At 44.3% G+C, this 67,427-nt stretch overlaps 1 protein-coding gene across 4 annotated transcripts; it reads left to right on the forward strand.

Annotated features, from left to right (window-relative positions):
* Positions 1-21,647: 21,647 nt before the first annotated feature.
* LOC138788392 (ribonuclease P protein subunit p29-like) lies at positions 21,648-59,244 on the forward strand. Of its 4 annotated transcripts, none has more exons than XM_069966213.1 (7): positions 21,648-21,763; positions 27,318-27,370; positions 27,547-27,767; positions 27,855-27,932; positions 28,226-28,287; positions 35,259-35,360; positions 38,830-39,827. In XM_069966213.1, exons 1-7 carry the CDS (start codon positions 21,670-21,672, stop codon positions 38,964-38,966), a joined length of 747 nt encoding a protein of 248 aa, XP_069822314.1. In that variant the 5' UTR covers positions 21,648-21,669; the 3' UTR covers positions 38,967-39,827. The 4 variants fall into 4 exon arrangements, with proteins under 4 accessions (XP_069822314.1, XP_069822310.1, XP_069822311.1 ...); XM_069966209.1 differs by lacking the exon at positions 38,830-39,827 and adding an exon at positions 57,543-59,244 and having other exon boundaries at positions 21,680-21,763; XM_069966210.1 differs by lacking the exons at positions 21,648-21,763; positions 38,830-39,827 and adding exons at positions 22,074-22,087; positions 57,543-59,244.
* Positions 59,245-67,427: the final 8,183 nt, after the last annotated feature.

A 67,427-nucleotide genomic window follows, 5' to 3' on the forward strand; every position in this document is an offset into this window, starting at 1 on the left:
TTATCCAGCGCTACAAAAACATGGCCACTTACCCCCTACTGTTGTCTCCAGTTTGGGTGGGGTTTTGAAACTCAGTTCCATTGAAGTAAATGGAGCTTAATTACAAACCGCACCTGAACTGGAGACAACAGTAGGGGGAAAAGTAGCCATGTTTTTGTAGCGCTGGATAACCCCTTTAATGTACAACGTCTGTCTATAAAGCTATTAGATCTCCACATAGTATGAGTCATGGTACAAGGAAAACCTAGATGAGTTCTGGTAATATGGTACTATAATGTGCAACATTTGTGAAATCTAAATCTGGGAATTGCAGATATTAGGAATTAACAATTAACTCACAGCTTCTAATGCAAAGACTGGCAAAGACTGACAACCACTGGCATCTTCTAATATCTGACTTGGGGATTGACAACTCACAAATCTAATGCCTCACTCCGAGATTGACAATCACTGACAATGTCTAACATTACCATAGAGACTGACAACCTATAACATGCATTTTAGAGATGGAAAACCATCGACAACTTGTAAAGATTCCTTTTTTTTTACAGAAAGGTCTTATTTGCTTTTCTCTCTCTTTCTCTGATTTGCCTGCTATCTTTAAGCCAAAATCTAATCCTCTCCTCCCCAGTCTCCTGGGTTAATCTTCACACAATTGAAATAAAATGCCTTAAAAACATTTGACCTCTTCCTGCCGTCCACAAATTAGGTTTTCCTTGCAATGCTTTCATATGGCGGCTGTGATAGATGATGTATCTTCTTAATTGTTCTCCGAAACCCAAAGATAACAAAATTAATTCACTAGTGATTCAGTCACTACATTATTTCCGGCAAAATGCAAAAATATTACACATTTATCATACTTATTGTCCTGTGTCATTTGCTTTCATCCTTTAATGAAATTCCGAGCAGGTTAACGCAATGATCTCCCCACTATCTGAACTAGAACAGTTCTACTTAATTGTTGAACTTTGTTGTTACATAGACAGTAGTAAGACTTTTTTTTTTCTTCTCCTTTTTTTTAAAGGGACAATGAACCTAAAAATGAATATGAGTATGAAATAGTGAAAAGTGACAGTGAATAGTGATAGTATATATAAAAGCAAGACATGTTGTAATCCTCAGAACAAACAGTCCCAAATTACCCACAGGTCGGTTTCACTATTTTTTTTCCTTTCCCTCTCTTAAGAGAACCCTAAGGACATGAATGCTAACATATCGTCCATGAAACAAGTGTAAATGTTTTGGTTGTCACTTTTTCCGATCTCCAGTTCTCATCTCATTTATGGCAGCCTCTGGAATAAATCATAAATCCTCTATACATAGAATCACATTCCCGATCTGCAACACTGCTGAGCTATTTTTTTTTGCTGCTGAAGGTTTAATAGAAGATTTATTGCTAAAACAGAAGGAAAACATAAATGACGTCACCTGTCACAGTGTGTGCACCTATCCTTTAGAGAATATTTAAAGGGACACTGTCAGGTTTCATGCTGCAGGAACCACAGGCAGTATGAGACCTTATCACAACAATCTGTGATTCGCTGTGAACAGCTGTGGCATTTTATTGACCTGGAACAGGGTTGCAAATCTTCAGGCAGTCTACCAGCGCTGATTGACAGATCTCTCCTTTTATGCACATAGAGGTAGATCGGTCAATCTGAGCTCATGGATCATCCCCCGACTTAAAGCGAATTTTTGCCCACAATCTGACCCCCCAAACTGCTTGTACCTTTGGATAGCTGCTTTTAATCCAAGATCTGTCTTGGTGTCCGTTCGGCAGGTAATACAGTTATTGTCCTAAAAAGCTACTTTTAAACCTGCAGTCCTGTGTCAAATTGGTGTAGCCTAGAGTGTGTGTGCCCTAGGATTGCAACACCCCTCCATCCCTCCTACCCACCCTCCTCATCCTTAGGAATGCCCCTGGGCAGGATTTTCCCTATTCATCACCTGTCTAAACACTGCACAGGTGTGATCCAGCACATGTGCAGTGTTCACACAGGTGATGAACAGAAGAAATTATTCTAGGGGCCTCCCTAATGATAAGGAGGGCAGGGAGGAAAGACGGAGGAATGTCGCAATCCTAAGGCACGGGTACTCTAGGCCACGCCAATTTGATACAGGGCTGCAAGTTTAAAAGTTGTTTTTAGGACAATAACTGAATCACCTGCTAAATGGACCCCAGGGCAGATCTTCGATTAAAAGCAGCTATCTGACGGTACAAGCGGTTTGGGTCGATTGTGGGTACAGAGTCGCTTTAAGACACAAACCAGTTCTCGTTTTAAAAAATCATTATAATGATCTAATTGAGTGATTATCTGTCCGTGTAATAACACCCGATCATCAAACGACCAACGAAAAAAAATTGTTCATTTTTGTCTTTCAACATGTTGAAAAATTATCTTTGGTAGTTTGCTGATCATTTGCATATCTGTTTGTGTAAGAAGTCATTCGCCGATAAAACATGTTGTGTAGGTCGTCCCAAGGAACGATTAGCAACCATATAACAACGTAAAAATGATCATTCATAACAGTAATCGGTGAATGTAATAACCTAAGAATCGTTTTCTACAAAACCGCTAGTTTTCGCTAACGATCGATTGCTCTCTTTAAATGATAATCACTAGGTGTAATAGGGCCTTTAGCTATCCTTTTCAGGCCAATTTTAGAACTATGATTTCTCTGAAATGGGCTGTGAATAGGAAGCTTTTCCGTGTCTCTTGCTACGTGTGGTTTGTGCAGCATGAAACTAGTGACAGGTTCCCTTTAATAGGCAACAGCTTCAGCACTTATCGTCATTCATCAATATATTAGGATGGTAGAAGGACCTAGGTCTAAATAACTGCTTCTTCTATCTTTAGGATAGGACATCGATATTAGATAAGCAGCAGTCTGACTCTCATCTCCTCTGCTGATCAGCTGTATGCAGAGCTCAGCAGCCTCCTATCTGTTCACATCTGCTCATACTAACAAATGCCATGCAGTACTTATGCTCACATGCCCATTGTAGGTGTTTTTTGTGATAGTCGGTGCTGTTGCTACTAAATGTACAGAGTGATGCATAGTAATTAATGTAGAGGTCACATCATCCACAAAGTGCTGCAATTAATTGATGGGGCCACAAGAGTTGGACCCCATTGATCTAAAGGAAATCTATGCTTGAAACTAGTGAACATCACTGGTATCCTGCAACAGTGTTATATGGCAGTCTTAAAATAAAGCCTCAGTTCACATATAAGAGGAGCCTGGATTCTTTTTCTTGCTTAGGCAGTGATGACCACACTCTGTGCATCCTGGATGACTATGGGGTAAGCTGGTTTGGATCTTTTCTCCTAATTATTTAATATGTCTAATATTAATGGCCTATTCTAAGTCTAATAATTCCATTAAAAGAAATGTCTCTCTAAATGCAATTAGCCACTAGGTGGCACTCTTCCAAAAAGATTTATGAGCTGTATATGGCTTTCCATGGCCAAGCCGATAACATGGCAGCTCTTACACATAAAAATAATATGAAATCCGATTGTCATCATGATGTTATAAATGTAACACACTCATTTTTGCAGGACAAGATCTGCAGATATTTCCCTTGAGATTACATCAGGCAACAACTCTGCAGAAATAAAATATAAATTGGATTGTAAAATATCTTTGCTTTGTCAAAGTAACTATCGACATAGTGACAGAAAGCATGGGATAAATTGATGTTCTGGACCAATGGAGCCCAGACAAGTCCAAGGCAAGAAAGGTGATTCAAACGATAAATGACACTTTATAAGAGCCCGTGCCCAATCTGAAATATCTGCCCCAAGGGGGGGGGGGGCTCTGCATAGCAGAATCTCATAATTCCTGTCAGGACAGGAGAGGCAGGGACAAGACACGACAGTGAGCCCTGATACTGCACCCACCAACTGTCCGTACCTACTTGCCTCAAACGGCCCTAGGCGGCCGTGGACTACCACAAAGACGTTTCCTGTACTAGATACGTGCACACAGAACAAGATAGGCAAAACAAACGCAATAACGGATAGTCAAACAAGCAAGGTCCGAACCAAACTGGCAGCGCAGCACAAAATCAGGTAACAATCGGATAGTCAAAGGTCAGTTAACAGAGTCGAGCAAGCAGAGGGATTATGTACGGGGATCGCAGAAGTAGACAGGGGGAAGCTGGGATCAGGGTATGAACCGAAATAGCCAGCGCTGGGACTCTGCCTCAGCTTTGTTTTATGCTGAACAAGAGCCTGGTCTGGATGCCCATTGGAACGGCGCTCTGATCTTCCAGGTACAGACAGGCAGAGAAACCCGTCAATCACAGAAACAACACATGTGTAAAATCAAGTCCAGAACCTGTTCAGCTCAACTTCTGCATTGTCGGAAGCTGAGAAGCAATCGGATGTGGCACACAAAAGCAAACACCAGGCCCAGTTCACACCAGGCTACTGCACATTCCTAACAATTCCATCCTTCTTTAACCTCTTAAGGACATAGGACGTACCGGTACGTCCTATGTCCTCATTAGCACTTCAAAGCGGGGCCGCGCGGCGGCCCCGCTTTGAAGTGCCGCGATCCCGGGTGCCGCGTGTAGCCCGGGACCGCCGCTATTAGCGGGCACGGTCCGATCGCCGTGCCCGCTAATTAGCTAATCGGAGGCAGCTGTCAAAGTTGACAGCTGCCTCCGATTACCGGAGGCAACGTTTCCCTGGTGTCTAGTGGGGGAGATCGCTCCTCCGGGACCTTGTCCCGGAGGAGCGATCTCCGTTACTGATGCCGGCCGGGGACGCGTCCAAGATGGCGCCGTCCTCGGCTCGGCACTCGTTTGTTTCCGGCTGCAGCAGCCGAAAGCAAACGAGTGCCGATCTCATGGATCTCTGCAGCATATCTATGCTGCAGAGATCTCTATGAGAGATCAAAGTGTATATACTAGAAGTCCCCTAGGGGGGCTTCTAGTATATGTGTAAAAAAAAAAAAAAACGTGTTGTTAATAGTAAAAATCCCCCTCCCCTAATAAAAGTCTGAATCACCCCCCTTTCCCCAGGTTTTAAATAAAAGTAAACAAATAAATAAATAAACATGTTTGGTATCGCCGCGTGCGTAATCGCCCGAACTATTAATTAATCACATTCCTGATCTCGTACGGTAAACGGCGCCAGCGCAAAAAAATCCCAAAGTGCAAAATTGCGCATTTTTGGTCGCATCAAATCCAGAAAAAATGTAATAAAAAGCGATCAAAAAGTCGTATATGCGCAATCAAGGTACCGATAGAAAGATCACATCATGGCGCAAAAAATGACACCTCGCACAGCCCCATAGACCAAAGGATAAAAGCGCTATAAGCCTGGGAATGGAGCGATTTTAAGGAATGTATATTGGTTAACAACGGTTTGAATTTTTTACAGGCCATCAGATACAATATAAGTTATACATGTTACATATCGTTTTAATCGTAACGACTTGAGGAACATGCATAACAAGTCAGTTTTACCCCAGGGCGAATGGCGTAAAAACACATTTCCCCCAAATAAAAGAAATGCGTTTTTTTTTTCAATTTCACCACACTTTGAATTTTTTTCTGGTTTCGCAGTGTACTTTATGCAAAAATTCAGCCTGTAATTGCAAAGTACAATTAGTGACGCAAGAAATAAGGGGTCATGTGGGTTTCTAGGTGGAAAAATGCAAGTGCTATGACCTTTTAAACACAAGGAGGAAAAACCGAAAACGTAAAAACGAAAATGGGCCATGTCCTTAAAGGGTTAATTTATATTAAAAAAAAAAAAAAAGCTTAAGTTGGTTAAACAATGAATCAGAAGAATTAAACTATATTTAAAGGAAGACTCCATCTAAAGTCAGTCATCACTATACTAACGTATACTGGCCCAATTGGTAATAGGATGAGAGATATGCTTAAGATAGGCTGCGTGGAAATGCTGGTAGTTGTAGTTTTACAATAACTTATTGCAGGTCACTGTTATAAAGCATTCATCAGGCAAGTAAGAAAGCAGAGAGTTTTGTGTGCGACTTGTGGGCTCTCCATTTGATGTGAACTAACTACCTAGTATGGAATTAAAGAAAGTGACATGACCTCAGCCATCTAAATAAGTGCAGACAACCTTACACGTCGTGACCCAAGAAATGTGTCATCTGCGTCCGAGCTTTTATCAAATAAAGTGCTTTATTTTTGACAAATGTGTAACTACCACATTAGGAGGTCAGGAAAATGTCTAACATGATTCACATAAAGAACGCCACACGGATTAAAGCAGTCCTGTCATTCCCATACATACTGTAGCTGTATTACTGCAAGGTCACTAATAGGCAGCTTGTCATTTCTGATGTGGAACTACAAGTGACAACATTCCACTCTCAAAAGTGCTCAATTTATCTTAATGTCTAGATATTCATAGGATAAGAGGGTGGGGTGGTTTTGCATGGGTGCTTATACTTGCCAGGTAACAGCATTTTACTAATAACACTGTACTGATTTGTTACTGATATAAAAGACAACCCTTAATGCACTCACATTGCTCCTAAAGGCAGTAAATCTCCACAGACTGTGGCTTATAGGTCCACAGTGTTTGGGTACTATTATACATGCCGATGAAGGCTCGATCAATATTGTAAATGTATACCGGGAGCATAGACAGGTAAAAAATTTACTGTTTGGGCAATTGTCAGTGATGTAGTCTGGGCCTAATGGTGCGTTTACACAGACAGATTTATCTGACAAATTTTTTAAACCAAAGCTAGGAAAGGATTTAAAAAGAGGAGAAATCTCAGTCTTTCCTTTATGACCTGTTCCCCGTTTAGTCTGTTCCTGGCTTTGGCTTCAAAGATCTGTCAGATAAATCTGTCTGTGTAAACGCACCATAAAGAAACGATCAGCCGTTGATTGTTTCATTGGCTGATCGTTGTCTCTATAAATCAGCCGATTATCGCTCCTTGTAATAGGGCCCTTACACTCCTGCTACTACTACTGTTGTGTACAGGTCAGTGGTCAGTGTTCGCAGTAGTTCCGGAAGCTCCCATAAAAGAAAGTACTGCAGGGCATTGGATTGTACAAGTGTATATAATAAAAGTGACTATAAATGGCAAGATAATTTTATTCCCTATTCTCATTTCCATCTCTGCAATCTATGAGGCGCTTTGGAATCTTTTACTTCTCACATCTAAACCAAAGAAAAGCACCCCATCTGCATTATCTGATGGGATATGAATGGACTGTGCATGCACGGGTCTTCAAGGGTTTGTTAGAAGAGCTTGCTAATGTAAAGCAGTGATTTAAAATGACTGTTGGACACAAGTACAAAAACGAGTAGATTAATAATCTGTCTCCTTGGCTTTAGGACAAAGCTATTTCCATCACACAGTGCATCTAATAGAATTCATATGACGTAATTTATTACATAGCACCAAAATCAACATGGTGTGATTATTATCCGGGTGTGAAAAAAATGTCCACCCACCTGCCCTGCACAATAGACAGGGGCGTAACTACCACTATAGCAGCCATAGCGGCTGCTATGGGGCCCGCCGCATCAGGGGGCCCCATGGCCTGCTCCTGCAATACACTGGGCCCCCTGAACCGTCATCATTTGCAGCACCGGGTGGCCCTGCTGGTCTCCTGGGTTTTGCAAATGTCCCTTTAACTGCAAGCACTCCTGACCAGAGCTAGCAGTTATGTAGTTATGACTTCACTTGACCGTTTAGTGGTCAGTCGGGGGGGGGGGGGGCAATCAAAAGTTTGCTATGGGGCCCAGCCATTTCTAGTTACGCCCCTGACAATGGAGGCTGAAACACAAGACCTATAGGGGTTGTATCATTCAGGAATCTACAAGAATTTTATAAAACTGTCCTGATTGAGAGATACAGACTTACCAATGCCCTATGTGCCTGATTTGTTTTGACAACCAGTTACCCTTGGTTACCACCCTCTAAGTTGGAACAGGCGTGCTTAGTTCAACTGCAATCTCCAGGAAGTACTGTCAGCTGGTCTTCACTTAGCCTGCAAGCAAGGGGGGTTGTGGGAAAGTGTGTGCACTATTGCATGGCAACAGTAAGGTCACAGTTCAGAGGGACAACCAGGGAGCAATTAAATCCATGGGGGAGAAAAACAGTGCAGGGATGTAAGTTACTGTCCTAAAAACTATTTATTTACATATATACACAGGCTCTGCATACAAGACAGGGGCTAGTGAGAAGGTAATACCCGGTGAAACGTGTCCTTGTCTTGTCTGCAGAGCTTGTGTATATATGTAAATAAATAGTTTGCATAAGAATTGGTGAGGGACGGGAATACTTCTTTTAAGTGATGCCTGTCTATCCATGAGCACCACGTGTTGCGGAAGTGCTGACTATCCTGTCTACACCACTGTACTAAAAACAGCAAAAGTTTTTCGCCCCTTTCCTGATTTCTTGATCTTTTGGATGTTTGTCACACTTGAGTGTTTTAGATCACCAAATGTACCCCTTGCCGACCTGCCGCTAAGGTAGTTGAGAGGGATGACGCACCGCGACCCCGCTCTGAACCGCCACGCTCCCGGCTGCAATCAGAAGCCGTGGGCAGTGCCTGCTAATAAAGACAAATGCCATGTAAAGCAATCACCTGGTGGTCGAGAGCTCTCTATATAATGTACTACTATATCTGTACAGTTCTGCTACACTGGTAGTTGATTGACTTGACCAGGAAGTGAAGAAAACTGTCCTCTGTGCGAGTCCACTTTGTCTCCTGCTCCCTCTGCTCTTCACCTTAGGCTATCCCAAAGTATTCATTTCATTTTTTAACCATGCTGGTGGACATGCTGGTGTGTTTTGGATGATTTTTCTGCTTCATAACCAAAGAGCACTTCAGCTTGAGGTCATGAACAGGAGGCCTGACTCCTCAGGATGTGTTGGTAGACAGCAGAATTCATGGGTCCATTTATCACAGCAAGTCTGCCAGGTCCAAAAGCAGCAAACAGCCCCAGAGCACCACTCTACCACCACGTTTTACTGTTAATATGATGTTCTTTTTTTGAAATTCTGTGTTGCCTCTAGGCCAGATGTAAAGGCACTTAAACCTTCCAAAAAGTGTAACTTTATTCTCTTCAGTGCACATAATATTCTCCCAAAAGTTCTGTGACCCTTTACATACTTTTTGCTCAGCAGTGGTTTACGCCTTGAAAATCTGCCATGAAGGCCATTTTTGTTCAGTCCCTTTCTTATGGTCCCATTAACCATAACTGAGACAAGTGAGGCCTGCAGTCTTTTGCATGTTGTGCAGTGTTTTGTGGCCTTAGTCATCGCTGCGCCCTTGGGGTAACTGTGGACAGCCGGACACTCCTGGAGAAGGTTCACCACCTTTGTCAAATAGGTTCTATTTAATGGGGTATTTTCATTTTTAAAAAATCATTATTCTGGTATTAAACTTTATTATTATTTATAGTGTGTGGCATTCTGGTGGTTAGAAAGCTCACTCACCCACATAAAGATGCAGAAAAGCCTTAGGATGGCTTTCACTCTATCTCGCTCCTTTCTTTGTACCCCATCCCATTCAAGACACAGATCATGTATCCTCTGTCTCTGCTGTAAACCCGGTTTTAATCCCTAACCCACGGACCACTCCAGAGGACTGATGTCAGTGGTGTTACCGCTGCTAACCAGGCCCACTGCAGAGATGGAGAGCTGACCCACATTTCTGGTGGTAGGGGGGAACAGAGGAAGGAGAACCTACTGCCTGTTTTAGTCATAAGAGCAGCCAGGGCCATCTTAACAGCATTATGGGCCCGCCCCCCCCCCCAACCGCCGCCATCAAATCCCCCACATCTTTGCATATAGTGCCCCCCATAGTAGCCAATCCCCCCATATAGTGCCCCCCATAATAGCCAATCCCCCTATATAGTGCCCCCCATAGTAGCCAGTGCTCCCTTAGTAGTCAGCCCCCCCCCATAGTAGCCAGTGCCCCCCCATAGTAGCCAGTGCCCCCATAGTAGCCAGTGCCCCCCATAGTAGCCAGTGCCCCCCATAGTAGCCAGTGCCCCCTTAGTAGTCAGTGCCCCCTTAGTAGTCAGGCCCCCCCATAGTAGCCAGTGCCACCCATAGTAGCCAGTGCCCCCATAGTAGTCAGTGCCCCCCATAGTAGTCAGTGCCCCCCAAAACAACAAACCAGGTACTCACCCGTCCGCCGGCCCCAGCAACTCCTCTCCCGTCCGTGCGCACTCCAGTCATCCTCCGGGCACAGGCAGCGGGGTACAGAGACACTGCCTGTGCCGGAAGTGTCCTGCAGCCTGTATCATGAATGATAGAGGCTGCACAACACTCCGGGACACAGGCAGCATCTCTGTACCCCGCTGCCTGTGCCCGAAGGATGACGGGAGTGACGCGCTGACGGGAGAGGAGCTGCTGGGGCCGGCGGACGGGTGAGTAACTGGACAGCCCGCCCAGCCCGCCCCTTCTATCGCTGCTTAGCTGAGCCGATCAGAAGATCAGGAAAGTGCTGCTCATTGCACTTTCCTGGGCTTCTGATCGGCTCAGCTGAAAAGCGATAGAAGGGGCGGGCTGGGCGGGCGGAGGGGGTCGCTCAGGGCCGCTCACTATGCATATGCATAGTGATCGGCAATAGAGGGGGCGGGCGGGACGACTTCCTTGCGGTGCTCAGCACTGCTTGGGAGCCGTATTCGCTTTATAGGACGCACTTAGTTTTATAAGTGCGCCTTATAAAGCGAAAAATACAGATATGTCACAAAGGGCAGGGGCCCCCTAGGATGCAAGGGCCCCCGGGCAGCCGCCTACCATGCCCAATGGGTAAGACGTCCCTGAGAGCAGCCCTTGTTTTAAAGGTATAAAATAATGTTATACTTACCTGTCTACACTCCCCGTTGTCCCCCTGCCTGTTCCCTGCTCACAGTAGCCGCCACTGATACTTCTGAACCTATCTCTGCAGTGACAGGCTGAGACAGTGATTTTTAAAGTGTCACTGTTCTTTTAACTTTAAGAATCGAAATCAGCAGGGCATGTGATATAAAGCATGTCTGCAATTTATATTTTTTTTAGTTAGCATGCTGTAAAATAAAGCTATACCTGTCTGAAATCCAGGTCCAGTCTCCGGAAGGCAGCTTTTTAGTCTTGCACTGGTTGAAAAAAGAGACTAAATACACTAAGTCTGGCCAGTCACGGTGTCACGGCTCAATGTGTCTGTCAATCAAATGACTGCCTTCCTTTGTGAGCGCTGAGATGACCTGGGAGACACAGCAATTCCTGAATTTAGTCTCTTGGAAAAGAAAAAAAATAAACACAGGAAGTTCCATGTTTCCCATGATAACTAAAAAAAAATGATGTAAATTGTAAACTTGCTTTATTTCACATCTACTGTTGATTAAGATTTTAGAAAGTTAGAACATCAGTGACACTTCAAAATAGTCCATAATTTACAGAAACTTCTACTGGAGGAATAGAGCGGGCCAGTGGGAGAAGTGTCTAAAGAGTTGCAGGGGAGCCTTGAGTAACAAGTGTCATAGTTATTGGCAGCACATCTGTCTAAAATTGTGCATTTAAAGGAGAAGTCCGGCAGATTAAAAAGTACTAACCCACCTCTCCCTGTGTCTGCGGTCAGTGGTGGAACCAGCCGCGGGACACCCAAAGGGCTCTGGGATCTCCGGAGCTGACACATCAAGATCTGGCTGATGAACTGGCTGATCAGTCAGTCAGTGAATGGGGCGGGATGCCACTCCGGTCACCGATTGGCTGAGCGGCCAGTGCATCAGGCACGTCATCACAACTCGGGGAAAATGCCTTCCGGTTGGGGTTCCTATAACCAGTCCCGCCGCTCACCACGGGTAGAGGTAAGTTAGTAATCCACCTGACTTCGCCTTTAATTGCCACACAATGTATCAATAGTTTATTCGGCCTGGACGAACGATTATTTGTTCATTGTTAAAGCATTGCAAGTAAACGTAGAGGCACTGCTAGCAAGTGTAAAGGCAGGTTTACCAGTGTGGAATAAATAAAATTTCCTGCAAATATAAAGTCCAAGCAGGCATGCAATAAAAAACAGGGCCTGAAGGATATGGATTAGTGTATAAAGTTACCTGAGTTCTTACTTTTGCCAAAGGTGACCTCTACTACAGTCCTTAGGCTCTGGAGTTTCCCAGTTTCACCGGACAGATATTCAGATAATGCCCACTGGCTTAGCAACACGGATTTTGGCTGGGTCTCCATTGACATGTGGAACACAGCCCATATCTGCTCAGTCCCATGGGTTCCAAACTAGAAGAAGAAAGGCCTCTTCCTACATCCATGTCAGTTTTTACTGTAAGGAAATCCCAATTAGGAGGCTTTAAGAAACTATCAGTATTTCCTAATTCAGTATTTACTCTCAGGGAACCACCAGGAGTGCTTTCAGGCTTTTCCGATCATGAAAAAAAAATATTGTAGCGTCCATAATTCCAGACACTCCCATAGACTATCGGGGCATCTGTGATGGACTAGGACAAGTTCTATAATTTCCTAGGAAACAGTTTAAGCTCTGCACTACTGTCATGACACAGCCATGTCAGTTCAGTAGCAAAGAGCCTTAGCTGTTACTGAGTTCACTGCATCATAATGAATTATGATGCAGAGAGTTTCGATAATCCAGTCTGTTGCATACAGGCTACCTACAGACCATATATATGGAACGTGAGAATGGAGCCTAACAAGGCTGAAGTGGTCTGCAAATAGGATATCAATGTGTGTAGCCAAGGTAATGAAAACATTAAGAAATGTATGAAGATCATGGGCGGTGATTAAGGGCATCATGAGGCACTCCTAGAAGAAAGCAACTAAAACGCCATCATTCCTAGTTAGATTGGAGGCCAAATGAATGATATACTAATCCACAGTGCTGGCAACTGAGAAAGAGATATTTCTCTGAAATGTAGTAAGAAAATAGACATTAAAAGGACCTCCATAAAGGCACTGCCCTTGCCTTCAATGAAACAATGAATGCCACATAAGAAAAGTTTGTGGGAAGTTTTAAAAATTATCTCAAAATGAAGAAATAAGAAGCTCCACATCATCTGTAGAAGCCCGTCCTGGCAGAAACTCTGACCATCAAGCAGCAAGTGTGTAGTAGTAAGAGGTGTGGGCTTGCAAAGTTCATGCAAATATGGGAGGTGGACAACATGTCAGTTCACTCAGGGCTGGGTGACAAGCAAGGGTCATGAGAGGTAGCAGACAGAAGGATAGTCTAATGGCAAAAGGACAAGCAACTTCACATAGGGCTGGGCAATTAATCACATTACTTTGATTAATTTGAAAAGCAACTAACATAATTTAAATTTTTGCCAAAATCGCTAATTCAATTTTGGCTTCGCCTGCTGAGAGTATAAAAAGCCTTTCTGTAGGCGCGCAGTCCAGTGTAGTTAGGGTGGAGGGGAGGGAAGACTAGATAATTACAAAGTTTCTTAAAATCGCCTGTACTATTGATTTCTAAAAAAATTTTTAACAACGGTGACACTTTAAGTATCCAGGTCCAAAACTGATGGATACCGACACCAGTACTGGAGTGGGGGAGAGCATGTTATGTCTTTCTTCCCCCCCCTAACCAGCAATCTGCCAAAAAAACACCCCAGCCCAGAGTTCTCTGTTATGGTAGCTTCACACGTACCGACTCGCAGCATTAATAATGCTGCGAGTCGGTTAGGTCCTGGCAGATCACTTTCACTACATACCCACAGCGGTCTGAACGACCGCTGCGTGTATGTAATTCTGCCGGCCGCTTAACCCCTTCAGCTGCCGCCCGGCTCCCGCTCCGCATACATTACCTGTCCTCGCTGCACGGGGTCCTGGCGTACTGCTCTCCCGCCCAGCCAATCAGTGGCTGCGGCAGGGCAACACACTGATTGGCAGGGTGGGAGAGCAGTACGCGCAGCGAGGACAGGTAATGTATGCGGAGTGGGAGCAGGGCGGCAGCTGAAAGGGTTAATCGGCCGGCAGAATTACATCGTTCAGACCGCTGCGTGTATGTAGTGAAAGTGATCTGCCAGGACCTAGCCGACTCTCAGCGTTATTAACGCTGCGAGTCGGTATGTGTGAAGCTACCCTTAACCCCTTAGTGACCGCCGATACGGCTTTTTACGGCGGTCACTAATGGTCCTTATTCTGCTGCCATCAGCTTTTTACGGCGATGGCAGAGAATAAGGCTGCGGGGGCCGGGACGGCCCCCCCCCATCCCCCCGGCTACCAGAGGTAGCTGAGGGGTTGGGGCAGTGTGTGGGGTCCGTCCCGCCCCCCCTTACCGACGATCGCCGCTATTAACGTTATAGCGGCGGCCGTCGGTAAAGGAGATTACAGGTGCTGCAGCCGCCTTTCATCTCCCCCCGCCGTGAATCTACGGCGCGGGGAGATGAAATAAATGTCCCCCAGACCTCAGATCAGCCCCCCCTAGTAGGGCGATCACTAACCCCCCTCCCCCGGCGGCCATCATTTCCAAGATGGCCGCCGCCATCGCTGTGAACCGACTAATGTCTGTTCACAGCGATGGAAAAGTTAAAATGAATGAAAGCCCCATGCTCTCCGCCACCGGAGGTAGCGGAGAGCATGGGGCAGTCATCGGGGACCCCCCTGTTGGGTCCCGGTACAAGCGATCAGCGGTATATACTATATACCGCTGATCACTTGTGCCATGTGCTCCAGGCACTTTTTATCCCGTCACCATGAATGAATGGTGACAGGGGATAAAAAGTGATGTCCCCCCACCCCCCAAGTCGCCCCCCACCCCCCTGTCACCCCCGTCCCCCAGTCACCCCCCCTTCCCCATATACTCACCGGATCCACGGAGCTCCTTCCTCCTCGACGTCCTGGCTGGTTATGAAGTGCGCATGCGCTTCACAACCAGCCAACTCTGAAAATTTAAAGTGACAGAGACCAATTTGGTCTCTGTCACTGAACTATGATTACTGAGATAGAAAATATCACAGTAATCATAGTAATACAGTGAAAATGAATATGTAAAGTACAAAAAGTGACAAACATACAAAAAAATAAAACACACACTTTTTATTATAGTAATAATTGCAGTTTACTCCCAAATTACCCCTAACCCCTCCCCAGATTACCCGTAACCACCGCACGTTGCCCGTAACCACCGCACGTTGCCCGTAACCACCGCACGTTGCCCGTAACCACCGCACGTTGCCCGTAACCACCACAAATTGCCAGTGACCCCCTCCCGATTGCCCGTAACCACCCCAAATTACATGTACCCACCCCAGATTACCTATAAGCACTTCAGTTTATCAGTAACAATCCCAGATTGTCTGTAACCCTTCCAGGTTGCACATAACCCCCCAGGTTCCCCGTAATCATGCCAGATTACATGTAACCCCCCCAGATTGCACGTAACCACCGCGCTTTGCCTCTGACCACGCCACAATGCCTCTGACCACGCCACGATGCCTCTGACCACCGCACGTCGCCTCTGACCACCGCACGTCGCCTCTGACCACCGCACGTCGCCTGACCACACCACGGCGCCTCTGACCACCCCAAATCTCATTTTTTTTATTTTATTTTAGTAACTGCGCTATTCTAATAACCATTACTAGCTGCGGTTTTGCTCCTGTAAATTGGCGCTCCTTCCCTTCTGAGCCCTGCTGTGTGCCCATACAGTGGTTTATGCCCACATATGGGGTACCGTTGTACTCAGGAGAACCTGCGTTACAGATTTTGGGGTACGTTTTCTCTCCTGTTCCTCGTCAAATTGAGAAATTTCAAACTAAACCAACATATTATTGGAAAAATTCGAGTTTTTCATTTTTACTGGCCAATTTTGAATACTTTCCTCAAATACCTGTGGGGTCAAAATGCTCACCACACCCCAAAATAAATTCTTTGAGGGGTGCACTTTCTAAAATGGGGTGACTTATTGGGAGATTTTACTCTGCAAACGCACCTGGCGCTCAGAAACTTCTTCAGAAAAATCTGCACTGAAAATGCTAATTGGCGCTCCTTCCCTTCTGAGCCCGGCTGTGTGCCCATGCAGTGGTTTATGCCCACATATGAGGTACCTTTTCACTTAGGAGAACCTGCGTTACAAATTTTGGGGTACTTTTTTCCTCTTGTTCCTCATAAAATTGAGAAATGTCAAACTAAAAGAACATAATATTGGAGTTTTTCATTTTTACTGTCTACTTTTGAATACTTTCCTCTAATACCTGTGGGGTCAAAATGGTCACCACACACCAAGATGAATTCTTTGAGGGGTGTACTTTCCAAAATGGGGTGACTTATGGGGGGTTTTCTCTCTGCTGACACTACAGGGGCACTGCAAACGCACCTGGCGCTCAGAAACTTCTTCAGCAAAATTTGCATTGGAAAAGCTAATTGGCGCTCCCTGCTGTGTGCCCATACAGTGGTTTACGCCCACATATGGGGTACCGTTGTACTCAAGAGAACCTGCATTACAAATTTTGGGGTGCTTTTTGTCTCATATTCCTTTTGAAAATGAGAAACTTTAATCTAAACGTATATATTATTGGAAAATTAAAATTTTCAATTTTTTTACTGCCTAATTGTGAATACTTTCCTCCAGCCCCTGTAGGGTTAAAATGCTCATTATACCCCATAGATTAATTCTTTAAGGTGTGTAGTTTCCAAAATAAGGTCACTTATGGGGGTTTTCAGGATACCAGACTTCTAAATCCATTTAAAAAAAGAACTGGTGCCTAAAAAAATCAGTTTCACGAAAATGTGATAATTTGCTGATAAATTTCTAAGCCCCATAACACCCTAAAAAGGTAAAATATGTTTACCAAATTATGCCAGAATAAAGAAGACATATTGGTAATGTGACTTAGTAACTAATTTATGTGCTACGACTTTCTTTTTTTAGAAGCAGAGAATTTCAAAGTTCATAAAATGCAAATTTTTAAAATTTTTCATGATATTTTGATGTTTTTCACAAAAAACACACAAAATAGTGACCAAATTTTGCCACTAACATAAAGTGCCATATGTCACGAAAAAACAATCTCAGAATCGCTAGCATACGTTAAAGCATCACTGAGCTATAAGAGCATAAAGTGAGACAGGTCAGATTTTGAAAAATTAGCCTGGTCATTAAGGCCCAAGCTAGCTGCAGCACAAAGGGGTTAAAGTGTCACTGTCGTTAAAATTTTTATTGCAGAATCAATAGTCCAGGCGATTTTAAAAAACTTTGTAATTGGGTTTATTAGCCGAAAAATAGATTTTTATCATGAAAAAGCAGTTTGAGGGTATAAACCCACACACCGTATACACAGCGTATTTACTGCTGCGATACGCAGCGAATACGCAGCAAAAACGCAACAAATACGCAACAAAAACGCAGCAGATTAGATCTAAATAACTGAACTCAGCATTAAATCTTCACCATCAAACTGCTGCGTATTTGTTGCGTATTTGCTGCGTATACGGTGTGTGGGTTTGTACCCTGAAGCTCTCCCCCCTGTCTTTATGGTTTTCCTATGGAGAGAGAAAGTAAAGGCAGCAAAACAGGACATCAAAGAGTTAATTTACATTCACATGGCAGGCTCTCTCTTCTGACAGGCACCATGGAGCTATCTGACCACTAATTAGGGCTCTGAATAGCTCCCCCACTGAGCAATCCTTTGTTCTTGGCTCTCAGCTGCCCCTAATCTCCCTTCTTTCCCCTCCCCCCTCCCCTCTTCATAGACCAGAAAGGATCCGACTGATGAAAGAGATGAAAAAACAGTCCAGATTTCCTGATTCTGAGGAGTGGACAGCAGAAAGGAGAGGAGGGTGGCACCTGGGAAAAGGCTTTTTACATGCAGATAGTGGCAGATTTAGCTAATAAACCCAATTACAAAGTTTCTTAAAATCGCCTGGACTATTGATTTCTGCAAAAAAAACTTTAACAGGGAGCTCCAAACTCTGTTCCATAGCACATTGTCTATATTTACGTAGGAAATGTGTAAATGCCCCCTTACTTCCTGTCCATGTGATGACCTGTGACCTCTGCACGGCATATGTGCATCCTCCTTTCTCCTCAACCTCCTGTGTCCAGCATCCAAGATCGTCTGCCTCCCTCCCTGACGGTTTTTAAAAGCCATATTACACGGCACAATAGAAGGGTGGGTTCACACTACAGTACCTACAGTACCGTCGCTAGTACCACTCACGGCTGCCCGCCTTCTATGGCTACACCATTCTATGGGTGGGACGATTCAGCTATCCGCCGAAAAAATTTACATGTCAATTCTTTAGGCAGAATGCAGAATCCGCCCGTACATGGAATGGTGTCTATAGCACGAGAGGAGAGGCTTGCGGCCGTGAGCGGGTACTAGCGACGGAATCCGCTGGAATTTATCCGTGCGGATTCTGTAGTGTGAACCCACCCTAAGGGGGAAGCAAGAGCCGACCTTTCAGACCAGCTCTCACTAGCCCCTCACTCCCCATTCGCTGCCTCTGCTACTACACTTAAAGCTAACCTGCGGGGAACAGTGTAAGGGGCCGCAAGGATTGTCCTGGCTACCTATTAAGGTCAGTGATGGTCCGCCGCCGCTGCTCCTATTGCACTAAGCAACAAGCAGCAGTCCGCTGCACTGATGTTGCCTTTCAACATGTTGAAAGACCATGATCAGCCAACATTGTGCATGTTGGCTGATCACTGTCTTTTAACATGACCTATTGCATGAAACTATGGTAATTGGTCAAGTACAGCCAATAATCATTTGGTGTAATAAGGCCTTACGTAAGATTAATGGTCCTCTCTCTCATCTGTCTGTTAGATATGTCCATGCAGTCCTTGCCCTTAAACTGTACACATTACCTCTTCTTGGTCCCTTAGTCCCTAGCCGCCTCAGGACTGTCAGGGCCAGCGATTGGCTGAGCGGCCAGTCAGTTCAGAAACCTGCTCTGAAGCTACAGCGGTCGCTCAGGGAAGCAAGCAGAAGAGAGAAGAATACAGGGACCACAATCAGGGCCGGACTGGGACTGAAAATCAGCCCTGGCATATAAGAGCACACAGGCCCACTCGCCGTGCGGTGATAAGTTATGAGACGATGTTGTGAGTGCAGCACGGCTACATGTTGTACCATCACGGCCATGACTGGAATTACAGATAATAACACAGTAAATGGGGTCAGAAGCTTCTGTCTCTGTACTGTGTAGCTGAGCTGCAGTTACAGGTCGTCACCACTACACAGTGTACAGAGGCAGACTGCTTCCGGCCCCAGTCACCGTGCTGAGTATAACACCACCACCGCATACTGACTAATACCACCACATACTAACTAATACCACTGCATACTGACTAATGCCACCGCATACTGACTATTAAACACCGAGAGAAAAACAGGGGTATGCGATATCAAGGAACACTCCAGAGAAAAAATAGTTAAATAGTGCAAAAAATATTTATTAGAAATACATAGAAAATTAACATGTACTGACACAAAGGCGGGCAGAGGAATAACACATCCCTACACATTAAAAACATTTAAAATTCCCAAAGGAAAAACCACACATGGTGGGACCCACACGGTATGGGGTACCCCCAGGATAAAGCCACGGTCCTATGTTATAGCTCAACTGGCCCTCATAGGTAGAACACAATGCATATACACCCTAGTAATGAAGAAAGATAAGTACAAAAAATATATATATAAATGAGTGTATGTTACTGTGTATGTGTCAAATAAATGGTGATAGGAAAAAATATTCTAATGAACAATAAAAAGTGTCAAACGAAAATTAAAAACCATCCAAAGAACATCACCAAATGGAGAGGGAGAGGAGCAATCTGTGGCTACCCATGATGCCCCTACGCGTTACGTTCCACGAAGTTCCGGTACCTGGCACGGGGGACTGACAGGAGCGCTGTGGGCCGGTCCCGTGCTCATCCTGGCCCAGTGACTCCTTTTCCCTATGGTTGGGGAAAGGAGTCGCTGGGTCAGGAAGAGCATGGGACTGGCATTTGCCAGAAGTGCCCTATGTCCAGTCCGGCCCTGACCACAATCGTCAGCCATTGGCTGCGCATTGCTTTTACACGTAACGATGCGTGGTCAGCTATGGTTTTAGGTCAGGACCAAAAAACATGATCAGTCGATGATCGTTGTCATCAGCTAATCATTGTCTCTATTACACAGAGCGATAATCAACTGAATAGGCCTGATTCGGACGGTTATCACTCCATGTAATAGAGCCCTTAGTGTCCTGTAGTACTTGCAAGCAAAAAATAATGTTAATTTAAAATCTAGAATCGCCTAAATTAGAAGAAATATATAAATATATTTTTAGGCCATATGGCTCAACTGTAGCTTCACAAATGACTCTAACAATAAAACCTTATTGGTGTCGAACTGGTGGCAGGAAGGAGTCTCTTTATATACACTCACCGGCCACTTTATTAGATACACCATGCTAGTAACGGGTGGTCTTCTGCTGCTGTAGCCCATCTGCCTCAAAGTTGGACGTACTGTGCGTTCAGAGATGCTCTTCTGCCTACCTTGGTTGTAACGGTTGGCTATTTCAGTCACTGTTGCCTTTCTATCAGCTCGAACCAGTCTGCCCATTCTCCTCTGACCTCTGGCATCAACAAGGCATTTCCGCCCACAGAACTGCCGCTCACTGGATGTTTTTTCTTTTTCGGACCATTCTCTGTAAACCCTAGAGATGGTTGTGCGTGAAAATCCCAGTAGATCAGCAGTTTCTGAAATACTGAGACCAGCCCTTCTGGCACCAACAACCATGCCACGTTCAAAGGCACTCAAATCACCTTTCTTCCCCATACTGATGCTCGGTTTGAACTGCAGGAGATTGTCTTGACCATGTCTACATGCCTAAATGCACTGAGTTGCCGTCATGTAATTGGCTGATTAGAAATTAAGTGGTAACGTGCAGTTGGACAGGTGTACCTAATAAAGTGGCCGGTGAGTGTAGGTGCAGCAAATCAAGTATTGATGGGGAAATGCAAACAGGTGTGAGCTGGCCTTTTAAAGAAGCTCTCCATACCCCCACCTGCTGCAGGCTGGCACATACGTATACTCCAGGATCACTAGAAATGAGAGTGCTTTCCTAGAAATGTATTAAAGGCGTAGTTCAGCCAAAATTCTTTTCTTTCAAATCAACTTGTGACCCATTTAAAGGGTTAGTGATGTGTGAAGCATATAACAATACCTGCAAGGTGTTTGCAATCCTGAATTCTTTGCATTCTGTGCCTGTGTCCAGCCATCACCTGCAGGTCACAGGGTCAATGAAGTCAGTGCTGTGTAGCCGACAGTATAATTTATGGCCACTCTATAAAACATGCCGCCCCTTTATGACCACTCTATAAAACATAAACTTATTTGGCCTCATGGCAGAAATCGCCTTGTCCCTATGTAATAACATAATGTACCTATAATACTGCCCTCCTATACACAAGGATACAACTACTATAATACTGCTCCCTATGTACACAAATATCACTGGTACGATAATGCCTGTGTGAATAAGCCCAGACACTAGCCTGAGACACAGGGGGGGGATTTATCAAAGGGTGTAAAATTTAGACTGGTGCAAACTGCCCACAGCCACCAATCACAGCTCAGCTTTCCTTTCAGCACTGCCTAAAGCTTTGCACCAGTCTAAATTTGACACCCTTTGATAAATCTCCCCCACAGTGTCCTGCACTTTTAGCATCTGGACCCAGTGAGGCAGTGGCAGGATCTGGGAAGCATGAGGAGACCTCCTAGGTGTTGGGGGACCACCACATGTCATCTGATGTGGCTGCTCCGCTACTCGCTTGCTCTCTGTAACCGGAAAAATACAGGTAAAGGAGGTCTATAAACCGGTGACACTGATAACCCTACTGCTGTGTGGCAACAGGAGAGTTCACCTCGCACACACCCGTTGCCCCCGGAGTCTTCACTGAGGGGGTTCCCAGTGTACCATCAGCCATGCCAGCCCTGCCATCCTTTCTCAATGATTCCCTTTTCTATGAACTGTTGAGGTTTCCTAATTGCCGCACCAGATTATTAAGAATTCGGTCCCCATGGCAACAGACTGACGTATAATGACAGCGACGCCTTGCATGACGTCACACGAAAGCCGGAAGTGCTAGTTTGGCTGCGCACGTGACTCGCCGAGATGGACCGTGAGTGTCTGCTGTTGACGGTTATGTATATGGTGCGGTGTAAAGCCGGGCAGAGGCGCTGCTCTCACCTGGTGGGCATGCTGGAGTGTATGAAAGCTTGGTTCTATACAGAATATCATGCAACATAGGACTGCCATGTAACTGCCATGATTTAGTTGTCGTCATGCTGAGGCTTGTAGTCGTGCCGCCTCATTAAATAGCTGTGGTTTAGATGGCAGTCATTATGGAGGACATGGCTCTCTGTGTAGACACCACAATAACATGTAGCTATAAAGAGAAGGGGGCAAGAAGCCACAGTTCCTTCTGGGAGTTGTAGTACTCCAGTGCATCGCAAGTGAAGAGTGCATACATGCTTATAAAGGAGATAATAATACAACTGCTGTGTTCCCACTGTGCAGGTCAGGCTGGGAGCTGTAGTTCTGTAACCACTCTCACCATGTTACAGTATATGGAGGAACCCTGGGGCTCAGCCGTATCAGGGAGCTGAGCTGGGATTGGCGGCTGTGGGCAGTGTACACCTGTCTGACAGATGTGGGCAATAATGTATCCAATGTTCCTCAGTTGTGCTTGGTACATAAGTGTGTGTGGTGTATGTCACAGCTTTCTGTCGGCATCCTGCCAAGATCCTAGGGACTTTGGGGCTGAATTGGGGTAACATTACAAAGCAGACCATACTCTGGACACAGGCATAGAATGCAAGGAGGTCAGGACTGCAAACACTACAGGTATTGTTATATGCATCAGACATCACTACACTATGATCACTACCCCTCTATATGGAGCACAAGGTGTAATGGTAGTATGACCATGAATAATATCACCCTTCTGCAGCGTCATCAGCTGCTCAGCTGCGATTGGCTGAGCACAGTTATGCTCAGCCAATCACGGCTGAGCATCTGCTGGCGCTGCAGAAGGCGGCCGGCACTTGGGACGGTCGGAGTGGTTCAGCCATCCGTCCGAAGATGATGTCCTGGCACAAGATGGTGGACATGCGCGACACGGATCAGGTATGTATAATGCACCACACTTCCGGGTACACGTGCGGGGGTGGGGGGACACGGGAAGGGGGCGATTCACAGACATAACATACATTACAAAGTTGTATAACTTTGTAATGTGTGTTATTCTGTGAATAATTGTTTACCGACGCACTACCCCTTTAATGATGATGAGAGCGGGGAAGAGGCATGGGGAGGTTGTGCAAGCCTAATGCACAGACATTCTAGGCCACGCCAGTTTGATACAGGGCTGCAAATGTAAACGTTTTTTTCATGACAATAACTGCATTACCTGCCCCTGGGGGGGGGGGGGGCAGATTGTGGGTACAGAGTCTCTTTAAGATGTCCTTTGTAATATAGAGAAGGCGGAGGAGAAGCCATAAGTAGTGTAGCAGTAACCTCTGTCCTCAACGTGGTGTTTTCTCTCTGGGAAAAGATTGTGTTTTTCTTCAGTGTGCTATGGCTGCAGCAGGATGTGTGTGTGCATGCGCGCACACGCAGTATGGCTGCAGCAGGCTGTGTGTATTCCCCCCAGGATCGTGTAGGACATTAGAAATAAGGTGCCAAGCCAGTTCTACTTTAGTGTTTGTTCACACGTACAGAATCCGCAGCAGGTTTGATGCTGTGTTCAGTTAGTTACATTGATATCTGCACCATCAACTTCACAGCCCTGGTTTCCAGGGAGCAGAACGTTAGTCATCCCAGCCAACGCCTTCATTCCCTGTTTTCTGCTTAGTTCAGATAACTGTTTACTGCGGCAGCTGCTGAGGCAAGATGTCTAAATTTCTCTTAAAGCAACTCCGTTTGGCAGGTGATGCAGTTATTGTCCTAAAAAACTAATTTTAAACTTGCAGTCCCATGCCCAAAGGGAGTATCTGTGTCCTAACTTTGCACCACCCCTCCGTCCCTCTTCCCCACCCTCTTCATCATTAGGAATGCCACTGGAACATTTTCTCCATGCTGAACATTGCACAGGTAGCCTAACGATCCAGCCCATGTGCGGGGCTGACACAGGTGGGGAATAGAAGGCAATCTGCCTGGAGCATTACCAATAATGAAGAGGGTGGGGAGGAGGGACAGAGAGGTTGTGCCAGCCTTATGCATACACAATCTAGGCCACCCCCATTGGGCACAGCGGTGCAAGCTTAACCCCTTAAGGTCAAAGACAATTTTCGTTTTTGCGCTTTTGCTTTTTCCACTTTGTTTAACCCCTTAGCGACCCATGACGTATCTGATACGTCATGGTGCCGCTCGGGGTGTTCAGAGCGGGGTCCCGCCGGGACCGCGCTCTGAACGGCGCTGATCCCGGCTGACACGTGCAGCCGGGCAGTGCCTCTATTAGCCTCTATTAGCCTAATTAAGCCTCTAAGTGCAGCTGTCAAACCTGACAGCTGCACTTAGAGGCACTGCGCCGCACGTCCCTGGTGTCTAGTGGGACGGATCTCCCCCCCGCGATGCGATCGCGGGGGGGAGATCTGTTCTTCTGCCCGTGCCGGGCCTCAGCGTCGGAATGACGCTGATCCCGGCTCGGCAATAGATTGCTATGGCCTGCAGCAGGCCATAGTAATCTATGACCGATCTAATCGATCTTTGCTGTGTATATACACAGCATTGATCTCTATGAGAGATCAGTGCTGTCTATATACAAGTCCCCCAGGGGGACTTCTAGTTACAGTAAAAAAAAAAGTAAAAAAGTGTTTTTATTAATAAAAAATCCCCTCCCCTAATAAAAGTCCAAATCACCCCCCTTTTCCCATTTTATAAATATAAATAAATAAATAAATAAACATATTTAGTATCGCCGCGCGCGTAATCGCCCGAACTATTAATTAATCACATTCCTGATCTCGCACGGTAAACTGCATCAGCGCAAAAAAATTCCAAAGTGCAAAATTGCGCATTTTTGGTCGCATCAAATCCAGAAAAAATGTAATAAAAAACGATCAAAAAGTCGTATATGCGCAATCAAGGTACCGATAGAAAGAACACATCATGGCGCAAAAACTGACTCCTCACACAGCCCCATAGACCAAAGGATAAAAGCGCTATAAGCCTGGGAATGGAGCGATTTTAAGGAACGTATATTTGTTAACAATGGTTTGAATTTTTTACAGGCCATCCGATACAATATAAGTTATACATGTTATATATCATAGTAATCGTAACGACTTGAGGAACATGCATAACAAGTCAGTTTTACCATAGGACGGACGGCGTAAATGCAAAACTCCCCGAAATCAAAACAAATTCGTTTTTTTTTTTTTCAATTTGACAGCGCAAATGATTTTTTTCCGGTTTCGCAGCATATGTTATGGAAAAATAATGCCTGTCATTGCAAAGTACAATTGGTTTCGCAAAAAATAAGCGCTCATATACGTCTCTAGGTGAAAAAATGCAAGCGCTATGGACTTTTAAACTTAAAATGGAATAAGCAAAAGCGCAAAAACGAAAATAGGCTTTGACCTTAAGGGGTTAAAGTCCATAGCACTTGCATTTTTTCACCAAGAGACCTAAATGAGCCATATTTTTTGCGCCACCAATTGTACTTTGCAATGACAGACATTATTTTTTCATAAAATATGCTGCGAAACTGGAAAAAAATTATTTGCGCTGTCAAATTGAAAAAAAGGAATTTATTTTCATTTCAGGGAGTTTCGTGTTTATGCCATTCACCCTATGGTAAAACTGGCATGTTATCTATGTTCCTCACATGAGTATGATTACAACAATATGTAACTTACATAACATTTATAATATTTGGCGGCTTTTAAAAAATTTAAACCTTTAAAAAAAAACGAAATGTGTTTAAAATTGCTCTATTCCCATTGTTATAGCTAGAGATGAGCGAACCTGGTTCGGGTCGATCCGAACCCAAACGTTCGGTATTTGATTAGCTGGGGCTGCTGAACTTGGATAAAGCTCCAAGGTTGTCTGGAAAACATGGATACAGCCAATGACTATATCCATGTTTTCCACATAGCCTTAGGGCTTTATCCAAGTTCAGCAGCCACTGCTAATCAAATGCAGAAAGTTCTGGTTTGGATCCACTCGAGCTTGCTCGAGGTTCGCTCAACTCTAGTTATAATGCTTTTATTTTTTGGTCTATGAGGCAGTGTGAGGTGTCATTTTTTGCGCCATGATCTGTACTTTATCGGTATCTTGTTTTCGTATATGCGATTTGATCACTTTTTATAAAAAAAATTTCTGGATTTGATGCAACCAAAAATGCGCATTTTTGCACTGTGGAATTTTTTGGCGCTAACGCCGTTTACTGTGCGAGATCAGAAATGTGATCATTTAATAGTTTAGGTGATTACGCACACGGCAATAGCAAACATGTTTGTTTATATTTATAAAATGGGGGGAAAAGGGGTTGAATTGGACTTTTATTAGGGGAGGGGATTTTTTATTAATAAAGTTTTTACTTTTTTTTTTTTACTTTAACTAGAAGTCCCCATGGGATCTCTTAGAGATCAATGCTGTGTATATACAGTACACAGCAATGATCCATGAGATCAGTGATATATTGCTCTGGCCTGCTGCAGACCAGAGCAATATATTGCCGAGCCGGGATCAGCTTCATTGCGACACAGAGGCCCGGCCAGAAGAACGGAATCCATCCCACTAGACACCAGGGAAGTGCGGAGCAGAGCATCTAAATGCAGCTGTCAGGTTTGACAGCTGCATTTAGATGTTTAATTAGCCGGCGTGGCAACGGGACCCGTGCCGGCTAATAGAGGTGCTCCTCGGCTGCAGATAACAGCCGGGAGCAGCGCCGTTCAGAGCGAGGACCCAGCGGGACCCCTCTCTGAATTCCCCCCACGTCACCATGACGTACCACATACGTCATGGGACGCTAAGGGGTTATAAGTTGTTTTTTTAGGACAATACCTGCATCACCTGCCAAAGGGACCCTAGGACAGATCTTGGATTAAAAGCAGCTATCCGAAGGTACAAGTGGTTGGGGGGGGGGGGGGGTGTCAGATTGTGGGTACAGAGTCACTTGAATTTTGTTGCTGTTTTCACTATTTTCCTGTGTCCCTGAAGATGCACAAGCAAGTCTTCCCATTTTAAAGAAAAATGACATGTAGAAATTGGTGCTTTCTCTTTGCTGTACAGCTAAATACAGGCTAATGTTTTCGGTTATCAGGCATTTCAAATGAATGTTGTTTAGAAATGAACATTGAGTAGAGACAATGGAAATAACTGTACCGTATTCTTCTTCCTTCCAGATATTATCTACAAGAAGTTACCTCAAAAAGAGGCCAGCGAGTTGGGGCTAAAGGTAATATGTCAGACTTATTATCTAATACCTTGATTCATGTTGTGAAATAAAACGAAGGCCAAATTTCATATAATTAAATATTTATAGAGAGAGAGAGCAAGAGAATGTTTGTTTTTTTTATAATGTGTGTTAATAAAATATTCCTAGAATGCAGCAATGACAATTAATCCTCATAGATTCAAAGCACTAAGAAATCGGAAGCGTTCGTCAATGCCTTTCTCAAGCGCAGCATACCCTCCTTTAAGACCTCAAACGCAGAGGAGTTCCTAAGCAGGAAGGCAGTGGTGCTGGAATTTTACCAAAAGAAGAGGAAACGGAAGTCACACAAGGCAAAAGGCTTCACAGCAAAGGAGCGCAGGGAGCTGAAACTGTTCAAGATTAACCCAGATCAACAAAGGTGGAATATCTGTGTGTTGTGTCTTGTGTCTGGATGATGCCATCACAATGCCCAATAACTGCCATCTGCTGCCTTCCTCCCGTACAGGTATCACATGTACCTCCCACTGCATGAACTCTGGAAGCAGTATATCAGAGACCTATGTCATGGACTACGGCCAGACATGTAAGTATAAATCGCAAACGATTGTTTTTGGTTTTTTTTGTCTCTTTTAAATCTAGACCAATGAGCCTGTTTTTATCCGATCAGTTGTTTTGTTCAGACTTTTTTTTTTTTTTTTTTGTGTGTTGCTAGTATGGCGGCTATGGCTTCCAAATAATTTGTCACCCAGCTTTCACCGACTCCTCAATAGCCAGCCTGTCTACTATGTAGTAATTCATTTCTAATTCAGGACTGGTCCCTGTTGTGGCCTGTGTGTTTCCATATTATGATTGTGATTATTACTGTTGCTGTTTTAGGCAACCCCAGATGATCCAAAACAAGATCCTGAAGGCAGATTTGCATGGAGCAATGCTCACAGGTGAGAGCATGGTCCCATCATCAATGTCCTAACCTAATCATGTCAGGGACAGGATTCGGGACTGCACACCTGTCAGTAGGATGGGTTCTCTTGTAGCAACTGGTTCTTCCACCGACAGTCATGTATAAATAGTAGTGATGAATGAGCATGCTCGTCTGAGCTTGGTACTCGATCGAGTATTAGGCTACTCAATGGTACTCGTTACTCGGACGAGTATCTCGCGATGCTCGAGGAAATCTCGATCAGTTTGCTGTAAGTTTGCGCTCTTTTTCGCAGCCAATAAACACGCAGGAGACTCTTTCTTACATCCTGCGATCACGTGGGACCCATACATGTTGATAGCAGCGATTGGTTGGCCCGATCAGATGACCCTGCCATATAAAAAGCGCAGCCGGTAGTGCTCGCTTCAGACGCATGCTGTGAGAGATTAGAGACAGAGCTGCTGCTGGTCAAGGAGAGTGTCAGTGTAGGATTTAGCGTTCCAGTAGGCAGGGAATACTAGCAATACAAACAGCCCTTTTAAGGGCTTCAAATAGTTTTTTAATAGTATTACTACAGACTGCTGGCTGGGACTTGCAGTGCTGCTACCACGATTTTAGCAGCACACTGTGATGATCGGTTTGTGGCAGAAAGGGGACATTAGGTATTGCATGCAGACTTCTAAGAAGTGCTTAGTACTCTTTTGTGGCTGGTGGTCCTGGTGTACTGCACTGTATAGCTGGGATTTGTGTATAGGTCTAGCCACTACCAGATTGTATAGCACAGCCCCCCCAAAACTAGTGGGTACTACATTGTATTGCGGGGATTTGACCTGTGTCTGTCTGTCTGCTGGCATAAAATCATAAAACTAAAGAGGAAAAAGGAAAACAAATCAGACCCTGCTCAAACTAAAGAAACAAATAACAATTCTAGTTGTCGGGCAGCACGTAATTTAGTACGGCAGGACCTCAAGTGATGATCCCTTTGCATGAGACAATTGCCAGATCCTCAAGGAATTAAAACCAGGATGCCAGAGCCACATCACTACAGTCAAAGTCAAATTGAAAATCAAGTAGAAACAAAGAACAAAAAAAAAAGGCAGAGCGCCTCATAGAGTAGTACCTCAGGATAGAAATAATGATCTAACACATGTAAAAAATCATTGCTCACCTTTTGGGGTTGTGGAAACAGAGCCACAACACCCAGCAGCACATGTAATGGTGTCCAACACACCTCCCAGGGATAGGGGTAGCAGCAGTCTTCACAACAGGTCTAAACCGGGCTCCTTATGCAAGGACCCGTGGAGTCAGGTAAAACCAAATGGTGCCAAAAATGACAAAAAATGACCTGGAGATTGCGCTCACCACCAAACAACGTAGTAGAAACCGATGTTCACATAAAACACGATTTATTCAGTCCAACAATAACGCGTTTCAGGGCTATAGCGCCCCTTCGTCAGATTCAGGACAAACATAGTATGCTCATGACACAGACCATACTTAAATACAGCAAGGAATCACAATGATTAGGCTAAAGGAGGGGCGGTCCATTTCCTCCTCCCGGGTAGTTAACCCTATACACATCAGTGCAAAATTTACATAGTGAAGGTGACATATAATGTGTGTTATTCTGTGAATAATTTTTTATCGCCGGACAACCCCTTTAAGGCCCAAATAGGCTTAGTCTTGAAGGGGTTAACTGGCACACATGTTGACTACTGCTGTGCCTGCCCTTGCCTCCACTACTGCTGGGCCTTAACTGGCATCCATGTTGACTACTGCTGGGCCTTAACTGGCACACATGTTGGCTACTGCTGGGCCTGCCCTTGCCTCCATGTTGGCCACTGCTGCACCTGCCCTTGCCTCCATGTTGGCCACTGCTGCACCTGCCCTTGGGTTTGTTTGTTTTTTTTTATTTGTATAGCGCGCACAGATTCCGCAGCGCTTCATCTATCTGTATGTTTTTGGGTGTGGGAGGAAACCGGAGTACCCGGAGGAAACCCATGCAAACACGGAGAGAACATACAAATTCTTTGCAGATGTTGCCTTTAATGGGATTTGAACCCAGCACTGCAAGGCTACAGTGCTAAACACTGAGCCACCATGCTGCCCTTGCCTCCATGTTGGCTACTGCTGATCCTGCTTGACCTCCGTGTTGGTTACTGTTGCTCCTGCCTGGCCTCCATGTTGGCTACTGCTGCTCCCGGGAGTTCTCTGTGTGCTCAATGCCATGCAGGGTCTGGCCTAATTTTAGGGAGGCTCACTTGCTTCCTCACTTTTAATGGTTCTCTGTGTGCTCACTGCCATGCTAGGTCTGGTAGTGGAAGGCTGACTGGTTACCGCTTCTACCTTGTTCACTCTGTCCTCACCGCCATGCTGTGTCAGGCTAAATTTTTGGCTGGTTCATGATATGCTACCACTGTTTTATTGGTTCCCTGTGTTCTCACTGCCATGCTGTGTCAGGCTGAGTTTTTGGGTGGTCCATATGCCTACCTCTGTTTTAATCAGGCTGTTGCACAGAATTGTGCATAATGGTGCCATTAGGCAGCCTCAGAGGCATGCATACATATGCTGCCCCTGCTGTTTCCTGTCCATTTCCGTTGTTTCCATCAATTTCTGAGGTTGACAGGTTTTCACATGACCTTCCCTCTACCAAACTTGAGTCTCCTGCAAAAATGCTTGAGTCTCCCATTGACTTCGATGGGGTTCGTTACTCGAAACGAGCACTCTAGTATCGGGAGATATTCGTCTTGAGTAACGAGCACCCGAGCATTTTAGTACTCGCTCATCACTAATAAATAGATAAGCCATGGCACACCAATTTCAGATGCAAGTAAGAAAGCTTATTTACAGTGTAAGTAGACAAATGTGGACCAGATCGAACTTCTTTTCCTCGACTTAGAGACCAAAGTATCTGAGGAAGTTCCTGGTTAGGACCGAAACGTCATAACTCATATTGGTCTCATGCTTTGTACCTATTGACTTATCCTGGCTGGAGTAAAGTCTACATTTGTTTACTACATACACAGACCAGAAACAGAGTAAACACAAAATAGGTGCACCCACAAATTATCAAAAAAGTATATACATTTAAAAAAAAACCATAAAGAGTGAAATGTACAAAGAAGCAGACATGATTAGCTTACTTCCATACCAGAGAGCTACTATTATACTGTTCCAGGGTCCAAACGAGAAAGTTAATAATTTCCCAATAAATTACTGTTGAAAGTTAATGCAAATCCTAATTTTCCTTCAATAAAGTGCAAATACCTAGAACCAATGATTCATATAATGAAATTTGAAGACATCACAAAAAAATCCTATATATACCAACAAATTGCTAGTGCCCAATGTAAACCAACTATATTAGAATACACACAAATATTAATCACCAATATTATCTTTTATAACCAAAATAATATCCCCAAAGAACAAAGGGAATAAATTAGGTAGCAAAAAACAAAACATCATAAAATATCAGGTGTAGCCTATGGGGTCCTGGGTGATATTTTTATTATGTGATATTCTATGATGTTTTGAGTGAAGCGAGACTGCGCGGAGACAAGCGGCAAAATCAGCGACTAGTTATTCCTTAGCGTGCCCATAAGGGTTGCATGTAAGGAGGTGCAAGATAGTATTTCCTGGTTATGAGACCAGGAATCGCTGTGTTGGCACCAGCCTGAAGACCATATGTTTTGAAAATGCCGCCCCACGTCAGACTGCCAGGCCTAATGCCAAAGAAGCTGCACCTGGCATTATATGGTCAGAGGTGAGTCACTACTGCTGCCATTGATTGGCTGAGTGGGCAGTTCCTACAGGACAACGTTACAAGGACTAAGGCCTCATTCACATGATCCGGAGGAGGATTGCAGCACGGTTACCTTAGCAGTGCGGCCCCCCCCGCCACCCAGCAGCAGAGATGACAGGAGCGCATTGTAATTGGGTGATTGTCCATGCTGTGATCCGCGCTAGGACATTTTTATCATGGTGGGGGTTGCGGCACGGATTGTGTGAATGGCTGCATTTACTTTAATGATTACTTGCGGTGGTGGTGAGTGCTGGGGGGGGGGCTGCCAGGGTTATTGCTAGATCGTCCGGGCAGCCCATAGAGGATAGCAGCAGTCTCCTGCTGCCGCCGCTCCGTTCCTGTGTCGTTTGTTTTTCAACATGCTTGAAAGACATATGACGCAACAATCGGCCAACATGAACGATGCCAGCTGATCGTTGCCTTCTATTCCACGGGGCAGTTATCGGCCTTAAAAGGGTACTCCGGCGCTGATTAAAAAAATAAATAAATAAATCATAAACACAGTTTTTACATTTACCATCCCTCCTGAGTCTGTCTCTGTTTGAATTTCCCGCTGTTTGCAGGTCTGTAAAACTGCTAGATGGCTTACATCTTGTTCAGCCAATCAGAGCTGAGCAACCTAAGTCATCTGACAAAGGGAGGCTGGTTTAACAGGACTTGGACCGGTCTCCCTCTTGATAATGTCGTTGTCACAAAATGGCTGCCACAGAGCAGCCTGTGGTCAACAGTCATTAAGTAAGAATGAGTTTACTTCACTTCCTGGTGGGGGATTGAGGGGGGAAAAGACTGGGAAGGGGGACAGATAGGTGATTGAAGCATATTACACAGTTTTATAACTTTGTAATGTGTTTCAATTACTGGGAAAAAGCTTTTTGCTAGAGTACCCCTTTAAGGCTGTGTTCACAACATGACATTTATTTTTCTGTTCCGCAGTTGCTGTAAAAGAGCAGCTTTTTTGTCATGATTCCATTACATTCGTAGCATTAAGGCATTATTTTACCATGATTGTGCGATTTGTGTCAAAAATGCATCATTAACCCTTAGACGACCCAGGGCGTATAGTTACGCCATGGAAGTCTGTCCCCAGACGACCTAGGGCGTAACTATACGTCCTGGGTGTTTCTCCGGCTATGAAGCATGCTCCGGAGCTGAGCGTGCTTTATAGCAGGTGGGGGCCGGCTGCAGTCAGCAGCCGGGACCTCACCGGTAATGACACGCTGCAGCGATTGCGCTGCCGCGTGTCTAACTCCTTAAACGCGACCGTGGCATTTAAGTGTAAGTGACAGGGAGAGTCCCCTGTCACTTCCCGATCGGGACCCCCAGGGGTCCCGATCGTTAAAACGGACCGCGGGAGGTCTCTCACCTTCCTCTGTGCGGTCCGATCGGCGATCTGCTGCACTAAGCCTGCACAGGCAGGCTCAATGAGCAGATCGCCGATAACACTGATCAATGCTATGCCTATAGCATAGCAATGATCAGTGTGTGTAATCACACTAGTGTATGTAAAAGTCCCCCAAAGGGACTTCAAATGTGTAAAAAAAAAATTAAATTCACTAACACACTACCCCAAAACCCCTCCCCCAATAATTGTAATCACCCCCCTTTCCCATTATATAAATAAAACATATAAAAATAAATAAACAAATAAACATATAATATACTGTAGCGTGCGTAATTGTCCAATCTATTAAAATATAACAAGCGTCATTGAACGGTAAATGGCGTACACGAAAAGAGGGAAAAAAGTGCGCGGATTACCGTTTTAATGTTACATTATATATTTAAAAAAAATGAATAAAAAGTGATCAAAACGTCTGATCTTCACAAATATGGTAATAATAACTAGAGATCATGCCGGAACAAATGACGCCCCATAGATGAAAAAATAAAACAGCTATAAGCGTCACAATAGGGCTATTTTATTTATAATTAATTGCCAAAAAAAGGATTTCATTTAAAAAATATATATAACATTAGAGAATCTGTGTAAACCTGCATATGGTTGTGTTCGGACTGACCTATAGAATAATGGTATCATGTCGCTTTTACCATATAGTGCATTACGTAGAAACAGGAACCCCCCAAACGTTACCATATTGCATTCTTTTTTACGATTTCACCTATTTATATCTTTATAAATAATATATTTGGGGTTCCATCATACATGTTATGGTAAAATGAAAGACTCCATTACACAGTACAACTATTCCTGTAAAAAACAAGCCATTACATGGCTTGCAGATAGAAATCTGAAAGTGCTAGAGCTCTTAGAAGGGGAGGAGGGAAAAACAAAAGCGCAAAGAACAAAATTTGCACGGTCCACTGGGTCATTTTGGGCCTGGGCCTGAAAGGGTTAAAGCAAAGTAAACTCCATGTGTGAACACAGCCTAACAGCAGCAGGTATGTCAGTGGTGAGCAATACATTGTCAGAAGAAGGGGGTTTCATAATGGAACTGTTGTCACTTGTTTTAGGAAATGGTTACTTCATATTCTAGGTTACCAGCGCTACTGTTGACTGTAATGTGGAACAACATTCATAGATATTATGAATCATTCTGAGGAAGTTTGTATGCAACCTATGGTTTATTGAAAATGCATCAGTATGGGTAAGGTATGTAGATGGCAGGAACTACTAAGGCAGTCCTTCAGCTTTATAAAGAATATACTATCATTCCAGCATTATCTTTAGATGAGACATGGAGACTTTCACTTAGGTCATCTTGCTGCCAATCTATCCATACAGCGCCCAGCAACTTCCATGCGTGGGCTCAATTCAGATTATTAGGACCCATGCACAAAACTTACTGGGCACCATATTGGTATACGGAAGGACCCAGCATTCTAAGAACAGTGAAGATATTGCAATCATAGGTCATTATACAGTATACATAGTCTTCACACTAATGGTTTTGCAGATAATTGTTTTACATTCATGTTTTAGTTTTATTCATGCTTTTCTCCTTTTCTTTATGCTAAAGGGCTTCTGCCCAACATGTCCCTTTTATATAAGACCTTTCCTAGGCTTACCTTCACCAGCCCAGCAGACTGTACCCTATCATGTGTTATACTGTTTGATGGTAGTTTAGCACTACATTTAGCATTATGTATGGTAGGGAGTTGCATAGCTGTAGTTTGCTTTTGGCCCACACTTTATTTTGTTTTTTGTTTGTTTTTTCTGTCCACAGTACACAAGTCAAAATGTCCATCATATGTGGGACTTACAGGAATCCTCTTACAAGAATCAAAGCACGTTTTTAAAATAATTACTAAAGAGGATAAATTGAAAGGTAAGAATAATATAGTGAAAAAATCACAAGAGTCTATTAGATGCTCAACCCCAAAGCCATAGACGGGAAGCTTCATCTCTGATCAGAGCTGTGTAACTTATACGTGGACCCACCTTAGTATGGAACATGCTTGCTATTGTCAATTATTTTTTTTTCTGTATGTATCGTGAAGAACTTCTGCGCAATGTTGACACCCCCCCCCCCTTAACTAAGCATGCCTAAAATGTTGTTGTCTATAGTTGTATGCCCTCTTCCCCCGCCCCCCCCCCCCCCCCCCCCCCCCGCCCCCAATTTAAAGCAACTCTGTACCCACAATCTGTCAGATACCGTCAGATAGCACGTTTTCTCCATGCTGAACATTTGCACAGGTGTATTAACGATCCAGCCCATGTGCCGGGCTAAACAGGTGGGGAATAGGAGGCAATCTGCCTGGAGCATTCCTAATGACGAAGAGGGCGGGGAGGAGAGACAGAGAGGTTGTGCCAGCCTAATGCATAATCAATCTAGGCCACTCCCGTAGGGCACGGGGCTGACAGTTTAAAAGTTGTTTTTTTTAGAACAACAACTGCATCACCTGCCAAACTGACCGCAGGACTTGGATTAAAAGCAGCTATCCGAAGGTACAAGTGGTTTCGGGGGGGCTGATTGTGGGTAGAGTCACTTTAATGGGATTTTACACTTATGTCATAGAAATCCTTTGGAAGCTAAAATAGATGTGTACACTGGAACCCCCACATTCCACTGAAATCTTAAAAACGAGGAAATAAGAAATGATACATTTTGGAAAGTTGCAGAATTTTTAAATGGGTGATGGTGAAGCTTTATTTACATAGAAAAGGAAAACCCCTTTTAATGGCAAATTCTAATTAAGCACAATGTTTTAAAGGGATTATCCACCTAAGAGCTAAGAGCTTGGTGTTACCAAGTTCCCCTAAGTGAGCCATCTCCTGTATTTCTAGCTGCTGCCATTCCTGGGTTACAAGTTTTTTGTTTTTGTTTTTTTCAAAAAGCTGATCTATATTCAAGATGGCACTAGCCAGGAAACTACATTTCCCATCATGCATCTCCCTGATTGGTCTGTTTGCGCTCTTGTCTCCTTGGCTTTCTTTCCTGCCCACTGCTGTCATTACTATTGCACAATAAATACAGGACTGTTTTTGCATCAATTACCCTAGTATTCCATACTAGCTGATGGTGTAGCAGAGGTGACATGTACATGCTGTAGTTGAGCTTATGCACGCATGGTCTAGCTATGTGCTGCATAATGGGCATCTTTTTGCTGTGGGGGTGTAGTGTTGGTTTAGATCTCTGCTTTCTGACTGTGAATGAAAACAACATTCTAGTTCCATCCTGACTAAGAACATCCATAGTACTTACAATATACAGAGCTGTGATCCAAAGACAGGTGTATATTCCTGCATTCACTGACAGCAAGCAGAGAAGCATATTACAGAAACCTAGGCTCAGGGACACATATAAGTCTATCGAAGCAGAACAGGTGCATGGAGATGATGCAGATAATGGGGGAGATTTATCAAACATGGTATAAAGTGAAACTGGCTCAGTTGCCCCTAGCAACCAATCAGATTCCACCTTTCATTTTCCAAACAGTCTGTGAGGAATGAAAGGAGGAATCTGATGTCCTGGGGGTCAGGTTACCAAGTTAAAGGGCTAGTGCGGCGGCCCTTTAATAGACAGCTTATACAGCCCCCCAGAGAGAAGGTCACATGTCTTGTGTCTACAAAGGGAAGGGGGTAAGAGGGAGCAGTGTGATGTCAGCGTGGAGATAGAGGAGATGAATATAGACACCCAGAGCAGGTAAATATGAGGGGGAAAAAAACATGAAAAGGGTGCAAGATAGGTTATACATGTATATTAGAAATAGGGTGGTATTGGGAAGGGGGATTGTTTATAATATTATTTTTTGTTACCCGGATAACCCCTTTAAGTAGTGGAAATTAGTGTAACATTGAGTTAGACTTATACAGTCAAGTATCCCCCAATATCATAGGAGCATTTTGAGGTCTCAACTCCAGCATCCAAAGAGCTGTGTGTGTGTTTGCTTGTTTGCTTGCCAGCTTTCTACTGCCCCCTCCCATCTTTCAGTGTTAAAGATAGCAACTAGAGATGAATCACTCATCTAAACGAAATTTTCATTTGATCTGTGCTCTGCTCATCAAGCCGCCGGCCTTTCAGCGCTGTTCCACTCACTGCACTTCTACCACGGGTGTTGGGGAGAAGTGGCATCCAAGGCCAGCGGCTTGATGAGCGGAACGCAGATCAAATGAAGAGCTTTTCTAATAGCAACTAAGGGCGTCAAGACTTTGTCAAGACTTATCTGACAGATTATTGAAGCCAGAGACAGGAACAGACTATAGAGAACAGGTCATAAAGGAAAGACTGAGATTTCTCCTCTTTTTAAATCCATTCCTGGCTTTGGCTCCAATAATCGGTCAGAAAAATCTCTCACATAGCTGTGGTTTGGACAGAAAGATGACACTAAGTATTTGGCAGTGGAGACACACATGGGCTGTGTACAAGTGTAAGAAGAAACAACACACACAAAGCAAACACTCTTCACATTCACCATGTATTACAAGAGGGACATGGCTGCATAAGAAGAATCTGAATCTGGAGCTTGCGACAAACTGAATATCAAGGTGTCTGAAGACTGTAAACTTAAAGAGGAAGTCCCGAGAAAATTAAAAACAGCAGGCAGGCAGGGGTGTGCAAGAAAATAACAAACAAGTAAACTCACCCTTCCCTGTGCCTCCATTGCACCACTCCCGTTAAAGCAGCCGACTGTCCTCTTCAGCTGGAAACCACTTATTTCACAAACCGTCTCTCCTAGCTGCAACATTATGGCCCAGTTGAGTGTTTACCCACTCATCAGTCAGTGGCTGAGCCGGGCAGTCATTTAGTCGGGTATGTGACGTTGCAGCTAGGAGAGCTACGGGGGGCACAAGGAGGGGTGAGTTTACTAGCACCCCCTCTGCCTGCCTGCATTTTTAAACTTTTGTGGAACTTCTCCTTTAAGTGCAAGATTTTCTACTCAAGGTAACAACCAACTTGTAAAAATCAAAAGTGTCCACAGCCCTTAAATTGAATGATCATCATAGGAGAGCGTAACTCCCACTGCACAGTAACCATGTACTCTAGTACAAGCCTGTATTACTGCCAGCATTTCTTGTGCCTTCCACTATAACATCTGACTGTTCACTTTATTACTAAGAGCTTCTTTCTCTCAGATGCTGAAAATTGATATTCATCCATTAAATAATCCAAGTTTTATCTGTGGCCCAAGTAAAAGGCTATAATAATGTTACCTTGAAGAAAACCATAACCGAGACATTTCTCACCATGATCACAGCAATATCGCCAAAGACACTTTAACTGGGGTCTCATTTCCCACATCTTAATTTACGGGAGTCTCGCTTATTCTTTTTCTTTTTATTATTCTTCCTGACAGTTGTTCCCAAGTTGAACTGCGTCTTCAGCTTGGAAATTGACGGATTTATCTCATACATCTACGGGAGCAAGCTTCAGATGAGAGCCAGTGAGCGATCAGCCAAGAAATTTAAAGCGAAAGGAAGCATAGACTTGTAACTGTGTCATAAAAACAAGATTGAGTACCTTTTGATATATTTCAGACTTTTTTGTTTCAGATTTTGTTTTTGGGTTTTTTTATTTAATTTTTTTTTTATATATTTTTGGTTATTTTGCATTTTTATTTTCAGTGTTTTTTCCTTGGATTTTTGTTTTTCATGGAAATATGTGGAAAGCCTCAGATAAAAATCACTAAGTCGTATGAGAGCATTATCGTATATATTGTGGCTTTTGGACGCGATTCAAGGGCTGCTGGAATTGAGTAATGATGGAACTCTCATATAACTAATAACTCCCACGAAAGTAAAACATTTTTATTTCCTGAAGATGACACATAATATCCTGTACCATTAAACTGCTGCCTTACTTTACGATGTCCTAAAATGTTTGGAATGTACGAATTTTCAGTGTTCTAATAAGATGGCAAAGAGTGAAAATTTAAAGGGCTGAAACTCTGCTGCCTCTTCTAATGAGAGGAACAAGGAGGGGGGGTGGATCCGAGGAAGCAATTAACGATGGGGTAGATTTAGTGCCGCACAACAGAAATTGAACATTAAATGGAAAATATCGGAAAGTTTTTATTTTTATTGGGCTTCTACTGTGATAGCAAATTGTGTTATTCTTTGTGTAAATGTTTGTTAGAAAAATAAATAAATTACAGGTCATAAATATTTATTTAATGAACAAAAGTTTTGGATTTTATGAAAAAATTCTAAACTTTATTAATCTGTAATGTACTATTATGGCAACTGTAACAATAGTTATTGCTAATGGGAGATGTAGCAGAAGATTGTTCCTTTTTTAGCAGAAGGGGCAGGGTTTATTCTAAATTGATGTAATGCATTTATGCATTTTTCTGTTTTTTTTTGTTTTGTTTGTTTTTTTAATGCAAGAAGTTAGAAACATACAAGATTGTCAGCAGAAAAAGACCACTGGGTCCTTCTAGTTTGCCCTTTTTTTAGTATTTCCTTTCTTATTATCTTAGGATAGATATGTTTATCCCAAGCAGGTTTAAATTCTGTTATTTTAGGTTTACCAACCACATCTGCTGGAAGTTTGTTACAAGTATCTACTGCTCTTTCTCATTTTGCTTCTGATGTTCCCCCCCCCAACTAACCTCTCACTGTGTCATGATTCAGATTGTTTGCTTTAAGGGGTTGGCCAGGCTTGGAAAAACATGGTTGCTTTCTTCCAGAGTCCAATAAAATAGAAACGCGCCACTTTATAGCCCCAGGCTCTATGTGTGTATTATAGGGTAATCAATGTACAATAAAAGACACAAAAAGCAACTTGCAAAAAAGGTTTTTCCTCTTTGTATTATTAGTATAAATTGCATACAGTTTCCAACTTTTCCAACTTGTACATTTCCTCTATGGGCAGTATTTTGTGGCTAGAAATACTGGGCACAGAACAGCTATGTTCTTTTTTTTTTTTTTTTTTCTCCAATGGTTGTCATTTTGGCATTAAAACTGCTGTAATTTGCATAAACAGACAATGTTTTGGCACCAAAATGTTGGCCATCCATAAGAAACTGGCCACAAAATGGCCAAAATGTACATTGTGGAAACATAGCCAAATGGTGCCTTTTCTGCAAGAATCTGCAGCAGTAAATAATTTGTGCTTTACTATTTTACCAATAAGTTCAATAGAACTCTATAGTTCATTAAAACTGAAGTGTTTTTTTTTAAGCAGTAAAAACTAAATTTTGCAGTTCAGAGTCTTTACTTGCCTTGTACTGGAAATTAGTGGTGGCAGCAGTTCCAATGCTCACACCCATACCATTTCTTATTTTGTGTAAATATGATAGCAGTTGGGATACTCTTTTATAGAGTGGGTTCACACTACGGAATCCGCACATATAAGTAACGGCAGATTCCATCGCTCGTATCCGCTCGCAGTGGCATGCAGATCCACCCATTCCATAGACACCATTCCATGGCCGGGCCGATTCCGCCGAAAGAATTGACACGTGAGTTTTTTCGGCGAAATGCAGAATCCACCCGGCCATAGAATGATGTCTATGGCACGGGGAGATATGTGTGCCGCCGTGAACGGGTGCAAGCCATGGAATGCCGGATTTCATGCTGTGAGTTTGCAGCGAAATTCGCTCTGGATACATTCCCTGTCATTTTTATTGAGAAGACGGCGGCCCCCTTAACCCCTGGCGCCCAGAGCATACATTATCTGCTCCACGTTGCAGCTGCATCTGAGGCTCCTGGCTCCCGTAGGTCCCGCTCAGCAAATCTGTGCACAGCCCCGCTCCAGTCACTGAGTGGCTGGGCAGAACCTCTGGGAGGCTCAAATGCAGCTGCAGCATGGGGCAGGTAATGTGTGCTTATCCCGACGCACAACAGAGCTCCTTGACCCGTCTGGCTGTCATATTCTCCGCAATTTCGGGTACGTCATGACCTGCCATCCACGTCACAGGCTGGTGAAATCCCGCCTCCCAGCAGGGCATCTGTCAGCCAGGTCATGACGGCAGCCGGCGGGGTCCAGCGGGTCGCAGGTGAATATAACTGATTTTTTTTTTTTTTTTTTTTTTTTTTTTATTTCTCCCTTACCCCCTGTCCTTAATGTTTTTGTTTTTTTCAGTTCCCCGCTGGAGCTGTGAGGCTGCTTTGGTAGAGCTAGACAGAGGTGAATTGGTAGCCTTACTAGTTGTCACTTAGCTCTCCTTCCAAAAGAATTTCTGCCATCGTGCAATAACATACATACATCTATATAAATTTATACTTTTGTGTGTAATATATTTATATAGGAAAGTGTATATAGGTCTGCTACACCCTACCAATAGATGTAACTAAATCCAACTTCGAGTGCACTACTGGCTCAGCGCTCAGGGACTAAAGTAATTGTGTTAGTAAGTAAGCTCTCAAGAAGTAGGTTCATAAATTGGGAAATAAGACTATGTAGATATTTGTAAACGAATAGGTTATATCACCTATATGAGATTTCATATGCAACTAGGTACGTAAAATTTAATATACAGCTCAATATACAGCAAAATAGTTAATAAAAGGAATGGCATTAAGTACCTATAATAAAACAATGTCTTATAGCAATATACTGTATTATAACAATATTATTAATATTATTTACAAGCCCTGAAGAGTATACAATATATATATATATATATATATATATTATATACACTTACGATCTTGATGTTTTGGCTGCCGGTGCAAAGGGCCCAGCACGGTTAGTTAATTGTGGCTTTATAGGAATTAATGTTTTTATATTGTATGAATATATACAGATTTTATGAACTATAAGACATTGTTTTATTATAGGTTCTTAATGCTGTTCCTTTTATGAACTATTTTACTGTATATAAAATTTTACATATTATGTACTAGGTTGCATATGAAATCTCATATATCTGCATAGTCTTACTTCCCGATTTATAAACCTACTTCTTGAGAGCCTACTTACTAACACAATATATTTATATGTTATAGAAATGTAACATACAGTACTGTAATGCAGTCATTTATAGGGGCAGGTCTGGGTATTGCAGCTATCCTATCTACTCTATCTATGCCTATGTTATACAGCAAACTGAGTCCATTTAATCAAGGGCACACAGAATCCTCTGTACGTACACTCAATGTGGCTGAAAAGTCTTAGGCTATGTTCACACTACGTATGAGACTGGCTGTTCCGTGACCCGGCCAGATGATCGTCCTGGCCACAGTGTACTGATGCGGGCGCATCAGTGCGCGCCCACATCAGAACCTCCCACAGCACACAATGAAGCAAGCGGCCAGAGCCGCTCGCTTCATTGTGTCAACTGACAGGGTTTCCTACGGCTGCAATTCATTGAATTGCGGCCGCAGAAAACTGACATGTCAGTTATTTGTAGCTCTGCACGTGATCCCGGCCAGAGCTTATGCGATGTGTATACGCTCCGGCCGGGATCCCATAGAAATGTAGGCAATGTTCCACACTGCATAAAGTGTGTACTTGTACGTAGTGTGAACATAGCCTTAGTCTGAAAATGGCATGTGATGAGGAAAATATTGTATGCCTTGAGTTGAAATTATAGGTACAATGCAGGGCTACAGAGTCCCTCTTTCCTGAGAACTTATGATTGACAGTCGTCTGTACTCCAGTGGTGTCACTTTTATGGCATGCCTAGGTTGTGTATTAGTAAGAGGTCCCTTCCATTACGCCTATAAGAGATACTTAGGTGAAGTAAAAATGCATAGGACATTTATAGCAGATTCCAACAGGTGGTGTTACCATTGGTTTGAAAGTCTGTGTAAACCTATTCTCTTTTCCATCATTATTTAAGGGTTTTTTTTCCCTCAGGGTTAGAACAAAACAACTTTTTTCCTTAAACAGTACCGCCCTTGTCCTCAGTTTGTTCGTGGTATTGCACCTTGGTTTAATTGCAGTGAATGGAGTACCACACACATCTTTAGTGACGCTTGTGATGCTGTTTTTAAGAAAGCGAGCATGTTTTTGGTGTTCTGGACAATCACCTTAAAGTACCCCAGCACACAAAAGGGACAAAGAAGCCCTGGAACCATCTATAGGACCAGTTTAAGGAAAGCTGCCATCTTAAAATAGCATTTTCAAGGCTCCTCTTATTTTTTTATTTTTAGAGGGGATATCCAAGATAGTTACTAATTTAGTTCCTTTCTTGCAAAAACAGCACCACACCTGTCCTCAGGTTGTGTGTGGTATTGCACTTTAGTTCCATTCACTTTAATGAAACTGCTGCAAATCCCCACCCAAACTGAAGAGTGGTACTGTTGCTGTAAAATAAAGCAGCCATGTTTTTATAAGCTTGGATAATCCCTTTAAAGTGCCAGTAAGAACATAGATGAATTCTAGTTAGATGTTGGGTTATCAAAGGGATACTGCTGACAACTGAAATTTGTCATCTTAAATATACATCTGAGGTAGATAACCTATTGCAGAACCTCAACAAATGCAGTGCTGTAGCTCTTGGTCATGAGTTTTATATGTAGGGTTATAAGTTTGTGCCCTGCGTGTGTTACATGCATTCAAAGTCAAGTAATGCCCCCCCCCCCCCCATACACCAAAGAGCTATTTTTCAAATTGAATTTAAAAATTTTTCCTGAAAAACGGCACAGCAGATCACGAAACTAAAGATACTGTTCATTATACAGCAATACCCTATTTTTCAAATGGTATTAAAAAAAAAACTGCTAGACTCTTTAAGCAAGTTTAGGTGTGTCTGAAAACCTCTATCCTTCCTGGTTATATTTCCTTGTGTATTTATAAATTACTTTATTACCGTACAAAGTTGCATTACAGGGTGCAGAAAATTGACCTTTACACTGTCAATCTGCAGGTTCTCGTGATGGCAAATACCTTTGTGTCAAAAAGGACCAAAGTACTTTAGGAGAGATAACTTTATTGGATACACACCCCCAAAAAAATAAATAAATTGTGTGTATATATAAATATAGAGAGACTTCCTCCAGCAAGTTTACAGGTTCCGTAGCATTCCACTGCTGTCATTATTGTATGCTGCCACTAGAGGACAGCAAAGTTGCAAATCTATGTGTAAGCCTATGCTTGTCCTGAAATCTCACTAGAAATCTGTATTCCAGTTGTAGCAAGATTTATTTGGTGTTCTTATAGATTTATGAGTAGTATCAACATGCTAAAGGACTCTGAACATTGATGAGAACCATCTTCTTCACATCTAGACGATAGCATTCTTATTGTTTTTTCAATTCTAAGGATCAGGGGAGAAAACTGAAAGCAAAATCTTCTAAACTTCCTTGTGCCTTTGTATCAGTCTTCACTGCAATCTTGCCATTTTATTTATGAATCAGGACACAGATAAAAGCTTATGTTGGGCAGGTAAGTGCTGCGGTATTGCAGGGTAAGGCAGATAACTAAATAAAATATATATTAAAATAATTTTACTCTGTAGGCCATAGAATAGCTGCTTGATATTTGTATTACTAACAATAATCTGCTAAGCTGAGATGAATCACCGCTGTGATTAAGGCTACCCAGTAGCCAAAATGCATCTAGAAAACTAACAGGAATGCACCATGTTTGTCTTTTTTATATGATAGATTACTATAGAATAAAGATATGTTTTTTAATTGGATTCAAACGCTGGAATACTTTTTTCTTTGGATGTTCGTTTTCCTGGTTTGTCCCCGGTTGAAGTTCCTTGCACATCCAATTGGACTACAAAAAATTTGGTACAGTGACCAAATTTATTCTCTGGAGGCATTATTATGGTCGCAGTGGATACAGACTCTTGATTTTGTTAATAAATGTGGCTAGAGTGCATGGGAACCCATGTCTTCAATTGTTTCTCTGGTGTAATACAGTCTGTGTTTTGTGACATCATCTTGGAATGAGCACTGTACCATGGAACTGTTGTGGTGAACATACTATTGAGACATACCTTGCAAGACAGTGATTTCTTCAGTAATTTCATATTCTGTTTTTTACTACAAACATTATAATTAGACTTTCCGAATAAAATTGGGTCAATTGGAAAATCAGAGAATTAGAGATGAGCGAACCGGGTTCGGGTCGATCCGAACCCTAACGTTCTGTATTTGATTAGCGGTGGCTGCTGAACTTGGATAAAGCTCTAAGGTTATCTGGAAAACATGGATACAGCCAATGACTATATCCATGTTTTCCACATAGCCTTAGGGCTTTATCCAAGTTCAGCAGCCACCGCTAATCAAATGCCGAATGTTCGGGTTCGGATGGACTCGAGCATGCTCAAGGTTCGCTCATCTCTACAGAGAATAGGATCTTGTCTCTAAAACCAGTGGGCGGTAACTGCCCTAGACCCTAAAATGAAAATATATATAGTGTTTTCAGCTATCAGCCATTATAAGCCTTTGAACAGTTTTAAAGACATTCATATTACAGACATATGAAGTAGACCCATGCTCTTCTACTAAAAGCATAGATCAAATAATGTTTCTTTGTTTACTGGCCCTTTAAATAACTGGTCTGCTGATGTACTAGGTCCATATTCTGATTTTCCCAATTAGTACACTAAGCATGTCAGACTAGAGCAGGGGGTCTCTACAAGGCCTAGCATTAGAAAAACATGGCCACTTTCTGCAGAGACAACACGGCTCGTCTCCAATTTGGTTGAGAGTTTGCGTGAGGGGTAGTGTTGCGTTTAAAAATTGACTAAATAACACACATTACAAAGGTATACAACTTTGTAATATGTGTTATGTAAGTGGATGGCCCCCTTCCCTGTGTCCCCCCACCCCCGGAAGTGTGGTGCAGTATACTCACCAGATTACTGTCGACCCCGGCCGCCATCTTGGGTCGAACAACGTCATCTTCGGGAGGCTGGCCGGACTGCTCCAGTCGTCCCTCTGCCGCGTCATCAGCTGCTCAGCCGCGATTGGCTGTGCAGTTATGCTACATAACTTTGTAATGTGTGTTATTGGTGAATAATTTTTAAACGCAGCACTACCCCTTTAATTGCAAACCACCCCTGAACCGAAGACAAGAGCCATATTGTCTCTGGAATTAAGTGGCCATGGTTTTCTAACACTAGATAACCCCTTTAAATGACCTTCCTGCTGTGTCATGCGGCCTACAGACCAGCAGGTGACGGGTGTCTTCACCCCGCCGATCAGTTACTGATAAGCTATCCTGTTGATAGCTCATCAGTACATTTCGCCTGGAAAATCCCTTTACATATCCACTAAAGGTGCTGGGCCACCTTTTTTCTGGTTCATGTTGAACACCAGAACACACATTTTTCCCAGCTGTTATGTAAGTGGTTGCCTTTGGCGGCAATTAGTCTTAAGACATATCTGTAATATATCAATTACCTCAAATGGCTCAGACTTTACAAGTAGGAAACATTTACAAAAAAAAGTGCAGGGTGTCAACTGGGATATCAAGTAACATCCATCTAAATGTTATCAGCAGAATTCAGATGTTGTCTATGGTAGCCTATATTTAGCAAATGGGAAGACACTGAGATGTTCCCCAAAAGAAGAATCTGATCACAGGAGAGGATGATACAACTATTTGCAAGGGTTGTCTAAGGTGGGGGACAATCCTTACAAATGGCCACTGTCATTTCACACAACTTCCCTGATAGACTGTATGATTTCTGTATTATTTTAACATTACACCATTTTCCAAAAGTGACTCCATACTGCAAGAAGAAAGCCTGGAAATCTTTGCCACTAGGTGTCTCACTCCCCTTATGTTTCTACTACTGTCCCTTCTGCATGTAATCTCCACCTCCCTCTCCTTTTAGTCTACTTATCATTATTATGATCAGAAGAAGTTAAGTGTAACCCTTTCCATGCTATGGGGCTGATTCTTTCCTTTGCGCTTACATAGCAGCTTACAAACCCAGTGCATCAATAACTCCTACTCCAAGTTACAGCTTGTGCAGTCTAGTGCACTTTCATCAGCACTATGTCATGACATAGCAGGGAGAAGTAAGTGTTGTCCTTTGACTGTCCAGAAAAGTAAGGGAAAGGAAGTCCCTGAGTGAGAACTACTGGCAAACAACCCAACTCTAATCCTACTCCCTAAAATGGAGAAAATGAGGAATAACTACACTATGAAAGGGGTTTTAGGGGTGAAATAGCAGCAGTAAAATCACCATGTCACTAATGGTTAAAGTGTACCTTTCGTGTTGTGTGCTGCTGGTTAGACAATTCTACTTTACACCAGTTTGATAAATCTCCCCCCAAGTCTTTATGGAATGAACACGTAATATAACCATAATGCCCGTGACCCCCATTGGATCCAGTGGAAGTCTCCATGCATTATGGTCTCAGTGCCTGTTCCTAAGCATGGAGACCTGAACTTTCAGATGAATAGAGGAACTTGCCGATGATCCCGCAGTGCGGCATCATGACAGGTACATTTTTATCTAAACAAAACCATGCAGGTTTTTAAAAATCTTTTGAAACAACAGACACACTTTAAAGTGTGACTGTCCTTATAACTTTCAAAATCTAAATCAACAGTAGATGTGATATAAAGCAAGTTTGCAATTCATTCATAATTTTTTTTTTATTTATCATGGAGAACACAGCACTTTTTTTTTTTCTCAAAAAACAGGAAGTCCTGTGTATCCCAGGCCATCCGAGCGCTCACAGGGAGAAGCCAATCGTGATTGATGGACATGTTGAGCTGTGACTCTCTGTACTGGCCAGAATTTCTGTGTTAAGTCTGTTTTTTACAACCAGCACAGTCAGAAGATCTGCTTACTGGAGACTGGACCTGGATTTCTGCTGAGTTCAGCTTTGTTTTACAGCATGATAACAACAAAAAAAAGACAGTATATTACAAACTGTTGATTTAGATTTTAAAAGTTATAATGACAGTGACACTTTAAGGTGTCTTCCGGGATGAGGCCTGACTTGATTAGTATGCTAATGATGTACAAAGTAAGGAGTCTGGATGCAATAATGTGATTTAAAGTGTAAATATGAGCCATATTGTTAATTAAAATGTAAATGATCTGCTAATCGCTGACCTGAATTAGGTAGCTAAGAGACTGAATCAGTAAGGCCCCCTGTCCCCTGTGCCAGAATAGTTTCACTAATCTTAGATATTAATATGTTTAGTAACAGCTTTTTCAAGTCCCTAGTGTGAAGTTCCTGAAAAGCCATAATCTCTTCCATTCTGTAGAAAATTTCTATGAATTACACATGATTCACACCTTTTAGTTGTTTTCTTCCCCCATGCTTTGAGCAACATCACATTCTGTGGCTTCATGCTTTAGTCAAGGTTTATCCCATCCTCTTTGGTGACGTGACGTAAATAAGAATATGTGCCCAGTGACTGGTACCTTCCTGTTCTCTGTTTCATCATCTTTTATCATTTTTGTTACGAGTTGAAGGATCATTATCCACATGTAAAAACAACTTGATCCATACTGTGATATAAAACAGCATTTAGCCCAACTAGGGTGAGATGTGGTGGCACCTAAGGGAGCTAACCAGGTTGGGATGAAGTAGTATCTAGGTGATGTTAGAGCATTTATATCTGAATTAATTAAATAAAGAACAGGGTGGATCCAGACACAGATGGTTGTCAGGAGTGGATAAGCTGGAGTTTCCCTTACTCTGCTATTGGTTAAAGGAGTTATCCACCTAAGAGCTAAAAAATGAAATGCTAGCTGGTCTTACTCACCAAGTGCCTCTGAGTATTTTGAGCTATCTTCTCTCTTTCTAGCTGCTGCCATTCCTGAGTTAAAAGTTTTTCTAAAAGGCAATCTATATCCAACATGGCGCAGAGCAGGAAACTACATTTCCCATCATGCATTTCCCTGATTGGTTCTTTTGTGTACTCGCCCCTTAGCTTTCTTTCCTGCCCCCTGTTGTCATTACTATTGCACAGTAAACACAGGACTGTTTTTTTTTTTTACTTATTTTGCATCACCCCAATATGTATTTCATACCAGCTGATAATGTAGCAGAGCAGACGCGCCCAAAATGTAGCTATGTGATGCATAACAGGCATCTGTTTACCGGGGGTTGGGGGTGTAGTGTAGGTTTAGATCTCTGTTTGCTGACTGTGAATGAAAACATTCCAGTTCCATGCAGACTCCAAGAACATCCATAACACTTACAATATACAGGGCTGTGACACAAGGACAGGTACATAGACCTGTATTCACTGACAGCAAGCAGAGATAGAACTATAACTTTTCATGTTAGAGACCTAGGATCAGGGACACATTTAATGGTGCGTTTACACAGGCAGATTTATCTAACAGATTTTGGAAGCCAAAACCAGGAATGGATTTGAAAAAAGGAGAAATCTCAGTCTTTATTTATGACCTGTTCCCTGTTTATGGTCTGTTCCTGGCTTTGGCTTAAAAAATCTGTCAGATAAATCTGCCTGTGTAAACGCACCATAATGCTGGGTTTACACGGGACGATAATTGGCCCGATCGCACGATTAACGATGTCGGAGTAACGTTTTTTTTTTCATAACGATCAGCGTTTAGACGGTACGATATATTGTACGGACAAATTGTTTTGCGATCGTTTTAAGATCGCGCGCCTGCAGCCCGGCCCGCCCGCAGCCTGGCCCTCCAGCTCATCCGCAGCCCGGCCCCCCCGCTCATCCGCAGCCCGGCCCCCCGCTCATCCGCAGCCCGGCACCTCGCTCATCCGCAGCCCCTTGCGCCGCCCCGATCGTCACCGCAGCCCGTTGCGCCGCTCTGATCGCAACCCCCGCCGCCCCAGCCAAGAGCATACCTTACCTGCTCCGCGTAACAGGTGTTCGAAATCCCCGGCTCCCCTCTTCAGTGCATTGATTGGCTGAAGAGGGGAGCCGGGGATTTCGAACACCTGCTACGCAGAGCAGGTAAGGTATGCTCGTGGCCGGGCCGCCGGGGGCGATCGGAGCGGGGGTGGCGATCGGAGCACATGTCCTGTGTCTAAAAAGGGAGGGGGAAGAGGGAGCTCAGTGTTGTCAGAGTGGACATAGAGATGATTAATTTAGATGTCCAGAGTGAATAAGAATAAGAAAAAACAAGCGAAGGGTGCAAGGTTATATATGTATATTAGACATAGGACGGTATTGGGAAGGGGGGGGTCATCAGGAATAATGTTTTTGTTACCCGGATCACCCCTTTGAAGGATCATGCCTGTCAGCTCTGGTCCTAACATCAATGATACAATAAACCTGTATATGATTTTGAATGTCTTTCCCATTATACCGTAAAACGTAGCTCAGATTAATTTCCACTGGGAGGCACTTTGTCCTTTACCCTAGGTTGCCCAGTAAGCTGTCAGGAGTAGGGAAAGAATAGAGATGGGTGAGTGCCTATTATGAAGGAAAGTCATATGGATCTCATATTCCTTACAATTGCCCCATGCATGCCTCAGCAGATTGCTGGAGTTTACCCATCAAGCTTGAGAAAAAGGCAGCTATAATGGACCTGAATTTCTGTGGGATCACTATATCTGCCCAATATACATGTTTTGCCTACACTTTAAGACAAAGGCTCATATGACATATTTGTCATCTGAACACAAGACAGAGGCTGAAACGTGACACCAATGAGACAAGGGTCAGGACTACTTGTGGGTGTTCAACAATGTTGCTGCGCTGCTGACTGTGGGCGGGATTGAAGAAGTTTTATGCAAGAATTAGGAAGCATTAACCAGAGGGAAGACCATGCCCCCAGCCAGCACACTGCTATAAGGAGTCAAGGACAGCCTAGTATCAGGCGAGACAGACAAAAGATCAGGGTACATAAACTTGCGCCTATAGTACTTGCCATTGGAGTGTGTGGTGGTGAATGATCCTAGTACAGTCAGTTCCAGGACACGATCAGGACTCCTAATAGTAAGTGGAATTCTATTTATCTTTTTGAAAAGTTTCTAAAGTTCTATAGAAAGTGTCTGAATACATAACCTTCAGCAATAGCTTACTCAGCATTCATGTGCTGACATGCTGGGAGTTGTAGTCTTACAACAGCTGGAAACGGCTGGTTGCAGTAAACCAGTAATATGTGCAGTAGTGCTTTAATATACAGTATGTGAATCGGAACAGTGATAAATCTGGAGGGATTTATCTTACATCGTAATCAGATGATCATAGTACGGTTAATATGGTGGTGAGGAATGGAGGAGTATGGTACACATAGAGAGAGAGCTGTGACAATGTGTGTAAACTGGCTTATGTGCAAATGCCAATGGGGTATTATAGAAACCCATTGCAGAACTGTAAAACGTGGCTGTTTTTCTTGCAGTTTTGGCACAGCACAGTCCCAGTTTATACATACAGTTCCTATTACAGTGATAATCTCATGGCTGGAAAAAAAACACACCCTGCTTGTAATAAGAGGATTATTTCTATGTTTATTCATATTATTATTTTATTTTTTTTATTCAGCTTTTGTTCAGCTAGCCAATATAGTACGTAATTCTTACTACAACTCTATAGCAGAATTTTTTTTTTTAGGATGCACTAGATATTTTTAAGTTATGAGTTTCCCTCCTCTGTCCTTCACATTGACATGCAGGCATGCAGCTATGAATAGGTGAAAGCTCAGTGTAGAAACTAAAGCAAATGAACATCCAAAGGAAAAAAAATTGCTACATATTAACAAGCTGGACATAAATATAAAAAGGAACCTGTCACTTTCATTCTGCCTGAACCACAAGTCATCAGGGCAGCCCCTTGAAGCTTCTCCCTGCCTCACTTGCCCTGTTAGGGAGAGATAGGGAGGGATTTGTCATTCAAGGCTGGTGGGCCAGACAGAAGTTACAGAGGGACCGCCCCAATCACTGTAGGTTTAAGCAGCATGAAAGTGATGACAGGTTCCTTTTAAATTAACAAGTTTCAGCAGGACTGGATAAACATCTAAAATATACAGGGGCCTTGTGAGTTTCCCCAATGGCATATGTTAAGAACAGAGGAGGGAAGATCGGGTAGTTAGATTTTGGCATATCCTATGCTTTTGTTCAGAAGGGAGGTTACTTGCTGCCAGTGGTGTCTCACAGTAGCCCACTTTACTCCCCCTATTTAGAATACATGTATGTGCAGCCTAATGTGTATGTGGGATTGGGAAAGAGCCATACCATTGTTCTGATAACAGCTATCTAAACTGTATGACCAGGGAAATGAGCCTCATAATTTTGAGTAAATGAACCCAACATGTCTTGAACATTGCATGGACAGTCCACTGATTTCAATGAGAATTGCTTAATGCCTCATTTCCTCTATTGTGTGTACATGAAAGGGTAGGGGTGGCCACTGCAGTGTTAGATCTAGTCAGCATATTTAAGGTGAACCAGTGAGCTCAATAGTGCTGATATGATTCCCAGCAGCACAGTATAGGTCTACTGTGCAGCTTGCGGAGCACACCAGCTGTGTCTGCAGTGGTAGCTTTACAAGGGGGAAAAGTAGTTTTATTACACTGCGCAAGGCTGAAAGAGGGGGGGGGGAACTAGTCATCTGAGCGGGGAGCTGCCTATGACTAGTCACGGCTCTCTACCTGTCAGCGTGCAGTGTGGGCATAAGTGACCGGCAGAGAGGCCACTAACAGGTCTCCCTGCCTGTCAATCATCTTCACAGAGCCTGCTGAAAGGCGGAGAGCTGTGACTAGTCACGGCCCCCCCTCTCCTGGCCTCGCGCGTTGTAATAAAACGTCTTTTTCCCCTTGGTTAAGCTACTGCTTTAGCCGCAACTGGTAGTGCTCAGAGAGCTGCATAGTAAATCTATACTGTGCTGCTGGGAGCCATATCAGCACAATTGTATTGATTGGTCCTCTTAAGTGTCACATTACAAAAAAAATGCAAACAAGACTGCAAGACACCATGTGAGAAAGACTCCACCCAAAGTGAGTAGGGGAACTTTTACACAAGCCAATTATTGGCAGGGAACGTAGCAAGAAATGCTCCTTTGGCTAGTAATCGTCCTGTGTAAGAGTGTCAACGATCAGCTGAAGAGAGGGAAAACGCTTGATCTGTGGCTAATTGCCTCTTTTGGGCTGTGCTAAAATATATTGCTATCAGCCACACATCTCCCTGTGGGTTGCATGGCTAACAGCAATATGTTTAAATGGCCACATGAACAATACAGGGATCATTTGTGCGGCCCAGCAGCAGGATTGATCGTGATTTCTGAAGGCACTGCAAAACAAGCGTCAATGTCGCTGATCAGCGCTCATTTGCTTCTGTAGACCAAAGTGTACAATCCCTTTAAATTTCAATCACTTTAGTCATATGCAGACATTAGATAATCTTCAAATCCCACTTATTTATAACTGCTGTTTCTGCTGTAGGAAGAGCCGCATGTATAGGAGAGATGAATCGTGGTTTATATCAGCCAGGTGTCAATTATTTTTTAGGCAAGTCGTTAGTTTGCCAGAATAACAGCAGAGCCATTTGGGACTACATAGGTTTGGTCTTGCCCTAGGTCATCCCATGTTCCACCATGACCCCAGATTATACTGAACTTTTTTTTTTTCCATTACGTCATTCTACTTATGGGAAATATTTTGTCTTTGTTTGTATACAAACTAGGTCTCCAGAGTTCAGGGGAAGGTTTGGAAGTTTCAGAAAGGGAGGAGTTCTAAGAAATAACCAAAAGTCTTTGTTATTGGCTCTATAGATACAGAAGTACATACCATACATAGTTAGTTAGTTAGTTAGATACATATATAGATACTACTTAGATTGATAGATATGAAATTGATATAAACATACAAATACAGTAAGATAAGTATGACATAGATTTATTGACATATGCATTGATGCAACATAAATACAGACATGTATAGGTCGAGAGATATTAGATGGACAGTCATGAATAGATAGGTTCACTTCATACATATATGCAGACATAGATATGACATAGATGTCCACATGCATGCATAGATATATACTGTACATACATTCATATGACATTGATCAATAGTTATGACATAGATTGATAGACAGATAGATGTGACATTGGTAATAATAAACAGAGAAAATGTCTAATGAGGTCTAATGTCTAATGAAAAATAATGTGAAGATCATAAATACTCCTTGCCGATGCATTTGGACCCTATAAGCCATACATTTCTTTATAAATTAGAATGGGTTAAATCCTGGCCTGGAAGAAATTCTATGGAAGAAGGGGAAAATTTGCTGCTGAAAAAGAAAAAAAATAATTCTTTTGTTTTGTTTAGCGGTCAGGCAACGTTCCCAGACCCTGGAAGGAATGTCTGCATTATAGGAAGATGTAAAATGTAACTAGCATGGGATGGGGGCTCACTGGCTGAATACATAGCTGATGTGGCAGGGAAGTAGACAAGCCTGTACTGGTTGACCCCTCTCCAGGCAGGATATGAGTGTAGGAATGTTCCATGCAAACTTACAAACCTAGTACTGCTAACACAGTCATGTTATGGCAATGGCGAACCCCCTATAGATAGGATGCCTTATTGATTGGGTGGTATCATGCAGTACCCCAGTACTACAATGCCATGTTATTGCTAGGATAATCCACAAGTTACTGGGTCCACCCTCTCTATGTATGCAGTGTAACTGTACTGCCTGAAAGAAGTAATAAACCAAGTTATCCTTACAGCAGGGCCCAGGGGAAGAACATGACACTCTTTGGTGTTGTTTGAATTTCTGAGTCAGACCTTCCTTGAGGCATACCACATTATAAGAGGGTCTGTCTACATGCTAATACCTCTGTATTCCATCTCCAGGTGTGCTCCATTTCAAATGGCAGTGCTAAAAATCCCCAGACAAAATACAGTTTAATGTTAAAGGGCTGTTCTGGGGAGAAAAAAAAAATATAGCTTTAATAAAGTTATATTATTTTGTTAATAATAATTTTTATTGACAATACTATTTATAAAATGGCAGCAGAAAGGAGTGACACAGGACTCTGCTGCCAGCAATTTTACTGTCAGAAACTGCAGGGCTGTCCAAGCCTTGATCCTTCCTCCTTGGCCCTGATCAAGCACTGCTGCTGAAACAGTACTACTGATACAGAGTGCCCAGTTCATGTGCAGCCCACAATGATGGATTTAACAGGCTGCACAAACAATCTGATGATTGTTTATGTGAAAGGGCCACACAACTGATTGAGTTTTGTGAGGACTTGGCAAACAGGGACCTATTACTCAATTCAGCTCTTTCAGATCTTTTTATAATGAAAGCCACAACACTCTGCTAGATTCATCTTTTGACAGATAACAACAGCAATAAACCATATTTAGTTGCAATGGGATATGTTAGGGTTCTGCAGTGTTTATCATATTTAGTGGAAGAATAGAATTTCATGCTGCCCTATTACTTCCCTTTATTACAAGGAAACATGCTCTGAATTTTTGGTATAAGAGGTTAAGCCCCAAACTATAGACTATATAAATAATGATATAACCTCCAATAATACACTTCCTCCGCAGCCTTCTCTAGCTTTGGGGTAAACCACCTTCTTAGCTTCAGTCAAACAGACACATCTTACTTCCTTACTCCAACCCTCAAGCAACACTTATGGCTTTCAGTTTATGTTCTGCATATGTTGCAATTTAGTTAAACTTTTAACTCCTTTAATGTCTGCAAATAGTGCCTGCTATAAAACACAATAAATGACAGGAAAAGTACAATATACAATATACGCCAAGGCAAAGTAGAGAAGCTGGCACACCTAATTGCAGGAAAGATAGGTGGTAACAGCACTAAGACTACCAATATGTATCAGTAGTGCAGTTTCCTTATTCCAGTATGCTCCAACATTTCCACTACACAATGCTTGCTTGATAAAGGTTGTATGATGCAGCGGAAATATCACCTGTTGGAGCATATTGGAATAAAGAACTTTATTACTTTATTGGAATAAAGAACTTATTACTGCTAAGTACTGGTAGTGACATTCTGTCACCAACCCTTCTTTCCTGCAATCATTTATGCATCAGTCTTATGCTGTATTCACACACTGTCTGTTTTTGGCCTTCAGACGGCCATCTTTTAGAACCACCATCATTATAAGCCCAAATAACGGCTGTTATTTCATAATAACGGCTGTTTTTTGTACAATCACGGCCATTATTATGAAATAACAGACGTTTTTTAGACTCAAAATGACGGACTCCCTAAAAGACAGCTGTCAAGGCATCCAAAAAGAGATGGTGTGTGAACAAAACCTGACATGTCTGCTCATAGCAGAGCTACTGATCTCTGTTACCTGCCTTTTCAGGCTATGAAGATGTTGACTGTAGTGTTTGGGATGAGGAAGTCCAGAATCCTCCTTGGCCCTATAATTACTACTTGAGACCCTCCGAACAGGTCTTTACTATGATATGACTGGTACCAGCTGCTCATGATCTTTAGTGCTTACTGCTGGACAATTACCCATCCCCCATAATAATCTGTTTTTGCTGCCAGGCCACAAACTGTATGCCTCATGTATATTTAGTTGTACTGTTTTGGTCATAGGGAAACTATTTCACAACTTTACCACAGTGTTACTTAATAGGATCCCTCCCTCTTAGTTATCCACAGAGTAGTATTATAATATATTGCATCACAGCAACTAAAGATCCTTGTATGCAAGCTATAGCATACATAAAGCAGATGGGACTTCATAGCAGTTAAATGCTTCTCTACCCCCCCTTTCATCTCATGCTGGTGCTGGTTCATGCCATGACACACCTTCATACCCAGGAGCCTTTATAAAATTTAGACACCCTTGTGTGATACATATTGCCATGTGGTTGAGACGGTAATTGCAGGTTAAACCAGGTCAGTACCAATAACCTTCTAATAATAGAAGTAGATGCAGAATGCTCCATCAACCTACATGTAAACTTCCTTGGATAGTACTTATACTCTCTTCACTATGGAATGTCCTAAGCAATCTTTGATGGATCTCCTCTATAATCCAGAACCTTTCTGGTTTAATGGTTGACGTACAACAACAATGCGGATTCATAACATTTAGGGTGTAAGGAATGTTGGGTCACAACCCCAATGGGCAAAGTAATGGATGGTTAGCCCCTATCATCTGTTGATAAAAAGTTGATGAAATTGCAAATCAATACATTGTGAAAAGGTCTCACAACTTGTTCTATAAAGGTCTGTAAATCTTTGTATTTTTCAGGTATCTTTGGCAACATGGTGGATCATCTTGCATACACAGAGATCAACTCCCAAAGGATAGCAACTGTGGAAACATATTTTGGTGCTGCAGGCCAGCCTCTTGCTCTCCCAGGAAGAGTCCTCGTAGGAGAAGGGGTATTGACCAAAGAGTGTCGGAAAAAGCCTAAGCCAAGAGTATTCTTTCTCTTTAGTGATATCCTTGTTTATGGAACCATTGTGATAAATAAAGTTAAGTACAGTTGCCAGCACATTATTCCTTTAGAAGATGTGACCACTGAGAAACTTCCTGACAATGGAGAAATGAGGAATCGGTGGATGCTGAAGACCTCCAAGAAGTCATTTGTGGTTTGTGCTGCTTCTTACACTGAAAGGGAAGAGTGGATCAGTCACATAAAGGAGTGTTCCAGTAGGCTCTTGGCCAAGACTGGAAGACGACCATCCACTAAACATGCAGCACCTTGGATACCAGACAAAGCAACTGATATATGTATGAGATGCACCAAAACAAAGTTTACAACATTAAATCGTAGGCACCATTGTCGCAACTGTGGGTTTGTTGTATGTCGGGATTGTTCTCAACACAAGTTTGTGATCAGGTCCTTATCTTCGAAGCCCTTAAGAGTCTGTTCCCTTTGCCATCGAAAGCTGATGTCTGATAAAATAGCTGAGGAAGATGAAAAGAGGCAAGCTCGTGAGATCCAAAGAGAAATGCCAGAATATGAACCTTCAAGTGATGAAGACAGCGATGAAGACAAGAACGAGATTATTTCCAATGAAGACTTTTACTCATCCTCATGGTCAGCATTCCATGACTGATTTTTCAATATTATTTTTATGTCTTGAACATTCTTCACTTGACACAATTCAGGATTAAAAGACACTATTTATACCTTCACATAAGTTAGCTTTCCAGAATTAGTATGTTGTAAAACTGATGAACGTGATAAAGACATCAAAAAGAGACATTAAAAACATTATTTTTCTACTTTTTTGATTATGGTAGTTTGGCGAAACATTTGATAGGACAGGTCTAATTGAATGATTGCCTTAAGTCTGGTCGTCAAACTTATGAAAAGATACTTTCGAATACAGACCTGAGGAGGACTTGCTTCAAAGACTATCCCTTTTAATCCAAATCCTTAATCTAAATCTGCATGGTCAGATAAATGGTTAATCAGGACAGGATTGGGCCAAAATAAACAAAAGCTCTAAGTGTACAAATGTGAAAAACAATGGGTATACTTGGCCACTGTTTCTGCCAATAATGGCAAGTTTCCTTTAAATATTCCCATAATGGCTCTGTGGTGGTCTATACTGCCAGTCCAGTCTACTTACAAAAATATTCTACACTCATCAATGACATCATTATTGGACAATATAGCTAATATATAAGATTGGTCATACCACTCAACTTATCCCTGTAAAGCGTAGCACTGAAGGTGTTAACGTTTTGATATTTTGTAGACCTATAGATGATGAATGATACTTATAACACTAGTGTGATATAACATACCCTAATGTATCCTATGTGTAATGTATTAACTTATACAGTCTGCCATATAGAAAAATTGTTGAGTAAATGCTACATAGAATGTCACTTACTGATTTATTGCATAACGAAAAAAAAGAGATGACAGCTAGTGAAACAGGTCATTACTATAACTACATGAAGTAATGAAGTAAAAGGTCATCAAGCAAATCAACCAAGGTCTCTGGTCTTTCTACCCCTAAGAAAGGAAATAAGCTGTAACTTAATGGCCTATTGTACAGCCTGATTTTTGGGAGCAAGTGAGCACTGACCTGTCAAGTCAGCACTCACTTGCTCCTCGTTCCCATCTTGCTGCTGGCGCTACTACACCCACTGAGAGGAAGTGGGGAAGGGGTGGCGCAAGTAGCTGCGGGGGGCTGTCTGGGTGATCTTCGGATTGTCTGGGTAGCCCATAAAGGAAAGCAGCTATCGCCATAGTTTGCTTTCAGTGTGTTGAAAGACAACGATCAGCCAACATCGCTTATGTTGGCTGATTCTTGCCTTTTAACACTAGCTATTACACCAATCGGCCATATGCGGCTGATAATCGGTTGGTGTAATAGGGCCTTTACCAGTGTCATGATTTTTGAATAGAAATAAAGACAATTGGGCAGTCATAGACTACTCCACAGTGGAAGGAGCAGGGTCCTCAGCAGCACAGAGTATTTCAGTATTGTGGTGGACAGAAGTCTCCCAGATCATGTGATGCTAGGACAAGGCTGCATGTCACAGGGACAATAATCTGTGAACAAAATTTTTAAGTAAATGAAAACTGACATTTCCCTCAGTTGCAGATTATAACAAGCCAGTTTTTGGCGGTAGCCAGGAGACAATTCAGGAACATTAGAGAACATACTGAAGGACCTTAACATGTGACTATGATGTCACCACAGGTCCTGTACAGTCTGCGCTATGATGTACATCGTGGTCCCTGGATAGGATAATTGTTCCTCTTTTCAATAGAATAAAAACCAAACTTGTGACAAAAAGGCAAATAGTCAAATATTTCTTAGCTGGTATGATGAATCAGCTGCTTTCATGGTCTGTTAACCCTTTACAAGCTGCAAGTCATTTTCTCAATAACTCTCAGAAGCAGAATTCATATTTGTGGATCAGTAAGAAATCAGTTAGTATAAAGCATTGCAGGAAATATAAGCAGCAGATAATAACACTAAATGAAATGGTCACTGGCATTTCGAACAACTTCTCTCCATGAGATAGCCTATATGATTCTGAACATATTTGTAAATGAAAGAAACAAAGGCTTTGAAGTCATGACCACCGCCTGTTGAGAAATCTGTCTCTAGAAAGAGCTCTGTGTAGGAGAGAGCCTAGGCTGTGTATTTGCAAGCTGTGCCAGTCTGCCTGCTGAAGATATTCCACACTGTCCCTGACAGGTAAATCAAGGCTTTCCTCTTATCTCGGACCACCCATAAAGCTGAGGCAGACATGTCTTGTGTATGTAAATACCAGTGTATCAATTGTTGTATGTCCTCAGTACTGCAGTCTCATCTTTCCTCCTTTTTTCCTTTAGTTTCTTAGTAGCAGCGACAGTTCAGTGCTGGGTATTTATTATTATTATTATTTATAAAGCGCACTTAATTCCAGAGCGCTATACAGGCGACATGTTAACAAACAAGAACATTACAAGATCAAAACACATTACATGAAGGCAGACGGCAGACTGATACACGAGGAAGAGAATCCTGCCCGGGAGGGCTTACAATTTGTAAATAACACCTTTCTTGCTGTTCTGCCATTTATTTTATCACATGGCACCTTACAAAGCCAGTGCATCTGTACCCTCTGTGCCTCTATGCTATCTGTAGTAGTGTACGGTGTAAAGCCCTGATTAGGCTGAAAGGTTAATCTAACCAAAACCATGGATGCAGATTTTTAAAATTATTTTCAAACAATAGGTATGCTTCAAAATTACCAAATTTCTCAAATGTCAGTAAATTAAGGGGCTTTTCTCATGGACTATGATCCGACCGCTGGGGCTTAGGGGGCTTAGGGCTTTATGGCACTGCTGTAGATAATTGGGGGCGTTGTGCAGCAGCCGGCTGAGCTCCCGGCCCACACTATCTCTATTACAAGCCGCAAGCTCATAGCTGCAGCCCTGCGGTCCCGGACCTCTCCCCTGCCCGGCGCGATGATGTCACATGTGCCGCCAAGCAGGAGAGAAGTTCGGGACCGCGGGGCTGCAGCTATGAGCTTTCGGCTTGTAATAGAGGTAATGTGTGCCAGAAGCTCAGCCCGGCCGGCCCCGAAGCTGCCCAGCCTGCCTCCCAGATGCTCCCTGGCTGCCCCTTCTTCTCCCAGCCTCTCCCCCTGCACCCCCCAGCTGCTCTCCGTGCCCCCTGGTTCTCCTCCTGCCCCCATCTGCTCCCCCTGCACCCCCCAGGTTTTCCACTGCCCCCATCTGCTCCCTCTGCCCCCCAGCTTCTCCCCCTGCACCCCCCAGCTGCTCTCCCTGCCCCCCAGGTTCTCACCCTGCCCCCCTAGCTTCTCCCCCTGCCCCCATCTGCTCCCCCTGCCCCCCCCAGCTTCTCCCCCTGCACCCCCCAGCTGCTCTCCCTGCCCCCCAGATTCTCCCCCCTGCCCCCATCTGCTCCCTGCCCCCCCAGCTTCTCCCCCTGCACCCCCCAGCTGCTCTCTGCCCCCCTAGCTTCTCCCCCTGCACCCCCCAGCTGCTCTCCCTGCCCCCATCTGCTCCCCTTGCCCCCCAGCTTCTCCCCCTGCCCACATCTTCTCCCCCTGCCCCCCAGCTTCTCCCCCTGCACCCCCCCCAGCTGCTCTCCCTGCTCCCTCTGCCCCCCCCTAGCTTCTCCCCCTGCCCCCTAGCTTCTCCCCCTGCCCCATCTGCTCCCCCTGTCCCCCCCAGCTGTTCTTCCTGCCCCCCAGCTTTTCCCCCTGCACCCCCCAGCTGCTCTCCCTGCCCCCATCTGCTCCCTGCCCCCCCCAGCTTCTCCCACTGCACCCCCAGCTTCTCTCCCTTCCCCCCTAGCTTCCCCCCCTGCACCCCCAGCTCCTCCCCCTGCACCCCCCAGCTGCTCCCCCTGTCCCCCCAGCTTCTCCGCCTGCACCCCACAGCTACTCTTCCTGCCCCCCAGGTTCTCCCCCTGCCCCCATCTGCTCCCCCCCTGCCCCCCCTAGCTTCTCCCCCTGCCCCCATCTGCTCCCCCTGCCCCCCCAGCTTCTGCCCCTGCACCCCCACCTGCTCTCCCTGCACCCCAGCTGCTCTCCCTGCCCCCAGCTGCTCTCCCTGCCCCCCAGGTTCTCCCCCCTGCCCCCATCTGCTCCCTCTGCCCCCCAGCTTCTCCCTCTGCACCCCCCTGCTGCTCTCCCTGCCCCCCAGCTTTTCCCCCTGCACCCCCCAGCTGCTCTCCCTGCCCCCATCTGCTCCCTGCCCCCCCCCAGCTTCTCCCACTGCACCCCCAGCTTCTCTCCCTTCCCCCCTAGCTTCCCCCCCTGCACCCCCAGCTCCTCCCCCTGCACCCCACAGCTACTCTCCCTGCCCCCCAGGTTCTCCCCCTGCCCCCCCTAGCTTCTGCCCCTGCACCCCCCACCTGCTCTCCCTGCACCCCAGCTTCTCCCCCTGCACCCCCAGCTGCTCTCCCTGCCCCCAGCTGCTCTCCCTGCCCCCCAGGTTCTCCCCCCTGCCCCCATCTGCTCCCTCTGCCCCCCAGCTTCTCCCTCTGCACCCCCCTGCTGCTCTCCCTGCCCCCCCCAGCTTCTCCCCCTGCCCCCCTAGCTTCTCCCCCTGCACACCCCAGCTTCTCCCCCTGCACCCCTCAGCTGCTCTCCCTGCCCCATCTGCTCCCCCTGCCCCCCAGCTTCTCCCCTGCCCCCATCTGCTCCCCCTGCCCCCGTCTGCTCCCCCTGCCCCCCCCAGCTTCTCCCCCTGCACCCCTCAGCTGCTCTCCCTGTCCCCCAGGTTCTCCCCCTGCCCCCATCTGCTCCCTCTGCCCCCCCTTAGCTTCTCCCTCTGCACCCCCCAGCTGCTCTCCCTGCCCCCCTAGCTTCTCCCCATGCACCCCCCAGCTTCTCCCCCTGCACCCCCAGCTGCTCTCCCTGCCCCCCTAGCTTCTCCCCCTGCACCCCCCAGCTTCTCTCCCTGCACCCCCAGCTGCTCTCCCTGCCCCCCAGGTTCTTCCCTGCCCCCCTAGCTTCTCCCCCTGCACCCCCCAGCTGCTCTCCCTGCCCCCCAGGTTCTTCCCTGCCCCCCTAGCTTCTCCCCTGCACCCCCCAGCTGCTCTCCCTACCCCCTAGCTTCTTCCCCTGCACCCCCAGCTTCTCCCCCTGCATCCCCCAGCTGCTCTCCCTGCCCCCATCTGCTCCCCTTGCCCCCCAGCTTCTCCCCCTGCACCCCCCAGCTGCTCTCCCTGCTCCCTCTGCCCCCCCTAGCTTCTCCCCCTGCCCCCATCTGCTCCCCCTGTCCCCCCCAGCTGTTCTCCCTGCCCCCCAGCTTCTCTCTCTGCCCCCCTTGCTTCTCCCCCTGCACCCCCAGCTTCTCCCCCTGCACCCCCCAGCTGCTCTCCCTGTCCCCCCAGCTTCTCCCCCTGCACCCCCCAGCTACTCTCCCTGCTCCCTCTGCCCCCCCTAGCTTCTCCCCCTGTCCCCCCAGCTTCTGCCCCTGCACCCCCCAGCTGATCTCCCTGCATCCCAGCTTCTCCCCCTGCACCCCCAGCTGCTCTCCCTGCCCCCAGCTGCTCTCCCTGCCCCCCAGGTTCTCCCCCCTGCCCCCATCTGCTCCCTCTGCCCCCCAGCTTCTCCCCCCGCACCCCCCAGCTGCTCTCCCTGCCCCCTTAGCTTCTCCCCCTGCACCCCCCAGCTTCTCCCCCTGCACCCCCTAGCTGCTCTCCCTGCCCCATCTGCTCCCCCAGCTTCTCCCCCTGCACCCCTCAGCTTCTCTCCCTGTCCCCCCGGTTCTCCCCCTGCCCCCATCTGCTCCCTGTCCCCTCCCCCTGCACCCCCAGCTTCTCCCCCTGCACCCCCCAGCTGCTCTCCCTGCCCCCCTAGCTTCTCCCCATGCACCCCCCAGCTTCTCCCCTTTACCCCCAGCTGCTCTCCCTGCCCCTCTAGCTTCTCCCCCTGCACCCCCCAGCTTCTCTCCCTGCACCCCCCAGCTGCTCTCCCTGCCCCCCAGGTTCTTCCCTGCCCCCCCCCCAGCTTCTCCCCCCTGCACCCCCAGCTTCTCCCCCCTGCACCCCCAGCTTCTCCCCTGCCCCCAGCTGCTCTCCCTGCCCCCACAGCTGTTCCCCCTGCTCCTTTCACCCCAGCTGCTCCCCCTGCCCCCCATCTACTCCCCCTGCCACCCCAGCTGCCCACCCTGCCTCCCCAGATTGTCCCCCTCCCCATCACCCCAGCTGCCTCCCTTGCCCAGTCACCCCCAGCTGCCCGCCTTCAGATGAGTTGTGGTCGGAGAAGTCTTCATGATGGTTGCGCTAGATGGAGAAGAAAGCAAAAAGTGAGCAACGGCAATCGTAGGAAGACGTCACCTGTGAGTCATTAGTAACTGCACTGTAATCACTTCTATAGTGTGCATAGCCTGTGTACCAATGGGTTCTATAAGGGTCAGTGTATTGTTTACGGTAGTGTACACAGCCCCCCGGTCACTACAGTACACTAGCACAAACCGTTAAACTAGGACCCAACTACAAAAGCTGCAGGCACTACAACTCCCAGCATATCCTGAGGGCTGCAGACTGTCAGTACATGCTGGGAGTTGTAGTGCCTGCAGCTGTTGTAGTTGGGTCCTATACACTGGATACTTTGTGACATGTAAGAATACATAGATCTGTGGGGGCTCAGTGTAGGGAAGTGACCCCAGAACATCACTAATAGGGGATAGAACAAAAACATCTCCCCCTATCCCCTATTTGTGCTGTTCTGGGGTCACTTCCCTGCACTGAGCCCCCACAGATCTATGTATTCTGATCTCCCACAAAGCATCCAGTGCATAGGACCCAACTACAACAGCTGCAGGCACTACAACTCCCAGCATGTACTGACAGTCTGCAGACCTCAGGATATGCTGGTAGTTGTAGTACACTATAGACAGATGTATTGCTGGACCTTCAGGGCTGATGGTTGTCACCCACAGATTGCAGCCACCAGGAGCCTCTGCACACAGTGATTTATTATAGGGTTGTCCTCTCAGAGACTACAACTCCCAGCCTCACAGATACATGGATTTGTCACAGATACAGATGAATCCAGGAGAGGAGCGGGTCAGCATGTCGTGTCTCACTGGTTGTATATTGGTGGGCCCCAGGTACATTGGCTCAACGATCATCGGGTCGTGGAATAGGCCCAGTAAACGAGCGGCGATCTAGCAGATCGCTGCTCGTTTACATCATTGATCGGGCCCTCCTCGGACCCTTACTTCAATGCAACAGGGTTCCAAACCCCACCCAATCTGGAGACAAGAGTGGTGCAAAAGTGGTCATGTTTTTGTAGCGCTGGATAACCCCTTTAAGAGGTTTTCTTGCTTTGAAAAGGCATTGCAGTCAGCACTTGGCTGTACACACCTACATGTAAATGGGACCTTAGTTTGTTTTTCCAATAGCTAACAATCAGAGCTTATTCATTTTATCGGAGCTTGTTAAGATATGAAAGTAGAGCTCTGAGCTCTGATTGTTCGCTATAGGTACAGCAGATTTTGGTTCATACAATCTTTATTTATTCTCCTTTTATTTACATGCAATCAATTTTGATAAATTTGTTCTAAGAGCACAGTTGTTCTTGGATTGTTTGCTCAGTAAATTCACATTATAAGAACAGAGTATAGAACAAAAATGAAAAACATTCAGTGTGATGCTTATGCTTATGCCCAGCTGCAGACATTTTCCTGTCACTGTATAACTTGTCACAACATTCTTGACAAAGGACAGCAGGTATAACAGGTTTGTAAGTTCAACATAATTTTCTCTTCTCCGAACAGACGTAACTGCTCTATAGGGGATTTCCATCCTTAAAATCCCCTTATTTTGGAAAGTAAGATCCTGGAAGAATAAAGAATTGTATTATCACTTTATACTGGCTCTATATTCAATGTTAGGCTTGTGTGATCTGTTGATGGGAGACATGGGGATTTAATGCTGACAAAATAATATTGCCAAGGAGTTGCCAGTGTTCTCATGGTAGGACAGAAAAGTCAACACCTCAGCTTTGTTGTTACACAGGATTTGTCCTTTTGTTTGAACAGTTCTGTGAAGATATCTGTGAAGGGTGGTGGTGGCTCCATGTCTGATATCATAGATTGGTTGAGACCACAAGAAAAAGGATAATAGGAGGAGGTGGGAGACACTTATTTTTCCACCAATCTTACTTTTGTAGCAGTATAAATCTTATTGGGCACAAACAAGTAGAGCTGACAGCAACCACCTAAATATTACCATTATATTGTGTATTGGACCACTGGCATATATTCAAGACACACAAAGAATCAGTTGCCTTCTAGTTAAAAGCATTTGCCAAATAACAAGTATAACTATAGGGCGTTTTTTTAGGTGGTGTTTTTGAGCGAAAATCTGTAAGTGGATCTAATGGAAGAGGGACATTTAAAGGGAACCTATCACATTAACAATGGCTATTAAGCTCAGGAAGTGTGCTGATAAATCACTCAGCACACTTCCAATACATTTCCTTATGCCCCCCATCTCTGCAAATGAAAACTTAGAATCTTACTTTGGCGCGCTGTATGGTAATCAGCCCCAAGTAGTCATCTGGGCAGAGGGCTGTGGGAAGGTAGTCACGCTCCCCTGGGCGGTTCGGCAATGTAATCACGCCCCTCTGGGTGTGAGGGGCGTGAGTCAAACTCCAGTGGACCGTGACTACCTTCCCACAGCCCAGATGACTACTTGGGGGTGATTACCATACAGTGCGCCAATCTATAAAAGGAAGATTATAAATTTTAATTTGCAGGGATGGGGGATATAAGGATATGCATGGGAAGTGTGCTGAGTGATTTCTCAGCACACTTTCTGAGCTTAATAGCCTTTTTAAATGTGATTGGTTCACTTTAAGTTCCTCCTTCATCCAGTATATTCCCTTTCCTTTTGAATCCACCCCTGGCTTTAACTTAAAGGGGTATTCCAGGGAAAATCAATAATTTAGCAAAGGAAAGGGTTAACCAAGGTTAACACTTTCCTAATATACTTACCTGTTGTTTTTTGGCCCCCCAAGGAGATCTCCGGTCCGGTCACGTGATCTTGCAGCTTGTGGCTCGGATCCTCTTCTCCTTCCGGTTCGGTGACGTCACCCAGCCGGCGTCGCTCTCCGTCTCATTAGCAGCAGAGCACTGAATCCTGACAGGCTTGGTAGCGTGTAGCCAATCAGGGTTCAGTGCTCTGC

This window comes from Dendropsophus ebraccatus, chromosome 4 (genome assembly GCF_027789765.1).
Source record: "Dendropsophus ebraccatus isolate aDenEbr1 chromosome 4, aDenEbr1.pat, whole genome shotgun sequence".
NCBI lineage: Eukaryota > Metazoa > Chordata > Amphibia > Anura > Hylidae > Dendropsophus > Dendropsophus ebraccatus.

What these genes read in the sequence shown, in the direction of transcription:
- LOC138788392 (XM_069966209.1), top strand. Translation starts at nt 21,715, where the DNA reads ATGTGGCTGCTCCGCTACTCGCTTGCTCTCTGTAACCGGAAAAATACA. An exon ending in CTGTAACCGGAAAAATACAG is followed by an intron (nt 21,764 to 27,317) that starts GTAAAGGAGGTC and finishes TCTTCCTTCCAG; the next exon opens with ATATTATCTACAAGAAGTTA. An exon ending in ATTAACCCAGATCAACAAAG is followed by an intron (nt 27,768 to 27,854) that starts GTGGAATATCTG and finishes CCTCCCGTACAG; the next exon opens with GTATCACATGTACCTCCCAC.